The sequence below is a fragment of the Manduca sexta genome, chromosome 7 (genome assembly GCF_014839805.1).
Source record: "Manduca sexta isolate Smith_Timp_Sample1 chromosome 7, JHU_Msex_v1.0, whole genome shotgun sequence".
In the NCBI taxonomy this organism is placed as follows: domain Eukaryota; kingdom Metazoa; phylum Arthropoda; class Insecta; order Lepidoptera; family Sphingidae; genus Manduca; species Manduca sexta.
This window is the reverse complement of record NC_051121.1, coordinates 12,599,620-12,671,708: the sequence shown is the minus strand read 5'-3', so window position 1 is coordinate 12,671,708 and position 72,089 is coordinate 12,599,620. Positions and strand designations below refer to the sequence as shown.

General features: G+C 37.1%; 1 long non-coding RNA gene, 1 other non-coding gene and 1 pseudogene across 2 annotated transcripts; 1 reads left to right on the top strand and 2 right to left on the bottom strand.

Moving 5' to 3' along the window:
- Window positions 1-18,869: 18,869 nt before the first annotated feature.
- LOC119188604 lies at window positions 18,870-42,128 on the bottom strand (annotated as a pseudogene).
- A 1,664-nt stretch (window positions 42,129-43,792) lies between these two features.
- On the top strand, window positions 43,793-46,518 carry LOC119193830. Its single transcript, XR_005114070.1, has 2 exons — window positions 43,793-45,227; window positions 45,464-46,518. It is a non-coding gene; the product is annotated as an uncharacterized LOC119193830 (long non-coding RNA).
- An 11,153-nt stretch (window positions 46,519-57,671) lies between these two features.
- LOC115441395 lies at window positions 57,672-58,245 on the bottom strand. Its single transcript, XR_005114069.1, has 2 exons — window positions 58,110-58,245; window positions 57,672-58,023 (listed from the first exon to the last, which is right to left on the bottom strand). It is a non-coding gene; the product is annotated as an uncharacterized LOC115441395 (transcript).
- Between the last annotated feature and the right edge of the window lie 13,844 nt (window positions 58,246-72,089).

The window sequence follows — 72,089 nt, the reverse complement described above, 5'->3', positions numbered from 1 at the left end:
CATAAAATATAAAATACACCCAAGATATATTTTATCCGTCGATATAATAAACAATTTAATAAAGGGCTTTCTATACGCATACAACAAAGAACAATTTAAAAGTTCATAACAATTTGCCTTCATAAAGAAAATACCGCAAGCCCTCTCTCGTAATACACACAAGATCCCTCATTTCGAACGAAAGGGATCCTTCGCGTTTCCCTACAAATTGCGACTGGCTGAGTCCTCACAGTGATATTATCAAACTATAAATCAATGTTAACTTGAGTGGTTTAGCGTTACTTGGGTACAATATCTCATAGAAGAATATCATCCTTATTGTATGTTGTAACCATAAACCTCTCAAGTAAGGTAAATCTTTTCAACGTGCCACAAAATAATGCTGTACAAACCGTATTTTCTTATGCCTCATTTAGACTATCGGCGAATAATTCAGCGAATAACTTGACGAATTTGTACACTGGTACAACTGAATTATGAGTAAGGTACACCCGAATAAGCTGTTAAATTTGTATTCGTGACAATTTGTCTGTAATCGGTAAGTATTTAAATATTAGGTTAGGTATGTAGGTTGCTTTGTTATGTTTTCCTTTATCGTTAAATCGAACGATAATTGAATGAGTAACGGTGAGATGTGTGCCTTAGATTTTGAACCAGACCTTAGTCTCTACAGTCCTGGACATTCCCTACGCTGAGCCATTTACCTCCCATAATTGTATACACAAAAGCTATACGGCATGAGATATGGCCGCCACCGCAGATATCTTCACAATCCGATGCTCTATAATCTATATAAAACCGTACGTGCGAGTAAACCGTACGTGACAGTGAGCCGGTCGATGCGAGGTTTGGGAGTAGTCGTGCTTCAACATCTCAACTAATACGGTATACAATAGCCGGTAAACAACTTGAGCACAACTACCGCGTTGTTGGTAATTGAAGCGACAAAATATTAATAACGGACACCGATTCCTGTCTAGGACGATTCACATGGCTATTGAAATTAAAAACATCCTAATTTCAATAGGGAAGATGTTTGGAAGCGTGCACAAGCCTGGGACGCAGTTCTACGTTTAATTATACCGGAACCCGAAAACCGGCTGCCAGACTTCAAGACACTGTGAGCTCATTCTGCGTAGATTGGACCACCCACAGCTAAATTTTAACAAGTTGTATAATTATAAAATGTAGGATATTGTAACTTTGACTTTGCGGATGAACAACACCTCAGACCCCCCGTGACCGATAAGGCTGCAAAGTCTTAACAGAAAATTAAAATATGTAAACCGCGAGCATGCTCAAGTTGTAATTTACTCATATTTCAACAGTCAGGTCCTTCGTGATAAAGACGAAACTTTCGCTACTAGCGGTTTACAATTCCAAATTCTGAGTCGATACTGAGGATGAATCCAATATCACTTGTCGGATCTGCGACCTCGACGCCGTTGTCGTACAGAAATATTTACGATGTCAAAATGCACGCAAACATATTGGTAATTTTTTTGTGGTGGGTCTCTCGTCTGACTGATCCCAACTAAGTAAATACCACCGCAATGTCTATTTCCACCGACATGCAACATTATATACGCATTATTGTGTACCGGTTTGTACATTGTAGCCAGTGTAGTTACTAGGAATTGTGAAACTAAACACAACACACACTCACGCCTTTTATCAGGCATGCAGAGGCGCAACTGGTGCTCCCAGTTTTCACCGTGCTTATTGCCTCCCATAATAGGGCGCGAGCCTATCGCCATTTCTGGCCCAAATTCCAGTCTCCAAACTGATACTGAGTCGAAAAACCCAATAACAGAACTTAAGATAACATAAACAAATTATACTAACGCCTCCCTAATAATCTGACCATGTCGCCGCACCCTATCATTTGTCAGTATTGCATGCATAAATAAACCTCGCCTCTGAAAATAATTTACTATGTCCAACGCCGGGCCGTATTAGCTGCGCCCAAATGTTGTATGACTTGACGCGTTCTCATGCACCGATACTGTCGGCAACTTCTCTTCACGACCATTAATCACTAGCGCTGGCAGAGAATAATCTACAGATGTGACACGCTTCTGAACGGTACTTCGTTTAGAATTTTAAAATTCTTAGTCTACGTTACTTGTAGGAGCATATAAGTTCAGCACTATATGATAAACTTTTAAAAATAATGGCTGTATATTTTTGCACTTCCTACGAAAGGTGGTGCTCAGTCGATTCCCTATTTCTTTTAGAAGCATTACGTATGATTGGTCATTTAAAAAAACATACAACATAATTTTTACGTCTAACGTAATACAAAGTTCTTCTTTTTAACTAAATTAACTTAGCATATAAAGTTCTCTAAAAAATACGTTAACGAAACTGTAAGTACTGTAACTGATGATGGACGTTGTGGCGGAAAAGTTATCTTTTTTTTTAATTTAAAGTACAGACCCCGCAGTCAACACCGAGGGAAATCTGCGAACGTACTGGTTCCTCCTGGCTTAGCGACTGCGAGGCCCTGGAGGAAGAGAGGAAGAGGAGAAATAGGGAGGAAAGGAGGAAGGAAGAGGAAGTAACAGGATAGGCGGAGTGATTAGAGAGGAAATGTCCACGAGCCTTATAGACTTCTATGTGTAATAGCAACCATGGGGTATGCACACTTCACTGTGTGCCCAAAGCAGCGACAAATGTCCCCGCGTGCGATGTGGAGACCGAACGCACAAGAATTGCCTTAGGGGAGACTGTTACTTATCTAGGTAGCTACGGAATGTAGTAGGTTAGTTAGTCCATGGATGAGGGCGGCCCAGAACCGGTCCCTATAGCGCTCAATGGGGGAGGCCTATATCCAGTAGTGGACGATTCCCGGCTGAAATGATAAACTACGAGACTTTCCCGCCCTCACACCCACCACTACAACTCCTGTAAGCCAGGACCAGCAGTGACACGCATTAAGACACCGAGCAGTGAAGCTCGGCGAGTCTCAGGGAAAACTAATATATCATTATCCCGCAACGAAATTAATCGAATAGAAAGATAGGGAGAAGTTGGAAATGATAAACTGTAAGAACTCCTTTTGAGTGCTATGTGAAACAGACATTATGCCAGATCAACGTAGTGTTGCCTCTGCTTAGTCTACTCTTTGACTCCGGTTGACATCTCGCCCGCCCAACGACGGACCGTTTTAATTTCGGCCCGTTTTTATTCCGGCTATAAATCATATGGAAAATGTCGTTAATGCGTAACATTTGAAGGCGTCGATTGAAGTACGAACGGACGGACGTAAACGAAATTTTAAGAGGAGATGGTTGACTTTTAAAGAGGCTTCGCTTGGGCTACACGAAGAATTCTTGCTTTGAAAACCGACATAATAACTTACATTGCTGCCTTTGGAAATTTGGTTCATATTTTCTCGGACTATATCTAAGCTGTGGAGTAGTTTTCCAGCACACGTGTTCCCCACGTCTTATTACATGGGCTCCTTCAAGCGGAGCGTGAAGAAGCAATTAATTACCGGATACTTTCGTCCCTTGCCGACATTTTCCTTGGACTTCACTTCACATAACATCAGCAATGCAAGGTATATCCTTTTCTGGTTACATTGCTACCATACCATGGATGTCTATAAAACATTTTCGAAAAATTCGTACTGGTCACTCTGAAGTCAAATTGAAGTCCGTTGTCGAGTTTCCACGACATTCTGGAAACATCGAGATCTTTAAACGTTCCATCAAGGATCTTCCCACATTCGGGAAGGCGCTGTTATCAGCGAGTGCCAATATTTGTAATAAAATTAAGTATAATAGTGTCTTTGCTTAAGAATTAGCACACACAAGTTAAACCCGCCATAGAAACTCACGTGAGCGTTGCAAGTTTTTCGTGGCATATACTAACAAATAGTGTCGTTTAATATAACCGAATTCATACTACAAATAATGTTGGAATATTTATGCATATGCCGCTGGCCTTAGAACAAATACACATGATAGTGATTCCGACTTCTGAGTAAATACTATCCGTCACATAATTGTATTAGCCGAGCAAATACAAAAGGCTTATTAATCGAAGATCCGAAATAAATGGTTATAATATGAATACGAAAAAAGCGGCGATAGCCTAGTTGGTTGTGGAACGGACTGCCGAGACGAATATCCACAGGTTCAAATCCCAAGGGCACACACCTCTGAATTTTCTAAAATATTATGTGTGTATTCTTTGTGAATTATCGCTTGCTTTAACGGTAAAGGAAAACATCGTGAGGAAACCTGCATACCTGAGAAAATCTCTATTAGGAATTCGAGGGTGTGTGAAGTCTACCAACCCGCACTAGGCCAGCGTGGTGGACTAAGGCCTATTCCCTCTCAGTAGTAGAGGAGGCCCGTGCCCAACAATGGGACAGTATATAATACAGGGCTGTCAAATAAACACTTGTTAAACAGGCCTTTCGAATAAATACCTAAACAAAAATATCCTTAACTCCAGTAATGTTCGTAACAACAGCCAAAAACCGCAGCATATTTAACTGTCGCGTATGCATTTTAACCTGCATTTAAAATGTGAGTTAATGCGTAAAAGCCCACTGTCCGCCGCGCTAAAGCGAGACGCCATTTTCGCGGGAAACGGAAGTTATAAACCATCCGGGGGGCGTTCGATAAGCCCTAATGTCATGGCTGTACCCGGGCCGGAGTGGGAGCCAAATCCGGGGCGCAGGCCGGGGCCCGAAACTTTGATAATGAAAATGAAATGACTATAGGCGTTCTAAATTAGCTGTGACCTACAAATGTGTTTCTATGAGGCTAGTTGTATATAGGTTGTATAGGTGTGGCAAGCAGATGTACCATGTACTGAAATAGGTACCTCCAACTGAGGCAAATAAAAGTTTACATTTTTGTATATTTACCTGTATTAATAGTGGAGCATAAAATTAAAGCGAATTTGCATCCCCTAACTTAGATATCGCTCCGAATCATAACCTTCAAGGCAGTTACAGACCAACAGCTAAGTTAAACTTAGCTCACACAAATAACCTTAGCTACTGTCCAACGGCTGAGTCGCATCTTCTCTACAAGAGGATACCTCCTACATCTGTAAAATGTCTATAATTAAAAGTATCTCGTGGTAAGTATTTTGCCGGTGGTAGAATATTTGTATCCGTCCGGAGACCGGCCACGCTGAAGTACTTAGGTATAAAATTCTCCACACGTAGGTAAGTGTCGCGTTCAAAATTAGCTAATTTATATCTGATTTCGAACAAGCCGTCATAATAGTGTTGACGAAGGGGTAATCCTCATTTATCAGTCAACATTTTATCTGGTCCCGTCTCGACTAACCGTAAGACGCAGGTCACTTTGTTGTTCCCATATAAAATAGCCTATTTCGATTTCCTAGCACAAAGGCCGGGCACGCATCGTTGATTCCTTTGGTAAGATTTACAGAAGAGATCACTTTCCCTCAGTCGACCCACATGCTCGTTTGCAACCAACTGTTAGCCTATAACTATTTAGCAATTATTAAAAATACATTTTGTGTGAAATTTATAAATATTTTCGGGCAACATTCTAAAGTTTTGTGGTGGGGTATTTGATAAATTACTTACCTACCCTCAATATTATAAAAGGGGCTGCAAACGTGTCCTGGGCGTGCTCGTCATTGTGATTCAATACCTAAGTTACCTAGTGTATTCACAAAGAAATAAAGTGTACAATCAGTGGGAAGTATGTTTTTCTTACACAACATTCACCCACCCTCTTTTATTACACCCTCACTGCAAACTAAATATATTAATATATTTTAGTATTTATATTTATAGTATTATGCATCACATAAATGGCCTTACGTCAGCTATGCAAGCTAAGTTAAACTGCCTTAGCTCTCAGTTTGCCACCAGCTTAATTATAATAGACAAGTCGACTGAACATTGGTCAGCGTATTACCTAATTGTGACGTATAACCTAATTGTGATTGACAATCCGCGTGGAGTCAAAAGGAATTACTTAGTGCTAATGATCAAAGCCTGAAGCGATTTTGAAAATTATAACGTTAACCTTTAGCTTGGTAGCGTAAATTGATTGTTTTATGAAGTTTTGAGTTCAATTTGTCGTAAAACCAGTTTTATAAAAACAAACAATATTTATATTACCCGGCCATTTTAAGTAGATATGATAAAACTACCCCATAGCACATTACAATGAAATTACACTTGAACAGACTGTAGTAAAAATAATAATTAAAAGAGCATTTAAAGTACACAAATTTATTAGCTTTTAAATGTTTGAAACAGTAGGCTAGCTGAAGTTGCGTTTCGAGCATAAACTAAATATTTACAACATTACATATTTGTGTTAGCGTAGTAGGTAAAAACATAATAAAACATACTGTCTTTTAAATTAGCATCATAAGTTTATTAATTATAAAGCGGCAAGACTAGGAATATGGCAGCACCAAACGAATGGTCGGATTGTTAATTGTTATGGCGATAGCTGAGGAGGCGCGTGAGCGGGTGTTAAGAAAATTATTGCCAGTTGTACAGTATTTCTTTACATTATTGATTAAAAGTGTTATTATAATCACAACATTCTATTATTTACAAGAAGGATTTTGCGACACTTTTTTATCAATTGACAGCTAAAGAGAAAGTTTCTCGTGTATAAATATAGTCTCCTATTACGGACCTGATACAACCATGTTTTATACAAATTCCACCGGGCCTGTACACGCGTTTAATATTAGAGAATATTTTACATTCACTGAAGTGCAAAGATTATAATTTATTGACCACATTTCATACGAACCAGCGATCGTGAAAGTAGCTCCTGTTGTTTTGTACGTCATCTTACACAAAGCAAGATATTTTGATAATGACAATAAGTTATTAGACGCTAATGTGTGCGACATAGTTTCTAAGAGATTATGCTTTAACTTCTCACTATTGTGAAGATATTATTGGATATATCTTGAAACTGTTTACTATTATATTAATAAATATCTATAAGTTTAAAAATATGAGGGCTTAAGGATTTTTTATTTTTGATTTCATTTTTCCTAGCTATGTGACGTACGAAAGGAAATAATACTGCAATAAATGTATTGATTAACGTCAAATAAAAGTACCTGGTTAGCTACAGTTTGTGTTAATTTTTGTTTTATACATTTACAAAAGTACATTTTTTCTCAAGCCTAATTATTGGTAATGAATTATTAAGAATATTCTTACTATCATTAATAAAAAATTTAAACAAATTAAAATTTGCTAGCTTACTTTTTGTGATTTGTGATGTATTTTATAGAACCTGATTTGTAACATGTTCTTTCTATTAGCAGAATATAACTTAATAAATTAAATTTGTTAGGTAATTAGGCACGTAATACAAAACAGTTGTATACTTACTTATTTTATACATATTTAGCATATTCTAATAAATTTTACATTGATAAAATTTCTTTTATTACAAATGTCTGTCGATTAGGTCGATTCATAGACCGACTAGCATGTAAGTTGACGGAGAATCTTGAAACTTATAGTAAACATAAAATACTTAAAATACTCACTAGATGGCGATCTATTCATCAGAGTTGCGACGCTGATAAACAAAGTTTGTATTTGATTTACAGTACAATCTTTAGATGGCGCTATATTTATATTTGACAAAATTAAATCTTTATTATTATAAGTGAGTTTTTCGGTAATTCTAATACATAATATATTATATAGTAGATGACTAGGTACTGCCAATGATAATAAATATAATACGAAGGTTATATTATAGATTTGAAATAAAACATACTCAAAAGCGCCATCTAGTAAACTAGTAGTTAACTGCCTAGGAAGGTCGGAATTTAAAACTTCTTTCTAAATAACTATTGATAATCTGAAGATAATCCACAAACACCCAAAAATAAATCGCCTCGCGGTAATGTGCTCAAGTTTGTTTACGGCTGTTAGAACAGTGCATAAAAAACTTATATTATTATCGAATTATCCCTTGTGAAAAAGAAATAATAATTCCATGAGTCTTGCTAAGTCCCATTTAATAATATAATTGCAAAATATTCCATAATCGAATTTCCGAAGACAAAGTTACAATATCATACTCAGAACATTAAAAAAAGAAAACATTATACATGATATATCCACATGCTTGTCATTGTTCTGAGTATCCACACCTAACTCCACACGGTCACTTGTAAGTTTTTTTATTTATTCATACCTATGGATACAATAAGTTCTTCAGCCGCAACTTGTCAGTTGGAAGTTTTCAGTGTTCCTTATTTATAGATTTTCCCTACCAGTTCAGGGGATAAGTGAGTGACGTGTTTTTCTTCATCGGTTTTCAATACACGATCCTAATCAATCTTCGATCCTATATCCGGAATAAACCTATAATTATTATTTGTAAGGATGTAAACAACTTTGTTCTGATTGATCCATGTTCGCGATAGATTGAAAAAGGCCATTGGAATAATTTATTGAAAACGGCGATTAGCGGTTTTTTATGTTTTTATTTTCTTGAAATAATTCATTTCATTTATTTTCATTAATTATTTGTTGAACAACCGATTGAGAGTCATACATAATAATTCCCCTTTACTAAGAATGTTGAAATAAAAAAAAAATGAATATTGTCAGTTATATTATGGACTTTATAAATTAAATACATCAATGGGGTGATAATATTCTGTTATGCAGATGACACTGCTTTTATATTTCACGGAGTTGACTGGGAAAGTGCACGCATCGCGGCTGAAAAAGGCATGAATCTTATATCGAAATGGCTGCAAAATAATCTCCTCACCCTCAACACTAGTAAAACAAAGTACATGTGTTTCCATAAGACAGCCAGAACACAACCTCCACTCCTCTCTCATTGCAAGATTCATACCTGCGACTACTCCTCACCATCCATTTGTAACTGTGTTTCCATGGAGCGAACCAAGACTTTTAAGTACCTAGGTTTGATCCTAGATGAACGTCTGAACTTTGAATGTCACATTTCAGCATTATCGAATAGAGTTCGCAAGGTCATTGGCATTATGAAGTTATTACGTAGATCCGGCGGAGTCGATACCCTAAAACTTATTTATTATTCTCTCTGTCAGTCCCTAATTGCGTATTGCATTGGTGTTTGGGGTGGTGCAGCCAAATCACTCATGCTACTTATTGAAAGAGCACAACGTGCCGTTCTGAAGGTCATGCTGTCCAAACCGTTTAGGTCCCCCCACGGATGCTTTGTATAAAGAATTGAAGCTTCTCAGGGTTCGACAATTATTCATACTTAAAGCTTGTGTATCTGCACACAAAAATATTTATAACTCCCATGATTATAATGTAGTATTGTCGAGGAGAGTTTACAGGTTAGACCTTCCGTCAGTTAAATCCATCTTTGCTAAAAGATTTCCGAATTACTCACATTCGTTTATCTATAACAACGTCTCTAAACACTGTAACATCAAGAACGATTGCCCTATTAAAATAAAAAATACAATTGTTAGCTGGCTGTTTAATTTGAATTATGAAGAAACAGAATTATTGTTATGTAACATCATAAATAAATTATAAGTTATTATTATTTTGCTACCTTTTACCTTATTATGTTTTAAAGAAGTTCTTATCTCACTCAATTTTGTTATTTATTTAATTTTATTTACTGTTAGTGCTCACCTAGCAAACAAATTATAGAAAACCTAATTATGTTTTATATTTAAATTGTTTCTGGTATCCCAAGGTACAGGCCTAGCCTAGTTTGGGTACCCCTGGCAAATATGTTAATTTTGTTTTTATAATAAGTTTATAATTTGTAACCATTGCAATTGTAAACAAATTCGGTTATTTACAATAAAATTATTATTATTATTATTATTATTATAAACTGCCCTTTTATCCCACCAGGTGTCGCATGATCGACTTACCTTATCTCTGTCTTGTCAACTGTCATAGACCATACAAAATTATTATTTTTATGTAAACAATCACCGTAAACACAAAACGTACTAAAATATGCCGCAGTGTTGTGCTCCAGACTGTAAAACCAAGGGAGCCATATATTTCCCAAGGATCCAAAACGTCGTAAAGACTGGGAAAAAGCGCTGAGAATCAAAAACTTTCAGGCAACCATGCACTCCGTATTGTGTTCAGCTCATTTTAAATCAGATGATTACTTTGGCCAAAGTAAATATACCAGTACGTATGCCCAACTTATTACAACCTCATATACACAATATTTATTTATTTATTAGTATTTATTTACTTTTGCTTAAAAAATAATTATTGTTATTTCTTTCAGGTTATGAGCCTAAAGCTAATTTTTAAAGAAAACTGCTGTGCCTTCAATCTTCTCTTTCACTAAAACAAAATTAGAGACAACACTCGCAAAACTGCGTCAAGAACGTTTAGAAAAAAGGTGTCGGAAGAAATTAATGCTTGAAGAACCTACTTGCTAAAGATTATTGTGAAATATCCACGAAAAATAATGAAATATTTCTATCCACAGACATAGCATATAGAAATGAAGTGGAGTTAAAATCAAAGAATGAGGAGATATCTTTACCATTAGCTGAATGTGTATTTTATTCAAAGGGAACACAAGTTGATAATGAACACATGTTTGGGACAATCTATAGATATAAAAATGATGACAGGGTAATTCAATTTTACACTGGATTTGAATCATATAGGAAATTCTATTTTGTGTATTCTACTTTAAGTCCAGTAGCTGACAAAATAAATTATTATGGAAGCAAAGTCCTTAGTCTCAGTACAGAAGACCAATTATTTTTAACATTAATGAAACTAAGACAAAATAAATGTATATTTTAATTAAGTAGATTTTTTAATATAAGTACCACAACAGCATCATATATCTTTATAACATGGGTTAATTTTATATATCAACTTTGGTCAAAAATCAATATATGGCCAGATAAGGATCTGGTACAATATTATATGCCAGACAATTTTAAAAAGTACAATAGTCAGAAACCCAAACATCCTAGTGCTCAGCAAGCGTTGTGGAGTAGCTACAAACATGGAAATACTTTAAAGATACTTGTTGGTGCTACTCCCGGGGGCCTTTTATCCTATTGCTCTCCAGCATATGCAGGATCTATAAGTGACAGGCAAACAGTAGAAAGAAGTAACCTAATCCAGAAGTGTGAAAGTGGTGATGTCATTTTAGCAGACCGTGGTTTCAATATACAAGATATGTTTGCGGACAATAATGAAGTTGTTAATATTCCAACATTTTTAAAAGGCCAGACTCAATTACCAGGCTTAACTGTAATAAAAGATAGAAATTTAGCCAGTAAAAGAGTACACATTGAACGTTTGATTGGGCTTACTAAAACATATAAAATACTTAAAGGTGAATTAGATCACAATTATATACCTATAGCAAGTAAAATATTTTTTATATGTGTTATGTGTTGTAATTTTAGGGAGACAATAATTAAAAATGAAAAATAAAACATATCTTATTGTACTATTGTTTTATTACAGAATCATAATATTTATTAATAATTTCCTGTTTTAAATGAAATTCATAGAAATCAACAAGTCCTTTTAACATATCCTCTATGTATGTATCATCTCTGTCAATAAATATGACTTCCATATCTTTAAAAGTAAATATTATTAGATTGCAAAATTTTCTTCCTGTGCACAATAACTGCCCTTGAATTTGTGCATAATAGGGATGCTTTCTTTTAAGGGTTAATTTCCCATTTCTGCTTTCTATGTATGGAATAGTACTAGTATTTATGGGCATGTTTCTTGCAGTGTAGGGGCACTTAACTTCAACAACAGTGTCTTCACCAATAATACCATCTGGAGAAGCTCCAAGAAATGGGTACTGAGGGCATATGAAAAGACCACACTTTAGTACTTCTAGCCCAAATTTGTTTTGATATTTTTGTATTGCAATAGACTCATTATTTTTCCCATGGATAATAGAACGAGATAAAATTTTTTTAGGGTTCAATATTTTTCCAGTAATTGTTTCTTCCCACTTTGCACATGGCAAATTGCATAATACATGCTTGCAGTTACCCTATATGACCTCCACTTATGCCATTCAGCACATTTATCTTGAGCCCTTGTTAATTTTTCTACTTCATAAATTTTTTTTGTGTCACATTTTGCAATAATAAATTATCAAGTAAATGATCTTGCATTGTCTTACATGAATACATATTATGATCATAGTCCATGCCATAGGGATTAGCTGGCCTGATAAGTTGCAAAATAGGCATTTTTGTTTCTCCAAAATTAATAGCTAAATTACATATGTATTCATGGTAATTTTCAATCTCAAGTTCCTTTGGCAATGGTTCAAAGTTAATATTTGATTTCCTTTTTTTGCTGATAGATGGCAAGTTTTGAGCTTGGATTGGTGATTTGTAAAACACCTTTGAAGGTTTTTTAAAAGTCATCAGGGTTTGTGTTGATACCTGATGCAGGATAATACTTTTAGTCCGGACCATATCCTCTATTGCACGAAGTAGCACAGACACATGTTTGCAGTGTGCTTCAATACCACTGCCTGCTGCACATTCACAGTGGGATTGTATAATGTTGCCTTCATTATTTAGCATTACATTCACTATGTATATCATTTTTTTCATCTGCGCTTTGCATTGGCTCTGTATATATGTGTTAACACCTTCAATAACACATCGTGCCCTCAACAAACATCTTGCTTCATACATGGCCTTCCCTTTTGGACGAGTGTTAAATCTGAAATAAACAGAATATTGGAGTTATAATGATAATGCATGTATGGTTAGTAGCCTGTTGGAAGTGGACACTACTTCCTTGTTAAAATGAAATAATACTAAATAAAAGGCTTAATAAATGATCATTCCTTTCGAAGAACGATTGTATTTCTTGCCTATTGAGAGGAGGAATAGGCGAATCTGCATTTATATCTTTGTAAGCAGATATTGGTGGACACAGATATTGTGGGTCACTGGGGGAAGTACAAGGCCCTGGGTTAGCACTAAAGTTAAAATTTCGAACATATGCTTCTAATCTGGAAGATAAAACATAAGGTCTTATTAGATTAAAAAAAAAATCGATCATTTATCAATATAACCCTAAAAAATAATTATTGCTTACCGCTCAATTAATACTGCTTTTTTCCCTGCGACAGATGCATTTCTTTTACGTAACTCCTCTTTTAATGGTAGAACAGTCCAAAAGGAATACATTATAGACTTTCAAATACTCGAAAACAGCGTACACAAACTCTCACAAATGTCAAGACAAAACAATAAAACCAACTCGATGCTAGCGACATCTACCACGACCTTTGAGTTTTTCTCCCCATTGTCAACTTAAATTTGTGGTCACTGTTATCTTGTATATGCTAATATTGCTAACTGGAAATAATTTAGCTAGCTAACTATGATATAATTGGTTTTTCTCCTAAATATATGGGAAGAATTAGTTGATGGGGCTTTTATAGGATCAAAATATTTTTAGTGGTATTTTAGGCTTTTTTTTATTTTTATATTTGTTTTTGAAATCATATTATATATTTGTGGACACTAATGTTACCAACATTACTTTACAAATAAGGCTTGTTTTAAAAACAGTCAACAATGTACATTCTGTGGTAATTATTTACTTTGTCTTTGCCAAAATTATTAACTTATTAATTAAATTAAATTATTAATGGTTCTTATAACATTCATACCATCAACTTTAATTTTATGTATTTTTATATAAAATATAAGTTTGAAAATAAGTACAAGAAGACAACTAAGGACTTTTCAAGCAAATTTGTGAATTATATGTGTTTTTTTACTAGCTGTTTGGGGCTAAATATTTTTGATAATTGGTAACCCTAATAATGGCTATATTTTACAATTCTCTGCAGTGCTTTGCAGTCTTTGCTTTGCAGTTTTTGTTAGTCAAAATCCTGAATCTGCATTTATTTGTCGTTCACATGGCCGTTCCCACATGTTAGTTATATTTTATTTGCCTGCTGTCTTACGTGTCGCCATTGTTAATAAAAATAGTTTGAATGGATTTATTGTTAAAACAGTTTTGGATTAGTTACCTGAACTCGTGTTAATTACAATTTGTTTTACTTATTCCATAGCAGTTGTAATGTAAAAGGCTTACTCAGTAAGCCACGCAGATCTACGTTAGTTACATTAAACATTGTCGTGCGGACGAGTTCCTCGTCCTACTTTCTTGCCAGCAGATTTCTATTGATTTGGAGTGTTATCGCCTGTTGTATTATTAGGTAAACAGCAAAATTTGTTGTTCAATAGTCCCCAAGAAAAATCGTATTCCAAAGATAACCAATAAGTTATGAAATATCTAAATATATTCGAATAATCAGAAAGTGAATTGATTGTGTCTTAGATTTGTCATTTGATTTTGCAATTGTTAACTTTGATGGACATAGTAGATGGTTTAGTATGTTTCATGGGCGTTTAATAAAATTTCATAGATTTTGTGGTTATGTATCCATAAAAAATAAATCAAGTTGCATATTATTGTTGCAAATTTTAAATCTTCTATATAGACCTACATAGTGGATTTTGAAATAGCAATTATAGTATCACCTAGCAGAGGTTTTGTGTTGTTTCTGGACCTATTGATGTTGTGGATTGTTACAAATTAAAGGTTAGATAATCCCAGAGAATTTGTATAGTGTCTCATTTTATATATTTTTCTATTTGTAATATTCCTTACCCCTTGTGTTGAGAGGCTCCTTTTTCTGCATTAAGCCCGTAGAAGGTTGAGCCATTGTGCATGGGATGCCGGCTATGGGTTTAGCTAGCCTAACTCCTTCAAGAAGCATTCCTTAACCCCTATTTGGAGGTGTTGCCTACATTATTTGTATTAAAAAATGTACTGTATGTATTATCTAATGGTATCTCTAATAAATAAAAAAAAAATTATATGTAGTTATACCCTGGTCTAGACACAAACTTTTAAATATTTATTAATCTCCCAACTTTGGATGCTTCCATGAGTAGTTTTTGAAAGGTTATATTTATACATTACCGTGATATGATGAGCTTGGCTGCTTGCAACTTGTTCTACAAGCAACTTAATTTTATAAATGGCTTCAAGAGTGCCTGCGTTCAATATCTTTACCTAGATATTTTTTTTCGGTCAACAATATGGTTTTGGATGAGACATAAGATATGATTAATGCATATTTGAATATAATATGTGAGTTGCACTAAACCTGCTTGTTTTTACTGGCAGCCTTAGTGCATTCAGGATTGAACTGAAGATTATTCAACACTTTCTCGTTCTTTAAGGGTCTCAATATTTTATAGTAAAGTGTAAGTAGCACTAAAGCTGCTTGTTTTTTACTGGCAGCCTTAGTGCATTCAGGATTGAACTGAAGATTATTCAACACTTTCTCGTTCTTTAAGGGTCTCAATATTTTATAGTAAAGTGTAAGTAGCACTAAAGCTGCTTGTTTTTTACTGGCAGCCTTAGTGCATTCAGGATTGAACTGAAGATTATTCAACACTTTCTGATTCTTTTAGGGACTCGGTATTTTATAGTAAGTTGTAAGTTTCACTAAAGCTGCTTGTTCTTTACTGGCAGCCTTAGTGCATTCAGGATTGAACCGAAGATTGTTCAACGCTTTCTCTTTCTTTTAGGGACTCAATATTTTATAGTATTGTTAGTTGCACTAAAGCTGCTTGTTCTTTACTGGCAGCCTTAGTGCATTCAGGATTAAACCAAGGATTGTTCCACGCTTTTCTCCTTCTTTATTATTCATCAATATTTGAAAGTAGGAGTGGCACGAAAATATTATTATCAATTTATTACGTTTTGGGTCTATAGGTGCGAAATGACATAACACAAGAATGCACATAGGAGTATTTGAGAGTTAAAATCAGAGGCAATAGTTTAATGTTCTAGTTTACTGTAAATTTAATTGAAATATAATGAATGGTTATAATTAAGGTACATTTGGACTTGGTTTACAGTACTGGATACTTAATCACTTTGATTTTGCTAGTACTCAATGTCTTGGTCTTTTTCGTCTTTATATTCTCATGTTCATCTTGTTCATAGAATGTGGTTGGACTGCTTGCTCCCATTAAATTGATTGCCTCTTGCGAAAATAGGATTTTTATGGTGCCACGGTCTACTACAGTTTAAAATAGTCTGACCTTAATAGCAGTCTATTTAATATATATTTAATTCACTCGACTCGAGAGAATTTTTCAGCGAAACTAAACTAATAATAAAATATGTCGAGTAATTTAGACCTTATTGCACAATAGGGTACCGGACTCATTTTTGTTCTTTACTATTATCAAATATTTACATAATATAAATTATAACACAGAAAGAATTATTAAAATCCGGTAAAAAATCAACAAGTTATAAGTCTTTGAATTTCGGTGGAAAGGGTAATTTACAAGAAACAGAAAAGAGACAAAATACCCACATGTGACGTCATCGGGAATTACGACGCGTGCTAAAGAAAGAGATGAAGCGATATCCCCACATCGCGCCCACTTCTGTACATTACAATATTTTAAATATGAATTACTCGCTCATTTTTAACCAATTTTATGCAGTTTTCGCAGCAGTGCTTCTTTTTCGTATTATTAACCATTACATATAGAATAATGTACAAAATCAAGCATAGGCCGGTCCCCTATTCGCAATTTTATTGCACTCATTGTCTTCTATTTTTATTGGCAATATTAATAAATCATCGGGTGATAATATTTGAGTTGTCTGGGGCTGTGTCTGATGAATATTTAGAAGAGCTAAAACTGTAAGCCTCTCTTCTTACATGTTTACTCTCAACCATGTTTTTACACGCGTTAAGGTAGAAAATTGTCTCTGATGTTGCACCGCTTATAGGAGCTTCCAGAATTTTAAGCAATATCTTTATATTTGCGTAGAGACCATCATCGCAAATTTCGATTGTAAAGGACATTGTGCATCATCCATAAAAATTTAGCCTAAGAACCAATGGCCTTAAAAAAATGTTTTTTGTGTAGAAAATGACAACCACATTCCATTACAATTGAATAAAATTCCCGGACACTTTCTAGACTAGCCCTTGAATACGTGAGTCCTACAAACTGACAGCTGTCACGAAAGCCCAGCGGCTGTATGTGTCTGCGCGTAAAAAACGCGCGATTGCCACCTTTATAGACTATATGCGCCATAAACAATGTAATAAATCATAAATCTTTATTCCGTAAACGGTGTTATATTCATAAAAGATTGTGAATATGGATACCTACAATATATAAATTTGATATTACGACTTCAGTATTTAGATATAATTATTACTAGTTTTAGGTACCCGAGCTCGACACTAAATGTCGAATAATATAAAATCCAAACAATATTTTGTGTGATCGTTACACTCAATACAATGTAAAAGAACTAAAGTATCAGCAAAACATCACATCGAAGGTACCTGAGACCGAAATGTTTATATTAGCCACTTGAAACTATAAACAAAACTGCTTGCGTCATCTGTTTATACTTCACATTCCAAGCCTCGGTTTTTGTTTTCTTAGGACATAAGTGTTGAATGATGCTTGTTATAAAAAACAAAACATTCTTCGACCCATTTTTTGGATTGACCCTCATTTCACTACGCCGAAACTTATCAAATTATATTATAATTGAAAGGTCAATTTTCAAGGTCTCGAATGGTTACAAGTTTTATTTAGCTAACCACTATTTCCCTTAGAATCTATATATATTGTGTTTCCTGGAAATTAGATAACATTCCAAGTTGAAGATATCAACAATTGTAAAAAAACATTCCATTGTTCCATTGTATGTATTGTTTGTGCTGTAGTGTTGATCCGCTAACTTTTCGACAATATTATCGACTATTATCGATAATTGTCCGAACCATGTCTTTACAATTGTAATTGTAAATCACAAAATAAAAAAACTATAGCCAATTTGTATTGTTGTTTTATTGCATGATAAGTTATAATAAAACATAATTCCCAATTTGGTATAGGGGAAAGTGGGGGAATGGCGAACACCTAAGGGAGAATTGAAATAACACAGCAGAATAATGACGAATGCTTTATCATCATACTTTTTTAGCAAGATAAACTATATGAGTAACAATTTAAAGAATCAACATTGATATTTCTTATATAAAAGGTAACATTTTAAGCGAATATAAAACCCTTGCTGTTCGTATTTACCCGACATGCGTAGGGTAAACATGAACGGCAAGGGGGGTAATTACGAACTAACATTAATTATCTTTAATCAGTCTTCAATTTGTCAAATTTTCTATCTAGGACATTTGGCATATCCTATCCTATCTATTAGGTACGACAGAGATTTAATCAGTCTTCAATTAGGTACGACAGAGATCACATTTATAGCCTGTTGACGTCGATTGTTGATCGGTACATAGCTCATGGGCCCAATTCTTGCACACATAACACATTATCCAAGTTTCAGAATTGTTATATTTTTCGTTACAAAAAATACAAAAATACTCATCGTTTTTGTTCTTTTCTTTTTCCGTTTTTTTATATTTCTCCTCCAAATGGCCAAAGTCTCCAATATTCTTTAAATTTTTCCGTACTTTTCTCGTTTCCTTTCTATTTTCGTCTTCACGTTTCCGTCTTTTCGTTTCAGCCTGTTTCTTTGACTTTTTCTCAGTGTCTACTTTCTCTTTGTCGTTTCTTAGGGTAGAAAAGGGTAATGGGAGTCACTTAAGCAAGTTTTCAAATAAAAGCTTATTTCAATATCAAATATTTATTGCTTATGTTTTATAACAAAAAACACTTATTTGTCTAACAATTGAGATCAGTTTTAATCATTTGGTACATAAACTTTGGGAAAAAATTAAGATTAAAAAATAGGTTTGACTCCCATTGCACTTACTTCGGGGCAATGGTGGTCAGCCTGTGGGAAATGAAGATCAAGTAAAACTAACACATATCGCAGACGTACCCTTCGGCAGAATCCCATCCAGTGCATTCTGCGTGTGCTCATTAATCCACATGTGGTACAGCGGTACCACATCTCATTGTTTCGTCCAAATTCACAGCATATCAAGCATCTATTTCCTGCGTCTTCTGCATCATCATTTTCGTCATCCTGGCACAAGTCGTTATTGTTAGTGTCTGAGACTGATGTATCGTTTAAATCTTGAAGAACCTGTCTCTTTGCCCTTTGGGGACCATCACCCTTCTGCACCTTAGTCTTTTTCCTGACCCTTACCTTTCCATTTCTTTTTTTTTCTTTTCTCTTGCTCTTTCTGTATTTTTGTTATCTTTTTATTTTCCTTTTCTATCAAATCTTTCTTCAGTGGAGTTGAGGTTAATACAGTAGCATGCTGCTTCTTTCGACGCTGTTTCTCTTTAGCCACAGTTGTTTTCTCTGGTAATTTTATAAAATCGGAAAATTGAACATTTGACGTAGGATCAGACGACTCTTTGTCTTGTGATGTCGGGGAAGAGATAACTACTTGCGCTGATTCACTTACAGCTGATAAATCTAATAGTTTTGATGTGCTCGGAATGACATTTGAATCTTGTTCTATGTCACAAGTAGAAATCGTAATAGACTCATTGCAAACGACTATAGAGTCAGATTGGAGAATCTCAGCAGCCATAAAATCTTCTTCACAAAATACTTGGGGATTTATTGGAAAAATACCTGTTGCCCTAAATCCCGACTCTGCTTTGTTAATAGAGGCAACGGTAATATATGCTTTCCTCACCAATGAAGCTACATCATATGGAGATATGTGTTCGAGGCGATGACTTTTGATGTGCAAATCACATTCCTTTTTGTATGCGGTTTTAAGAGGTCCAAAGAATGACACGTCCAAGGGCTGCATTCTGTGGGATGTGTGTGGTGGCAAGGATAACATATGAATATAGTTGCTTTTGCAAAATTCGTAGATAGGTAGGGAAGAATGACTAGCATGATTGTCTAAAATCAAGAGAACAGGTTCGTCCACAGAAGGTTTAGCATGATTTTTAAAATGTGTGAGCCACTCAAGAAAGAGACTTTCGTTTATCCAACCATTGTCGGAGCATTTATAAAGTGCTCCTGATGGACCATCCTTCTCAAGTAGAGGAGTCATTCTCTTGCGAGGATAAATAAACATAGGTGGGATGAAGCCACCTGCAGCGCTCATTGCAAACATCAAAGTTATATTTTTGCCTCTCTCCCAACTGGTGATGGACCCCACTCTCTTCTGTCCTTTTGTTGCTAGTATTTTCCCTGGAGTCTGTACTGTTGTCATTCCGGTTTCGTCGCAATTATATATATTTTTGGGAAGAAATTTGTGTTTCTCCATAATTTCCTCCAACAGCTTAAAAATAACTGCACCTCCTCTTTATTGAACGCTGTTATTCGATTTATACTGGTTGCCTCTGGTTTCCTCACAGATATATTATTTCTTGCCATAAAGGCTGTCAACCAATCTCGACCAGCCATTTTTGTAACTTTATTAAAGTTATGCTTTAAATTCATACTTTCCGCATAATCAAATGCCACTTTCCTTATTTGAGTTGCGGTACAACCATAAAATATATTAGCCATCTTTTTTATAACATCAGCTAATTTTTCTTCTACTTCAGGCGTAAATACTGTACATCTTCCGAGACGTGGTTCTAGGATAGTCTTCTTTTTGTATCTTTTTTGTAAGCTCGAAAATGGGATACCAGTAGATTTACCAGCTTTTCTTATAGAATAACCCTCTTGTTCAATAAGAAGTATGGCTCTTTGGAGAGCCTCGGATGACCAGTTGGCTTTTTCGGTTGTCCTTACTCGTACTGTCGGCATCTAGAAACAATAATATTAACATTAGTCTTTTGCGGGTAATGGTAATCACCTGCGGACAATGGGGGTCACTTGACTCTTATTAGCCGCTACTATACTGCCAACAAAATAATAACAATATAAAAAAAACCTAAGTTTGAATCGTAATATAAGACGCTTATCACAATTTTAAACATACAGACTACCTTTCTACAATATACAAAATTTGGTAAACTTAAAAAAACGACACTCACCTCTAATAATATTTTTACGTAATATTACATTGACAACGCGCGAAAACAACACACTACTATCTCTCAGCGACGGGCAGCGGTAACTGGCGGGGGGCGTTCGCGACGGGGCCGGCGGGTGTAGAGGGGGGTGTTATAGGCATGTTCCTAGGTTTCGGGTGCGTAGTTTCGCAGGTATGCGTGTGATTCCGATTGCCCGCTGACTCCAATTACCCGCCCTTCCCCTATTTTCTTTTTCTTCGAGTCGATCTTTTATAGGTGTGCTAGTTAAAATGATAGATTTTTTTTCCCTTATGTTACGCTTATATATTTTGGGAGACATAACTGGCAATTCAACAATATCAGATAGAGAGACTTGTTCGGTGCAATCTTGTGAAATCAAGTTTTGAGGATCAGGAACTAAATTTTGAAGAACTGGAGCTTGTTGTTCAATTGTTGCTACTTCGACAATGCTGTCATTGGCGATTTGATTATCTGATACTTGGTTATTGATCGCACTGTTTTGTGTTTGTGTTCTTGTTATCTGAAATGAAGTATTTTGTGAACAGTATGGCTGAATTGTATCAATATCAACAGGCCGGTAGGGATAAATTCCTGCAGATTTAAATCCGCTGGCTGCCTTTTCAAGGTTGCTACATCGATTAAAGGCATTTGTAAATAATTCTACTATGTCATATTGTGTGATAGGTTTACCAAGCCGATCTGAAATATAGTTCTCACATTCTTGATAGTATGCACTCTTCAGAGGTCCAAAAAATGTCAAATCCAGAGGCTGGAGTTTGTGTGAGGTATGTGGTGGCAGGGTTAGCATGATAATTCCGTTGTCTCTGCAGAGATTATATGCACCAAGACTGATGTGACTCTCGTGATTGTCTAAAATCAGCAGTACTTGATTAGTCAATGAAGGTTTTGCGTAAGAAATGAAATGCTGTAGCCAGTCAATGAATAAGCTGTCATTAATCCATCCAGAGTCTGATACAGAAGCCACCATGTTAGGATTACTACCTTTTAATAATAAAGCGTTCATCCGTTTTCGTTTGAAAATAAAAAATGGAGGTATGTATTGACCAGCGGCGCTAATAGCACAAACAACAGTGGTTGTAGATCCTCTTTCGGCACTTGTTGCCTTGCCTACTTGTTTTTCACCTCTTTCTGCCAATATTTTCGAATTCTTTTGCACCGTTGATATGCTTGTCTCGTCAACGTTAAATATCTTATCAGGTTGTATGTGATGTTTATTTTGTATGTCCTTCAAATTATCATAGAATACTTTAACATCAGCCTTATTGAAAGCATTAATACGATTTAAAGATGTTGCTTCAGGTCTTCTCAAAGATATTCTAGGATGCCTTTTCATAAAATTATAATACCAGTCTTTTCCAGCTAGCTTATTAATTTTATCAAAGTTATGAGGCAGTTTATTACGCTCTGCAAATTGGAAAACTATTTTGCGAACCTTCTTGATCGTTAATCCATAAAATAATTTACTACATTTCAAAATATAGTCCTCGAGTTCCAACTCCTGTGCTTCAGTAAATAATGGCTTTCTTCCAGTTTTCGGTACTCGTATTACATCCTTTTTCAAATGGTCAAAAATTGTAGTTTTTGGCACTGAATAAATCTGCGATGCTCTTCCTAGACTTATTTTGTTGGTTTTGATATCTTCGATTGCTTTTTGGAGATCTTCTAAGTTATATTTTGTTGCCGTTTTTCGTACATAATGTCGAGGCATCTAAAACAATTAAAATAAAAATAATGAGACACCGTACAAATTACAGAGGGGTAATGCCGAACGTTCGCCATTGCCCTTCACGGTCTGTTCGCAATTGCCCCACGGTATCAAAAAACACAAATGTAAAAAAAAAACATAGGTTATGCTACTAAACAAATATTGATATCTCTTTCTAACATCGCAGAACTGATGTGTTCGCGATTACCCGGCGTTCGTGTTTCCCCCACTTTCCCCTAATATGTAATAGTAACAAACATATTATTACACTTTACATAGCGTACGTACATATTATCTTTTCATAGAACTAAACAATCGAGGCTCTATTTTCATTACACAATAAATAAAAGTATACAAAAAGTATATGATAAAAATGGTAAAATAAAATTGATATAAACACAATACCATAACGCATAAAGTTTGAAATACAAAATATTATAAGGGCAATTACGAAAGAAATGAGAACGTATAGGTATATTATTAGCTTGGCACTTCACGACATGAAATATAATAATAGGGTCAACAAAGACGACGACGGGATCATATGAGAAAGTCTAATCGCTGGAAATGCACCTGACAGGTCAGCCGCATGTTTTTATGAAGATGATCGTCATTGTTGGGTCATCCGAGGCCGTAAGTATTAAAATCGGTTTGTTTTTATTTCTTGTGTATACTTGTTCTATGACTTTTGTAACTAATGAAAATAATATCTACTATCTACGGCTATTGCCATCGTTGATCAAAGTTGGATTTGTACAATTTAGTTAAGTACTATGGATGAAGAATATGAGCAAGATACAGAAAATACACAAACGCAGACGCAGAATTCTCAAGTAGAATGGAGTCAACAAAACACTCCGGGACATTTTCCAAATATTTGGGGAAGATTGTATTTAACTAAGGCATCTTTAAATGGCAAACAGTGCTGGGAAAATGCTCAAAACGCTGAGTATTTGGGTAGCGGGGCTTCGGGTCGTCGCGGCAGTGCGTCCTGTCTTTGCACAGTGGCTGAACAGGCGCCACGGCGCGGCAACATTTAGATTGACACAGGGGTGCTTCGGTGAGTACTTGTGTCAGATAACAGGGACGGAGGTTAGCTCCGTGTGTCACCATTGTGACAGCTGCCTGCGGGATACGGCCCAACATACGTTGGAGTCTTGCCCAGCCTGGGACGATGAGCGCAGCGCTCTCGTGTCAGTCGTCGGAGGAGATCTCTCGCTGCCGGCTGTGGTCGCTTCCATGATCGGCAGCCAGGAGGCTTGGCGTGCGGTGGCCCACTTCTGCGAGGCGGTCATCTTGCAGAAGGAGAGCGCCGAGAGGGATCGGGAGAGGGCCGATCAAAGTTGGATTTGTACAATTTATTTATGAAAAACACGGGCAAGATACAGAAAATCACACAAACGCAGACATCTCCTACAAAAGAGTGGAGGTCGAGGGAGAGTCCACCACGCTAGCCTAGTGCGGATTGTTAGACTTCACCCACCTTCGAGTTTCCTTCATCTTTTTTCATAAACGTGCATGAAAAAGCTCTTCCAAGAGAAAACTTGTATTACCAAGGCTTGCAGTGGGACGTTGGTTGCCCACTGCAAGAAATTAGGCTATCCGATGACGACGTCCCACCCGAATAGTGGAGATCTATCATCCAGAAAATGATTATCCACATTTGTTTCTTCACGTATGAAGTGAAGTATGGAAGTGGCTAATGGGACGGATATTCCATTGCAGGGTGAAGAACTTCGAGTGGTCTCCTATGGAGACATTTCGAGGTGAAGAGGAGGTATTTCGGCCTGCACGTACCGGGGCTGTCGAGTCGTATGAAACTGCATACGACGCGTTTCGTTCCTTTTGGGACGACCGCATCTTGCAGGTTGTAGCCGACGAGACGAACCGGTATGCCAACGAAGTAAACTCTGCTTCATTTCATGCCACGTGGTACCCAACGAACGTCGACGACGTCCCATCCGAATAGTGGAGATCTATCACGCAGAAAATGACTATCCGCGTTTGCTTCTCCAAGTTACCAAGGTACACTCTAAATAATGATTAGCATCTACTTTAGTTTCTTACCCAAATACTCAGCGTTTTGAGCATTTTCCCAGCAATGTTTGCCATTTAAACATATTATTCCATACAACGATCACATCTATAATACAGCTGGTCCTGAATGTCAGTATCTTCGATAGATGCACAAATCTCGTGGTATGGCGTCAAACAATATGAGCACTGGATCCATTTCGCTCCATTCCTTTTTTTAACGTCAGTTGAGTAGAAGACTTCACATAAGCCACACTCCCAATCATCTTCTATCTTACTTTTTTTCGCTTTTCGAACAGATTTCCCCGATGTTGAGGGCTGTGGCTGACAGTTTTCTAGGATTGTATTATCATTTGGGGGTATTAAGCATTTCGCGCTAGAATCTCTTTTTCTTGACCTCTCGGGACGTTGTAAAGCTTAAGGTATTTTTAAAATGTGATCTACTGTGAGTTCAGGAGTAGAGTTTTCAAATACTGGGTTAGTGAAAGCTGAAGAAGCAGGAGCTGCGTCAAGAGCTGTGTCAGTTAAAGCTGAAGGTCGTAATGCTTCTCTTGAAATAGCTTCTTCGTTTAAAGGGCATATGCCTGTTTTTTTAAAAGCATTTGCAATGTTCTTTTTAGTAAAGGCGCTTATGAATGCTGGATTCACAATAGAATGGAAGTTGCTGCGATTTGGAGCGTCTCTAGGATTATTACTCATGTACTGATTCATGCTATCGCGCCAATAACTCTTAAGTGGCTTGAATAATCCCACGTCAAGTGGCTGCAATAAATGTGTGCAATGAGCTGGGAAGGTAAATAGATAAACTTGGTTTTCTTTCGCAACTTGAAGCACTTCTGCTCCAATATGTGCAGAATGTGAGTCCATCAGCAGGACTACAGAACGTTCTGGAGGTATGGCAGTAATAAAAAAATTTAACCATTCTAAAAATAGTTCATGATTAATCCAGCCTTTGGGAGACAGTTTAACTAATGCGTTGGGAAAAGCATCATTTTTAAGTGAATCGTTCCACCTTACACCTTTAAATATTATCATAGGAGAAATCCATGTTCCATTTGCTCAAATGCATGTTAACATTGTTTGAGTTTGACCTCGTTCAGCGTAGGATCTTTTATAGACATACTTTTTACCAATGCCGGTAACAACTTTGGATGGTTTCACTACGTATGATAATTCAGTTTCATCGCAATTCCAAATTAAATTTGGTTTATTTTTTATATTAAGTTTCCTAAGAACGTCATCTAATTTCGAAAAAAAGTCTTTGATCATCAATTCATTAGCCATGGAAGCTCTGTAGGTTGAAAGATTTTCTGGCACACGAAGGCACAAGTTATACCTACTTTTAAAGCTATTCCACCATCATTTGCTTGCAATGCGATTCATTGATGGCAAAAATTTTTCCCGACCAGCCACTTCAGCGAGATCATAAGCATATTTTCTAATTTGATAAACAGTTAGTCCAAAGCCCAATTCTTGCATTTCTATAATATAATTGTAAAGTTTTAACTCTAAATCACAGGACAGTGCATAAGGCCTCCCCATTTTTCTTACAGAATACTCTTCATTTCCTATGTAACGCTTTAAAGTGCTCCATGGCACATCTGCAATCTTAGCAGCTTTATATATACCTAGTCTTGCCATAAATATTGTAATAAAGAAAAAAGAAAATTGTTAACTGCAAATAACATTTATTACTTTTACAGTGTGTCAGTTTAATACATAAATATAAAACAATTAAAAATATAAAAGCTTATTCGAAGTGGTCTCCATTGGCTGCAATACAGTCCTTTAAACGATGAGGCCAGTTATCAATAGAAGCACGCACTCTTTCCATGGGAAAATTCTTCACTGCCAATCGTATAGATTGTTTTAGGGACTCCAAATTATCATGGCGTTTAGAGCAAGCTGTACTCTCTAAAACTGACCACAAATCATAATCCAGCGGATTAAGATCGGGACTAGACGACGGCCAGTCTTCAGCTCTGATGAAGTCCGAAACGTTCGATTCCAACCAAGACTGCGTGGACCGAGCTTTATGACCCGGCGCCGAGTCTTGCTGGAAGGACCATACTTGGTTATTGAACATGGTGATGTTAAGGGGCTTAACTACCTTCTCAAGAATGGTATCTTGATACACTTGTGCCGATGTTTTGATACCTTTTTCACAAAAATATGGCTCAGTCACTCCTTCATAGCTAACACCCCACCAAACCATCACTGAAGTCGGATAATGTCCACGTTGCACTCTGTCGACTAATTGGGAAGCTTCCTTAGAGCTTTGAGCATAAATACGGTCATTTTGTTTGTTAAAATGTTGCTCAATTGTAAAAATTTTCTCATCCGTAAACAAAATTTTTCTGTGACCTCCCTTTGCGTACCGCTTCAGTAGTTGTTTCGATTTTACCACCCTATTCTTCTTTAAATTATCAGTTAAGAAATGGCCAGTGCGTCTCTTATAGGCTGCAAGTCCTAAGTCATCTTTTAAAATACGCGACATGGTTCTAGGTGCTATCTTCATTTCCCGAGATAAAATCTTTTGCTTTCGGACAGGATTTCTTCGAATTCTTTCCCTTACTGCTTTGACCACCTTTTTCGTACGAACACTACGTGGACGGCCAGATCTTTTCTGTCACAAACAGAGGAGGTCTCATTGTACCTATTAATAGCCCGGTACACAAACATTTTACTAATACCAAGTGTATGGAGAGTTTTAAAAATTGCATTTGGCTCCATACCTACTTTGTGTAATGCTATCACAGCGATTCGGTTCTCTTTATCACCCCACACCATTTTAATATCGCAAAATATTTTACAATGTATTGGCGCCAAAATGAGAAAACACAATGAACAATCGTATAAAAATGACAGATTCGAAATTCAAATGTAATATTTTTTTATAATTAAGTGTAACAGTATTTATGGCCAGACTAAGTAGTCTTTACTAAACTGACAGCTTGTTGAAGTTGCTGCTGATTGTATATTCTGTATTTGCTCTTTTTTTCCATTGCCAATCTAGAAGTGTAAATGAAATAGGTTATTTGGTGATACCAGAAACCTGGGATAGGTAAATTGGCTATAATTTTTTTTATCTAATAATAAAAATAAAATACATTTACGCATTCCTCAAAACAATACCTTTTGAACACTATATTAAACTTCTCTAGTTTATTTCAAATACGAGAGCAAAATTGATATAAAGTTGACCTCACAAAAAGGTATCAAAAATTGGTGGCAAAACACTAAGAAACAACAACCGCAATTTAAGGAATAAAAACTTACCTTGACTGAATGACTTGTTTTATATAATTTTAACGCAATAAACAGCAAATTATCTAATTTATTTTATCCAAATACGTAAGCGTAAACCAGATTCACTAAACAATGGCGACACTGGCGCGCAACTGTCAAAAAAGTTTGTTTACTAAACGCAGGAACGCGCTCCACAAGCGCGTGATATTTGTTTATCCTCTTCACACTCGTAACAACTAGCTAGCGCTCTCTCATGTATGTGCTTGCATAGGGAACTGTGTGATATTATTTTTAAAAAATATCACCAAATTACTTATATCACCAATACATCTCCCTTTACCTTACCAAGTGATATTAATATTAAGTCATTATAATTCAATTGCGGAAAGTCTACAAAATTGTTAATTTCTACAGAAATGCTGTGTAATTGGGCCCCCCTCTTGTTAATATTATTGCGCTCTTCAAGATCAGCCAAAGTGTTACTAGAAAACATATTCTTCTGTATAACGGACATTATTTCTCTATCATTTCCGCTATCTACTAAAACAGGGTGACAGCTGTTTATTAAAGCTGCTGCAACCTTAAAGTCACTCATTAAACAACTTAAAATATCGCTTGAAACGCCCATTCACAACTTCTACGTCAACTCAGTTACCTTGTGTATAAGTTAACCGCCAGCTATCATTTAATAATTTATAATACTCTAAAAAATCTGCTCCAATATTTGATTGTTAATTTTGTATCAATGAATATCTGGGGCTCTCCAGTAACTGAAAGTTTGCTTCCGAGTCAATGAAACAACGTTCGGTAATAGAACGGCGGTTGGACGGGTGAATAGCGCGAAATTCCGCCGTAATCTATGCTTTATTTAGTTGATCCCTTGCGTTAATGCCCTGTTTCCAATCAAATGACAAGTCATTTATATCACATTTGTCGTAGAAACAAAGGTGTCTTCTTTCCCCACTGCTTACTCTTGAACTTGATTTCAATGATGAATGTTGACGATTATAACTTTGAGTTCTACGTCAATAGTGTTTGCAATCTCATTGACTTGAACTTAGTTTCAAATGCATTTTTGTTAACTGTGCTAATATGCATATCATTGTGTCGTTGTCTGTTTTGTTTTCGTTTTCAGCAATTTACTTTTGCTGCAGCCGGAGGTCTGAAAACGAAACAAATTTACTTAAAACAAAATTTAAATAAAAGGAAAAGTTACAGTTAATTACTTATTATTCATTACGATAATGCGTGCATCTGAAGATTGATGGCTAGTATATACAATAGAATAAATCTTCGTGTCAGCACTTTCCGTGTTTTTGGTATTGGCACGAAGACTCTCAGAGGTGGTGATGAGTCAGCGACCTTAAATTAGATGTATACCAATATACATAATATAACCAATTCCGCAATACTTAATCTGTTACCTTTCTCCTTGCTTCTCTATGGACAGTCTGGTCTCTTATGTCCAGGTGCTTTGCACTCGTAACAAACTATGTTCTTATTTGACTTGGGTTTCGGACCGGGGACGAGGACCTTTTTAAAACACTTTTTAAAAAAATGCTTTTATTTAATTACATGAATATAGAGCGGTCCGAAGGCAATCGTCACGTGGAATAATCGGGTACAGACTGATGGGCCCGAGGTCCCAGCAAATATATATACCTTTTATAAATGCTGACGGTGACAGCATTAGTGCTGTTACAGCCAGAACCCTTACAAAACAGGGTTATAACAGCACGTAAAACAGAGTCTGATGACGTAGCCATATCTTTAGATATTTCGTCCAGCAGTTTTGACTTCACTAATTCTGTGGTCAAGTCTACATTACAATTTTCGAGAACCATAATGAGAGCATCATATCTTGGAGTGAGACATCCCAAAAGCATTGCAGCAATAGGCTTAATCTCTATGACTACATCAATATCCGCGAGATCCTGTGCGGTTGACAAATTTACGATAATGTACAGTTCAATATTTTTGAAATCAGGCCCAAATCGTACAATTTACGCTTTAAAGCTATTTTCGTTCCATTCCCTTATCCTTAAAAGCCTTGTCGGAGTTATAGACGATTTGGTCTTTGGAGCTGTGGTTGCCCATTGTTCTTCCTGAGAATCTAGCAATGAATGATGGTATTTTAAAAATACAGTGAGTAAATATATGACCAGATTACTTGAGTCAGCGAATGCAGAACCGTACTACCGGCCTGACTGTCCGTCCTGACTTCGTGGTATACGTGCCTGGATTATTGTGGTTCTTTTCCGAAGTTTGCACGTTCATTGTTGATGACAAATGCTGGTTTTAATCTGTTAAATCTAATTATTGTTCCTTTTTCCAAAGGTAAATATGCTTTATCATACTTTGAGATAATATGATCATCTTTACTATCAAGCCAACGGAAGGAAAGTGACGCTTTAACAATCATCCCGCCGAACTGTTAATTCACACGTACCAAAGAGGTGACATTCTCAATCGCTAAATTAAAAAAAAAAAACATGACTTTTGGCCTGATTTATTTCATGTACTTACAAATCGCGCTTATGTACCAATCCAGTAAGTGACATACGTAACCAAACCAAGCATCTACGTGAAATGCGCGACGTTGTCCCTACATTATGATTTCAAAGGCATTTATTGTTGCTTTTTCAAATTCTTCCGAAGTCAGATTTATATTCCTGCGTTTTGCCAACCTCCATGGTAATTCTTTTGCATTTGGGTCACAACGATATGAGGAAGAGCATACTTATGACCTTTGCCTCATAAGTACATCAGCTTCGTAGATTGACTCTCGATTTTTTTTTCACTGAACATAAAAGCTCTGCCTTTGTGTGGTAATTTTCGAATGGAATATCATTCAAAGTAAGCCAGCCTATTATTTCAAACTTGCAATTTTGTGTGGTTGGTACTTTATTTACGATGACAGAATGGTATAATGCATTATCCGTAACTATGACACTTGGCTCATTTAAATTGGGCAGAAGCTTTTCTTGTAACCATTCAATAAAGTTTAAAATATTCGTATCATGATAATACGTAATAAAACGTTTAGAACTGAGCCTTTTTCTGATCCAGGCCATAAGATCCGGACAATAGTATAAAGCTTACCTATTACAATATTTTTACTAACACCACTTGTCAATAGACCTTGCTTTATTCAAATCTGTAGGAGATTTGCGAAATAAAACGCTGATATTAGATACTAATTTTTGTATATTATTTTGAAGGAGTAGTTTACAATTAACAGCTAAAAAAGGGTTTTCATGTAACAGCCGACAGCGACGCCGCCATGCGGCCAGAATTAAAATTATGCAAATTGCGTTCCATTTCTTACAAAATCCATTGACCAATAGTATACGGCGAAGAATCTCAAGACATTCACTAAAGTCACTGCTGTCTTTTAAAGCCGGTAACAAAGTTCTTAGTGTGGGAACTTGTTTTTCCATTATATAGAATTCATTAATTTTATTTCTAAAGGCGTCTATGTGAAAACTAGTTTGGTATTGGCTGTAGGCTCCTTTTCCCGAACTTAGCCAGTAAAATAGTCAAGCCATTGTTAATTTTACACTTTTCGTTGATGTGGTCTCGTTTTGGCCCGGAGTTCTCCAATCACCACCTTCATTCATCGCACCTTACTTTTTAATTCTTTACAATGTTATAATACTTTTTTTCTATAAAAATCCATGAATCAGTGTTCGTTTGTTCGGATTGCTTTTCTGTGGTTACCTAAATACGCTATTTGATACATATTACCGTTGTTGGTGACCGATGTTGAGGGCTTCGATAACGAAATATAACACCAGTCGTTACATAAAGATGTTGACTATATGTTCTTAAAGATGTGTACACGTATAGAAAGTAACTTCATATGCGGATGCCATTACATCTTATTTTTTTTTGAAACTGACATACGTTTGTTAGCCTGGCAGGGCTGGCTTACACAAACACACCGGTCTTGCGGGTGAGTGCTTAAGACACTGCGAGCCCTTAAGTGACCATGCTGAGGGCGACCCTCTAAAGGGTCACGGCTTCGGCTCAGGACGGCTCCTGAGAGGAGATGTTTTGGGGACATCAGCGATTATGGAAACGCGAAAGGTGCGCAAGCGACCTAACTGTCTAACATGTTTACATCGGCGCCCGGGCCGGAATTATCAGAAGGGTCGGGAGAACGGGGGACGCGGCGAGGACGGAGCTGCGGTCGTGTAGAGTGTTTGAGCAGCTCGTGCTTGCGACGGATTGCCAGAGTTATATCGTCCTCTGGGTCTGATAGAACTGAACGCGGTCTTCTCCATTTCGCGCGGTCGAATGGAGTGTATTTCGAATTTAGTCGGATTAACGGATTCGGGTGATTGACCGCCTTATCGAAATAGCGTCTGCTGGTCATGTGCATAAAGTGCCTGATGGCATATCGGTGTCCACGTGGAGGTTGCGATTGCGAACGTACCGCGGGGCATCGAGTGCACGTCTGAGGAATTTGTTTTGTAACACCTGCAGACGCTGAAGTCGAGCAGGCGGTATATGCGCGAACACGGGGGACGCGTACGTCATGATCGGTCTAACGCACGTAGTAAAGATCCTAATCTTGTTGCGGATAGACATCTTACTTTTTCTGTTTAAGAGCCAGTGGAGCTGGCCCATCGCGAATGCGGCTCGCGCGCGTACCGCATTTACGTGTGGGACGAAGGTCAACCTCTGATCAAGGTACACACCTAGATATTTGACCTTATGGGTCCAAGGGATGATCTGGCCAGACAATCTAACTGAAGCGTTAGGCGCTTCTCTCTGAAACTTCCTATAGAATAGGATAGCTTGGCTTTTGGAGGGGTTGACAGTGATGCGCCATTTGCGAAACCACTCGCCGAGCTGGTCGGCGGCGGCCTGCAAAATGCACACCACATGTTCTGGCTCTCTACGTGAAGCGTAGATCGCCGTATCGTCCGCGAATAGCGCCAGATGGGCGTCTTTGAATTTAGGAATATCGCTAGTATATAGCGAGAAGAGAAAGGGTGATAGCGCGGAGCCTTGCGGGACTCCGGCCGAGATGGTATGTCTAGAGGAGAGGGTGCCCTCGACGCGATATTTGAAACCGCGATTCGACAAAAATTCTCGTATGATGTGCACGAGATGTGTGGGCACGTTGAGAGTGTACAGCTTGTACAGCAAGCCGTTGTGCCACACTTTGTCGAATGCTTTCTCAACATCGAAGAAGAGAGCACCGGTATAAAATCCTAACTTGAATTTAGAGTAGACATGCTCCGTGATGCGGAGTATCTGATGCACGCAACTGTGCCTATTACGGAAACCAAACTGCTCCGGAGGGAGCAGATTGTGAGAATTGGCTACTATTTTGAGACGGTCGAGGACGATCCGCTCATAGAGTTTCCCTATCGTACTAAGGAGGCTAATGGGCCTATAAGAGGCCGGATCTGACGCGGGTTTACCCGGCTTGTGAATCCCTATCACGACTGCTTCTTTCCAGGCCTCAGGAAAGTAGCAGTTCTGGAATGCTGCATTGAGGATGTCAGCAAGAATCTTGACCAGATGCCCCGGTAGCATTTTCAGTAACCTAGTGGGGATACCGTCAGCCCCGGGGGCTTTTCGCCTATTAAGTGCCTTGATCAGAGTGACGACTTCTTCGATCGTCACCGGGGCGAGGGGGTCGGGGGGCGCGTCGACGTCCGGGTCGATTGTTTGAAACGGTCGCGGAATAGGCGGCGAAGGGATCGCGTTCCTACTTTCGACGTATGTGTCTACCGCAACAAGATGATCGCGGTCTACGGGGATGGATTCGAGCGAGCATTGAGACTGCAGGGTGGAGGCTAATAGTTCCGCTTTCTCGTCGTCGTCAAACGCGGGGCGTTGATTCGGACGATTGAGCGGAGGAAAAGAGGCCACATCCTTTCTCTTGAAAGAGCGGACCAGCTTCCAAAAGGCCGTGTGGGTCGGTTGGATTTCCGACAAGTGCTGCTCCCACCTCGAATCGACGGCGTCCTTTACGCGACGTCTGGCCTCACGTTGGAGGTAACGCGCGAGACGTCGTCGATCCGGGGAGGGTCAGACACGCAGGCTTTTAGTGCTGCGTTTCGCCTCCTCAGCACCCATCTCACGTCATCGGGAAGATGCCCTTGACCGTTGCCGGTCTCGGGCACCCTCTCGGAGCTTTTGGCTCAAGACGTGGTGGAGATGGTTGGTGAAGGAGCGAATCGCGCCGGTCGTTTCCTCGCGAGTCACGATGTTGGGCGGAATAGAGGAGAGATCATTAGATGAAGTGTCGGCGAGTTTGGTGCTCAAGAGCCGCCAATTCGTCGACACTTTCACCCGGTCGTTGGGACCTGTGTCTGAGGGACCGTTATGAGGGGCAAAATCTAAGATCACAGGTCTGTGGTCTGAATCTAACTCGTGTACCACTCGCAGGGAACGCACGTTGAGACATACGTTCCTTACGAGTGCTATATCTAAGATATCTGGTCTGTAGCTATTGTTTATGCAACTATAGTGCGTAGGTTCAGAAGGAACCAGAATGCTCATATCAATTTCGTCAAGACAGCTCTCGAGTACCGCACCCCTACCGTTGGTAGAGTTGCAGTTCCAGAGAGTGTTCTTGGCGTTAAGGTCGCCCGCCAGAAGGACGGACTCCCCCATACTAAGTAGGGTTACAAGTTCGTTGGAGTGAAGCTCCTTACTGGGTGAGAGATAGGCCGAGATCAGAGTGATCGGCGGGTGTCCTGTCATAGAAAGCCTGCACACTGAAGCCTCAATGTTGCTCACGCTTTCGGGGGGGTCGAGAGGTATGCAATGCAGGGACCTTTTAAAGTATATGAGAGTGCCACCTTTAGGGCCATTGATGCGATCGTTTCGCACGAGATTGAAATTGGGAAGTTTGGGACTGCGTTGGGAGGGTTTAAGGAACGTTTCCTGGAGGAGGAAGACGTCCAATTTATGATCGCGAGCAAAGTCTGAGAGTTCGGCTCGTTGGCCGCGTAAACCATTAAGGTTGAAAAAGCCCACTCTGAGGGAGCGAGGCTTGAGTCGCGATGGGTTATTTCCGTTTGGAGAAGCCATTACGGAGAGAAAATGGATTCAATCGTGAGCTGGTAGATGCGCTGTTGCGCGTTATATATTTGGGCGAAAAGGACGGAGTCAGATTGACCCAGTGCCTTCATTTTTGACGCGCAGTCGTGGATCAGCGCGTGGAGTTCTATTATCTCTGGGGAAACCAGAGAGAAAGAGAGGTGAGACGAAGAAGCCGCGCCGCTAGACGCCGGAGTCGCCGCCACCTGGGGTATGGATGGTGCGGGAGCCTTCGACTTGGCTACCTTGGAGGAGGTAGCCTTGGAGGTCGAGGGCGTTGGGACGGGAGCGGGAACAGTGACCGCTGCTGCTGCTGGTGTGGCCGGGGTGGCGGGAGATCCTCCGGGAGAACCACCGCCCTGGGCCTGGGGACGCGAGTCGGCACGTACCGCGGTGGGAAACCACGGATTACGTGTCGGGGCTGGGGCCAAAATGAATTTTTCGGCCTGAGGGGCCTTTGCCTTAGGGGCCTGATTGGCTCTAGGAGCCCTATAGTTGGATTTGTACTTGGGTGCCCGTGGGCACCCCCGGTAATTGGCCGGATAGCCAGATTGCCGGCAGTTAGTGCACGAAGGCGGCTCCGTGCACTGAGACCTATCTTTAGGGCGCGGGCACTCTGACGTGCCGTGTTCGCCGAGGCACTTGACGCACCTGGCGGGGAGGCGACAGCCACGCGAATTGTGACCATACTTTTGGCAGTTGTGACACTGCGCAACCTCGCTAGTCTTATGTGGGGTCTCGACGGTGAAGCCGCCGAGGCCCGAGATATCGCTTAGCTCGTAAAGAGCTTTTACGTCTGCGGGGGTAGCTAAGATGGCGAGGACCATCTCGTACTGTATGCCACGTCGTGACAAACGCGATTTGCGGTGCATCCGGTGCACCTCTAGGGCTGCGATGCCCTTGGCCTGGAGGCCTTGTTGGACCTCGGCGACCGACATTTTGAGAGGTATGCCACGGATGACATACCTATAGCGGCGCTCGTCCGGGAGCGCAAAGGTATAATAATGATAGCGCTTGCTATCGAGAAATTTGGTCAACTCGCGGTGGTCGCTAATTGACCCGGGCTGGAGGGACAGCAGTTTTGGCCACTGTTCCAGGCGTTGGGCGGGATTTTGATGCCCCACTGGTGAGAGCATCAAAAAGGATTGAAGGGAGAGCCCCTTCGGGAAGCTGGAGATTAACCTTCGGTGGCTTTTTAGGCCCCTTAGGTTGGGTCGGTGGCGACGAATCCGTCGAGCTAGCGGGCGCGGGCTGGGAGGCCGCGGGTTTTTGTTTTGGCGCAGAAGGCGCGGACGGCGCAGAAGGCGCTTGGGACGCAGGAGCGTCTGAGCCACGCTGCTTCTTCCTGCGCCCGTTCTTCACGGTCGTGAAGCCGTCGTCGTCGAGGTCCGACGACGCGGCCCCAAACCGCGATTCGCTGGGGGCAGGGAAACAGGTCGCTTGGACGCGCAAGCGACGGGGACAACGGAAAGCTGGGGTGCGCCTGGATCGGAATCCATGGCGAGGTCGGGATCGACGGCGTCGGCCGGGCTCCCGGGCGGACTAGATCCGTCCGAGGACCCGGACGACTCCGAAGAGTCCGAGGAAGCGGGTGACTCAGGTGAATCAATAGAGGACGCGGGTGAAGCGGGCGACTCCGGCGAGTCAGGCACCGCACGGGGCTCGTTGGCGACCAATATCGAGCGCACGTATGAGCTGAATATTGGGTCGTCCCTAATGTAGGAGGCGAGGGCTGTCAGCATGGCGTGTTTTGCCTTGTTGACATCCGCCGCTGGCTCGTCAGTGTCCATAGGCCTAGATTCTGCCATTGCGGGCGAATCCGGGCCTAGGGGCACTTAAAATAAAATGATTGAATGGGCCGCGAGTGGGTTCGGGACCCGGGTGCGTTCCGCCTGGGAAAGAACCCACAAGAAACCAGGCGGCTATCGCACTGTGAACGAACGCGTGACTCTAAAAAGTACGTACAAACGTCCCCGGGTGGGTGTGCCCGGGGTTGTGTGCGTGAGTGACCCTCCCGCCGGGTGTAGGCGAGGGGGGATGTACTTAAAATTAGGTGTGCCCTAAGCTTGTATCCCTTTGCCAATCTTAATGTGCGAAAGGGTTCCTAACAATCCGTGCGACGTAAACGATATTGGACCTTTTTAGGGCTCCGCACGCTCAACCGTCACACGGGATGGAGTGAAAAGGAAAGGTAGGGTTGGGAAGGAGAGATATGCGGGGGGAAACTGTGGTGTGTCTCCACAGCTTCCTTGTCCGCACCCGTCCGGCTTCGCTTTAGCCCTGAGGGGGCGCAGCGCGGGCCGGGTCACCGCTAGCTCGGCTTGTTCTCACCGTTAGGTTTACCACCGAGCTAACCCTGAAGGGGCAAAAATTGTCGAGAAACAGAAAAAAGGGTTAGACCCTGTCCTGAGAAGGACGCGGCCGGACCCAAACAAAGGACGCAGGTAACAACAGGGACAATGCCCTATTGTTTCCTTTGTCCGTGGCGTGCAGCGAGGTCGCTGCGGTCGTTCCGAGCAGGTACTCGGAAACGGGACAATGGCTTTACCGAGCAGGTACTCGGTAAAAGCCAAAGGGACCGCTCGAGTCGGGTGCTCAGAACGGTATATGATGATGATGATGATGGCACCGTTACACATTTTGGCAGCCTTTTTATAGTAACAATGCTTACGAACTAGAGCCGGGTGCCAGTTTTACAATTAAGGCAGTCGGCCAATTAAACACGGGCGTTTCACAAACATCATCAAATTTTGTTCGACAGATGGTCGAGTTTACAAAACACAAATTAGGGGTCATAAATCTTTCGTGTGAAGATTTTACAAACAATAGGAGCCGATTTTTACGACGGCTCAACGCAAATATTTTACATAAACGACCGTTGTCCTCGATATTCGTAAACAACTTTTTAGACAATAGAATATTGAATCATAAAACCTTAAAAATAAAATCTGTGGCACAGATGTGCATAAACAAATAACATAGGAAAATGTCCAGAGAGAGCTGTTGTCTAATTCATTTTAAGCCAGATCGCCGAGGCGGACACTTGCGTTCGCTCGTCGTCCGTAACAACCGTCACTTTTGTTGTTGGCTGACATGACTGTTTGATGTTCTTTGTCTTTGTTGTAGTTTCTGGCGCCAAATTTTAAGCTTTTTCGACCTGTCTAATGGCATTGTTACCCTAAAACATAAATAGTAATATTATAAGCCTCTTGTACATGTTTTTTCGTAATTAGTATTTAGTCTAACACAGACCTAATATGAAATTGTTTTTCAAAATTTATTTGTGTCCCAGTTCTTTTTACATCATGAAATGCAGTAATTATTTTATTACGGAAATTCTCATAACTGCGTTTCAACGTAAAAACGCCTCTTAAAATCTCCCCACAAGTAATAATTTTACGGAGTAGAGTCCGGTGACCTTGTAGGCGGTATCGGGCCCTCGCGTTCTATTCACCTTTCACCATATTCACTATTTAAATAAGCACATGCCGTACTTGAGTAGTGAGAAGAAGCACCGTCGTGTTGAAAATAAAAGTTATTTAATAGCGCTAGGGGTACGTCGTCCAATAAATCTTGTAACACATTACGAAGTATATCCAAATAATTACCGCCCGTCACTAGTCCCTCAATAAAGTACGGACCCACGATTACATTACCAACGATCCCGGTTCAAACGCTTCCAGGGGTCCATCACGTCGAGTAAGCCAGTCCCGACAAGCTGGTCTAATTTGGCATCCTGGGTAATACTCCATGCCGATGAAACCCAACCCATTATCAAGAAATCTTCTTTAAATGTATGGCAATTCTGTTATCAAAAGCATTTCCAAATAATTGGCAATTCCCGTTTAATCCTTTCATTCACAACATCTACAACTCATCGGCACATATTGACACGTCTCGACTCTCGACTTATTAGCTTGAATTGTGGTAAGTTGATTTTCACCATCTAACAAAGATTCAGAAATGTAAGCTTTGAAACTCAGATCCTCCAGACAGTTTATTACATCTCGAAACCACCCGTCTAAAATAAATACGTCACTATGACCAAAGAATGCGTGCAGCTTTCCTTCCTTATTATCTAAATGATGTCTTAGTAACTAAAGCATCATTTGTGGTCGGCATGTTGTGGTGGCCTTAAAAAGACCTCATGTCAGGAGAATACACTGATGTCAGGAGACCGGCTTGGTCATTATTCCCGTGAAACGATTGAGGAGAATTTTGAACTACAAAAGTATAGTTTTCGGCAAAATCGCATTGAATAACAATTACCCCTTTTATAATGGACTCCATTAATGTATTAATATCTAAAAAAAATGTGTTGTAACAAATCTTCGTGCAATATTAATTTTTCTTTCTAGAGTACTTCGAAGCATTACAAAAAAATAATAAATTATTTCATTGCACTCTCTAGTTCTCTCATTTTTCAGTTATTGTGATATGTTTAGTATTCATGCTAGTAATTCTTCAAATTGATCTGCATTCATGCTTGTAGTGACATTGACATGACACAAATGGGGTGACATATTGGCTACATTTTCAAAGTCAAAGTAATAGCCGTGTGCTCGTCCTAAGATTTCTACATAACATTGCATCAAATTGTGCACCAGTAAAATTTCATAGATTTGAAGTTAGAACATTCCAAGATCCATTATCTAAATGAGACTCATATTCTAGCACTTACTGGCACATAGAACTTATGGTATATTAGAATCAATTCTCGGATTGATTTAGGCACCAATAGACGTTCTGTTTCTTGGCATCCCAAAAAACAAACAAGAAGTTGAGGTAGCTGCAGCGCTTATATATTGTTGAAGTTATCTTTGCTGCACCTGGTCTGAAGTAGTCGGTTGGGATGGCAACGGTGGTGGCACTGAGATTTCAAATCCAATTTTACTTGTAAACTGAATGACTTCTTGCAGTGCTGGTCGGTTCGACTTGTTGTCTGTGAACCTCTCTATTAGCTGATCTCCAACAGGCATTACAAACTGAACTTCACTCTCCTATATATAATGTGCACATTCACACGAAGTTAATTAATAAACAAGCATCACAGACTGATAACTTTGAATAAATTATGCGAGCGACGTCATCGTGTCCATTTCTTTTGCGGAGGGCGAACAAAAGTTTCTATCACCCTGCACCCCGTACGGCGCGCGGGCGCAGGCGAAACCATTTCCCAGCGCATCGCTCTCGCTCTCGCTCGCTAGAAAGGTATGTGCGGGAAAGGGATGAGGAAAGGAAGTGCTCGTGTCATGTCACTAAATTATTATAAAAAGATACTATTTTGATTGATGCAGCCGGAAATAGGAAATTAAATTTATAAATAATGATTTAAAATATGGCGGAACCACTATCGTAACTACATTCGTACCTGCTGTCAGATTCTGTATCAGACTCATCATTTAAGTCTATGATGAACCTGTCCATTTCAGCGTCAGTACATTCATCTCTTTAATTAAGCTTGTTTTTAATGTGGCGCATATGTTCCCATTCTGTTTGCCAGTCTTCTACGTTGATTGAAAAGCTTCTTCAATTAAATTCACAATGTTATTTGCCTCTTGTCCGATATTTTTGCTAGTTACTCGCCTTTTGACGAAACTCCGCACAATTTTTATTGCGTTTATCTTGCAGTGGTATGGCGGTAATCTAGCCACTTTGTGGCCATGAGCTTCAAGTATGTGATCGACTAATAGGGGCTACTAAAGGAATTAGTTTTTCTTGAAACCATTTCATGAAATTTCTTTTGTCATGTAATCATGGTAATCACCCGATTTCGACTGGGATTTCAATATGAATAATGCATTCGATATAAACCCCACTTTACCATCCGCATGAACAATAATCCATGGCACACCAACAGAATCATTTTTAGGACATCTTCATTTTATATTTGCCCGCATTTATTCACAGCGTAGGACGCGTGAGTATGAGTCTCGTCAACGAACAAGAGTCAGTCTGCCTTCATTTCGATTCTGTTTCAAAATGGTTAGGTATCTGCATCTCCAAGCTAGAATATCATGCCTTTCCATAAGTATATTTCTTCTTGACCAACATTTTTGAAATCGAAATCCAATTTATCGGATTATATGCCACAACGTAATACGACCTTCACGAAAATTAATATCATTTTTAACTTTATTAAGAGTTTATATAAAATCGGGAGTTTCTTTCGGACAGTACACATTTCGTGTATTTTATTTCGTACTTAACGCAGATCAAAATCATCAAAAAAACAATGGCGAACTGCCATAATAATTTTTGTTAGTATATTTCTAATGCGTCTATAGACTAAAAATATTTTTAGTTATAGAAAGTGAATCCCTGAAAAATGTTGTCTTAAGGTTTACTATTGTAGGAATACCTGTATATAAAGACATTTCATCAAAATTGAACAATTTTCAGATTTTATCGTGGTTTTAATAATTGAAATTTCTTATAATAACATTATTAACAAAACGACAATAATACGTTTGCCCGCTGAATTATTTTGAACTATACCGGACGAGCCCCCAAAATTGTGGGATACGTTACAAAATAAAACTTTACTTTTCAAGTTAATTACATTTTAATATTTTTTCTCTCTGACGTCTTCTATCTGTCGTTTCCAAAACTCGTCTGTCATTCACGCTTCTCTCGTTTCATCTCGCTCACACACTTTACATTCCATTCCAAGCATCACACTAACGTTCCATTCCCACATATATGTCAAAGGGAAAATAAAGATTTGTATCGTGTTTCATAACAATTAATGAAATTGTAACTGAAATTTATATAAAATGTTATGTGTATTGTTCGTATTACGAATGTGAAAGCTTTGGTTCAGTAAAACAACTGTGACGTTACATTTTATTTATGATTTTTATATATTTTAGATTATTCTTCGAACAATGAATCAGACAAACGCACGAACTCTTGCAATTTTTGCCACTGAAGGGAATCGGAGTCGGAACTTGATACGAACGAGCGCCTTCTTCCACATGTCCAATGGTTCGGTGTCGTGGGCGTCGCTCGTCTTGTACACCTTGCAGTCGATGTAGTACACACCGCTGGTGCTCATTGTTCGTCGCTCGCTGCCGTAGCCCACACGGTTCACAAAATATGATGATAACCGACTAAAAACACTCTCAGTTTCCTCTGTGTCAATTGCGTATTTGCAACTTATGCCAAATATATCTTTTTTTTATCTTATTTTTTTCTGAAACAATATTTCCCATAAGTTTATGGCGAGATGAAATGAGACAGGAGATGATTTTTGGTCTGATTTATTTCATGCATAATGTGCTTACATACTAATCTGGTACGTGGCGTACGTGACTTATCACTTAACTAAGTCTACGTGATATGTGCGACGTGGTGGCTACATATACTCCCCCCTTTAAAAAAAATTAAAAAATATAACAATTCCCTCCGTAAAATATTTTTATTTTAGTAGGTAACATAATATGTACTCAGTAACCTTAACCTTGCCGATAATAATATGTTGACGTTGATGTGTCGATGCCTGAAATGAAATGATTTATTTGAATCTGTAAAATGTTATACATTATTTAGATTCCGTCAATATTAACTCTACCACCAGTTCGGAAAGCAGTTCTCACTAGAGAAGAACGGGCAAGAAACTCTGGTGTTGCTCTTTTCAATCAGTTTAGTGTAAAGACTACAGTACATGATGAAGTGAGAAGATAAAAAAAAAATACAATTGGTTTTTTATTGTTGTTTAGAGCACTTCATTTATAGGCTTGTGTAATAAGGAATAAATTAATTTAAATTTTCATATGTCTGCACAACCCTCTCAGGAATCATGAAATTTGTCTATTATTATCCTTATCATTATTTCCTCCTAGCACCTCTAGCAATTATAAATTGTAAGCGAAATGGGCAGAACAGTCCACACAAGTAGCACCCGTTCACGAGTATGACGCATGTGCCAGCCATCGGCCTCCTCAACCATATTGTAGGGAAGTGGCCGACCCGTCACACGACGCCGCCGCAGGTACAGATAGTTAGAGAGTGTTTCATATCCAAGCCGCTTACAGTCATATTACAAATAAAGAGAAAGAAAAAATATATATATCTCGATCAAGTGACATGATTCCAAAGAAAATCACACAAAAATGCTTAGTCCCAGGCATTTATATCCTCTAGGTATTCTGAGATCTTGTAATAAGCTTTATTACACAACTTGCGCTTAATAGTGGCTTGGAATTTCGCAATATTTAAGGATTTGATCTCAGTAGGAACTTTGTTTTAAAAATGTATACAGTAACCCTTAAAAGACTTGCTGATCTTTTGGAGCCTTGGTTTTGTGATTTAGTAAATTATTTTTGTTTCTAGTATTTTAACTATGGATATCGCCAACTTTTGGAAAATTTTCTATATTTTTATGGACATACACTAAGTTAGCGAAAATGAATTGTGATGCTACTGGGTAAAGCTCATATTTTAGCGCACTTTGTAAAATGTTTCTGTCCGAAGAGTTAGACTCCAAAAAAAAAATTTTAAAAAAATAAATAAACCTACTTTTTATAAAAATTAAATACAGTACGTACAATTTTTTATTGTGTCAAATTTTTTCATAAACATATTTCTAGTATTTACTTTTACACATGAAAATAAAAAATGTTCGACTTTTTCATTCCATACATTTTGTTGGTTTCTGCATACGCCCACTCCACACAAATCATTACACATATAATTTTTATCATTATGACTTTTTTATTTTTCGTATATATCTTGTTCTATTGAATATTTAACTACGAAAAAAACGACAACAACTACAATTAATCACCCCGTATTGTTTATATTAACAACTTAAGAGGTGTCCCAAATTTTATTCTCTTGTAACACGTCAGTTGTGTAACGCGATATTTCCTGGTCTTGTTTATAATCTACCATAAATAATTAATTTATTTGAAGTGGCAATACTAGCTCATCGTACTTGACACATTCCTGAACGATTCCGCCATCTTTTTTTCGTGTTAGTTGGAAGAACGTGTTGGAGCAGACTGTTTCTCCTTAAGAAAAGGGAAGATTTATTCCTTGGAATTATCATTAATTAAATAGCTGTCCTGATTTTTAGTTTTAAATCATACACAACAATCATTTCTTTGTTGAACTATGACAGTTTTTGAAGGCTATATTTATTAATTTACGTGTTATGATTTTTTTTAGGTTAGTTCGTGTTGTATATTTCATACGTTGTGCGACAGAGTGACACAAATTGTGCGACGTATTACAACGGAAATTATAAAAGAAAGTGTATATTGTTATATTTTAGAACAATTCAATTTTTGATCACTACACAAACTGTATTTATTTTTCCACAACATTTATAAAACATAATTTAAAAATAAGTGGGTTCCATAACAAACCCGTCAGCTGAATCTGAAAATAAACAACTTAATAATACGTCATATATCTAATGTCTATATTACCTACTGTACCTCTTTAAACATATTCATACTATTGATGGTGTCATAAAAATAAAAGTTGAAATGCGGATAACGTTGGTAGAGGCCTATGTCTAACAATGGTTGTTCGTGGGCTGATATGATAATGCTGGTATTGATGTTTTTTATTTTAATAGACGATAAATATTAAGAGCATGATTTTTCAGTAGCCGAATTTTGTTTTTGAAATTATTTAACATTTACTTTTTATTATTTATATGAGCCTATAATGCAATGTGTATTTTTTTATTTAACTCTACAGATGCCTTTATCTGCGGCGGAAAGATGTCGAAGATACAGAGAAAAATTAAAACAAACGAATCCTGCTAAATTTGAACAATTGAAAAAGAAGAATGCAGAGCGAACTAAGGCAAAAAAAAGAAAAATAGTAGATATGACTGAAGAAGAAAAACAAGTAATAAGAAAGCAATGGAGAGAAGCTAAGCGCACCAAAAAAGCAAAAGTTGAAAATTTGGATCAAGCAACAAACGCTATAGTTATAAAACGACGTAAATACCGTAGTAAATTACTACAAGAAAACAAAAAGTTAAAGGAAAGAAATAAACGCCTACTTGTTAAAAATGCCAATTTACATAAAACTATTATCAGATACAAAAGAAGGGTTATTAATTTAACCAACAGATTAAATATTATAACAAACAAATCAAATGAAGCAACTATATCTAGGACTCCCGTCACACCAATCAGTAAGTTCATTGAGGGAAAAACTCCTGATATCTCAAAAGAATCAAAAGCAATGGTACCTATTGCTCAGTTAAATACCTAATTTTATTTACAATATAATTTATTTTCCGACAGAATTTATTGCTATACAAAGCCTCTGAGGGTAACATTGTTTAAAATCTAAGAGATATTTTAGGAATAAAATAAGTATAATATGAACTTTTTAGAATATTCACCTAATCAGTACATTATTCTATAGTTTTAGGTAAGAAAGAAATTATTAGAAACACGTGTCTTAGAAGAAATTTTAAAAGAAACTTACAAAACCAGTAAACCATTTGAAAAACGGGTATTGAAGAGAATAGTTCAAAATGAGTCAGTCAAAAAACACAAAATGCAGAATAAAATTTGAAAATGTTTGGGTTTAAAAAGAGGCATACGCTAGTATCATTTTATAAAGCAGAGGAAAGTGAGAACATCCAAAGAAATAGAAAAAATCTTTAAACAGGATGACATCAGTCGCATGACCGCCGGAAAAAAAGAATACATCACTCGTAATAAAAATAAAAAACAAAAAAAGGATTTTTGTTAAATACTTTATCCTAATTTGTATAAAGTATACCGAAATGAAGGTGGAAATTTATCCTTTGCTACTTTTAAACGCTGTCGCCCATTTTATGTGGTTCCTCCGCATGTATCCAACCGAAACACGTGTGCTTGTATTAAACATGCTAACTTAGACTTCAAAGCACAGACTCTAAAGAAAGCTGCCTCAATAACATCTACTGATCCAAATGATTTGATTTCTGAAATAGTATGTGATATAAAAACAAACCTTGCATGTATTCAGAGTGTGCAGTGTGTGCTGGAAAAAAATTTGCTTTACTACTACAGAAGATATATTATCACAAGAGGTTACTTGGACTGAATGGACAATTAAATGTTATGAGTACGAAAAATCTTGTATACGCTAAACTACTAAAAAAACTGGTCAAGAGGAAAAGGCAGGTACATTCAATACACTAATTATTCAATTCCAAGAAGAATTCCCAAAATTTAAAACTCATTTTTATAATATTTACCACCAACACAAGCAATATAAAGAAGCTATAGAAAAGATACACGATAATGAAGTTGTCATACATTGTGATTTTTCCGAAAATTACGGATGTAAAATGGCCGAAGAAGTGCAGTCTATGCACTTTGCAGGCTCAAGGCAACAAATTACATTGTATACAGGCGTATTTTACATTAAAAACCATAAACATTTTGTAAGCTGTTCCGCATTCACTAATATATTCTAATTGTTTATCCGAAATTGTACTCATTATTATAGTTCTTGCCTTTAAATCCTTCTTTTTCCATTCCGCCTTAGCTTTTCATCTTGACCCGGAGCGGGGGTTAATGGCAATGGCGGGCTCGTTACACTCCTTATATTCTAATAAGGTTAATAACCTTAATTTCCAGCCCGTATAGTTTACACCATCGAAAATAGGTAGCGTAACATCTTCAATTTTTGCTTGATTAGCCATTTTTTGAAAATAATTATAATTATTGTTTTTTTGTTAATTTTTCCTTCTCGCACATGTAACTTTAACCTCTAACTTATTCTTTTGTCGTAATAATTTTAACAATCCACATATTGACACACATTGAGTTTCATTTACCAACCAAGCTCTGCTACCGTGTTGGGATAGTTAATGCAAGAATGCAGGAAAACTTCAGTAACAGATAATAATATTTGCATAATACAACAGTAATTATTCGACTTTAAATTTTTAAAACTTTTCGATTGGACTTGCAATAATTTACTGCTTTTATCATTATTTTCGTTGCGCAATTTAACCTCATGATCTAACAATCTAGTTTTAACAAAGGCTAGTGTCGAATTATCTTCGGATAGTTTCTATTGCTTTTATGACATCATCATATGTAGTCGGTATTGTTAATAAGTGTGATACTTTATCAGTTTCTTCCAGCGTCGCACCAGCAGCCAGCAATTCGGTAATTAGTTCATCAAAAATTGTGAAATGTCTTACCAAAGGAAGGTCACCTTTAAGTTTTAAACTTAACAACTTTTTTTGCAATGCCAACTGAGTTGCGAGACTTTTCCGCTCATGTAAGGCATCCAGGTTCCTCAAAATATCTCTTGCTGAGACATCTTCGACGAAACCAAGAAATCTGCTAAATATTCAACAATGATACCTTTTGCAATTTGGTTATTTTGCTTCCAATTTTTACAAGGTATTACGGGATCTTCATCAATAACTTTAAGAACATCCATTTCGCTTAGTAGAGCGCGTATTCTAAACTTTCATACACTATATTTTTCTCCATTGAAAGTTTGATATTTCGCTTGAATTTTAGACCATCCATGGTGGCGACAAAATTTTTCTTCGTTTAATTTTTTTTAAAAAGCAATCTTCAATGTTATTAAATTATTACGAAAATAACTTCAGCAAGACTGGAGTTAAACTAAAGTTAAGACTGGGCCCATAACCTATGGGAAATAAGGTTACAGACAATAACTGAATATAATTATATTTAAATTTTATATTTTGGAATGCAGTGGTAGGCCTACTGAATATCAATCTTGCTCAAGATTTTTTTATTTTCTAGTATGTAAGTGAAATCAATTAATCGTGGAAGTAGATATTTATCAGGTACAGTCGCGTTATTGAGCATTCGATAATCTCCACATGGTCTCCATTCACCATTTTTTTTCTTTACCCTGTGCAAAGGACTAGCCCATGAGCTGTCCGAAGGGCGACAAATGCCAAGCTCCATCGTACTACGAAATTCCTTTTACCAATACTCATCAGGAGGTAATAAGTCTTGCACGTGCTGATATCGGCGGTCCTTTAGTGATAATATGATGCTTAATCTTATGTTTTGCAGTAGTGCGGAGGGAGTAAGGTTTCATAATATCCTCGTATTTTTTTTAATAGTTGAATAACGCGTGGATACGTTCCAATTTAAATAGTGCTAATAGTTTACTGCGTCGATTTGATTAGGGTTGCAGGCGTCGTCAGCTCAATTACCCTGTCTATAAATTTGCGATCAGCTATATCAAGTAATAACTTATAATGCTCTATGAAATCCGCTCCAATAATTGGTTGTGTTATATCGGCGATGACGAAGTTGCATATAAAATTTCTCCGTAGCCCCATGTTCAAAGTAAGTGTTTTTTCACCATGTCTTGCCAAGTAGTTTTACTTGTATTATCCGAGTTTTTAATATTACTACCGATATAGGCAGCTTTAGCATGCTATATACACTTTTAAAAATTTGAGACTATGTTCTCACATAATTATTAAATTCGCAGCGGGTGTAAAGGACCTTCTGTCATATAATTCATAGAGAACATCTCTACTACGTCTAATACCGTTTGTTGCCCAAGAACTGAATGATATTTTATTTTTTAATGGCACTGATTTTACACCACATGTTTTATTAAATATGTTTGTAATACCATTTAATAATGTTTTAAACATATTATTTGGGTGGTCTTAACCGCCAGTCAGCTTAGGCAACACCGAATTAAGCCTAGCACTAAATTTCTGTAGATTACATTGGGTTAGGGGTCTAAATTGTACTATGTTCTTACTTCTATTGCTTTCACAATTTAGTTTGACCATTTGACATGTGTGGTCTGAGCGAACGCCAGCTAATAATTCTTTAGAGTTAATTTTAAAACTTGAAATAACATTATCAATACAGGTAGCTGAAGTTGTAGTTAATCTAGTTGGCTCGAGAAAGTGACAGTTTAGATTAAATGATTAAAGTAAATTCAAGAAAAGTCTTTTATCTGAGGAATCCACTTGCAAATCTATATTAAAGTCTCCACAGACTAAAATGTTACTACTATTCATTTTAAGATTTTTAAGAATATCCTCCATTTTAGAAATAAATGCCAATATATTTGATGAAGGAGGCCTATATACACACAATATAATATAACCACTGGTCTCTGCACACGCGATGTCACACACTCGTTCTACAGAAAGTTTTACAATATCCTGCCTATCCTTGTGAGAGACACCATCCTTGATGAGCATCATGGTGCCTCCGACTTCTGCTGATATCCTAAAGAACGAGCTGGGGCCTCTGTTGCCACTAACACTAAATGCCATTTTATCTGCTTTTCACTATTTATTTAATTTATTTATTTTACAATTTTAGGAAAGCTTACAGACTAATTATAAAAAAATAAATGTTTAAAATTAGCTATGTTTCAAGTTTGCTGATAACAAGCTTCCACATATATATATATATATATATATATATATATATATATATATATATATATATATATATATAAGCATGTAACACTATATAAATATTAGGTAATAAAAAAAAAAAAATATAATTGACAATAAAACTAGCTTAATTATAAATGGATAGGCATAATAAAAAAACAAACAGAGAATGGAAAGAACTAAAATTAATTAAAATATAAATGTAAATATAATTGTACAGTTTGAGTTGAACAAGGTGTATGTTAGTAGTATTATTTTAATTACTGATTGAAAAACAATTTACTCATATTGCGCCTTACTGCCAAATTACTAGAGCAGAATAAATCAAGATCTAAATGACAAGAAGCTCATTGAATTTACTTGCACGTTGCAAAGAGCATTGCGTCTATAGTTGGTAGTTGCAAATGGTACGTATAATAAAGATCTTTGTCGCAGCATAGCTGAGTTTGTACGTATCATATCCCCTCAAGAGTTGCTCACAGTCAATATTACCATTAGCAAGGTTTACTAGATAACATATGTCATTTATGTCGCGTCGTAAGTATAATGGTAAGAAATGATACTTTTTACAACGATGAATATAATCATTGGAGGTTTGTCTAGCCCTGAAGTCTAAATAGCGTAAGAATTTCTGTTGTATGGCCTCGATACGGGATTTATAAATCTCATATCGAGGGTTCCACACTTGCGATGCGTACTCTAAGTGGCTACGTACGAAAGAACAATATAATATTTTAATACATTTCAATGAGTTAAAATCTGATGAAACTCTGATTATAAATCCTAATGCTTTAGATGCTTTATTAACAATTTTATCTATATGCTTATCAAATATGAGTTTATTATAAAATATCAATATTATATCTTTCGGCAAATTATTGTATGTCAAGTATTTTGCCAGAGAAACGATTTATATTTTGATGAGTTAATATTAGGTCATTTTTCTCTGTTGTCATAACTGTTTAAATTATTTTTACTACACTTATATTAGTAGTGCTACTAAAACATGTAGTAATGGAGGTCTTCGTCATAGTACTTATGACTTAGTTCATATTAAATGCTAACAATGTAGCAATCTTCACTTTAACTAATTTTGACAGATATATAGCATCTCTAGTCAATGCAAATCTACGATTGTCTGTAAATTTATTAATGTCAAAAAATAACAGTTTATCACTATAGTGACTTACTAAAAATTGCATATGATTGTTTAACATACATGAATGTGCTTATTCAACCTGTCTGGTACATTGGTCAGAAGGGGAAATGCACATATTACTTTTTTACAATTTAATTTGGTCATAGAAGCAATGCTTTCTGTAATATCCCTTTTACATAAGTTCTCACTATTGCCCACTAAAAGATCAATACAAGACTGAGAACTATATTTTTTACTTATTAAACATTTAACAATAATATATTTATAGTACATTCCTGACAGGCAATTATTAGTAACAGAATGCTCGAGATTGTTACTTAGCAATGTACTAAAACCTTTCCCTATACTATTTGAAAATACAACCGTAGAAAATCCCGCACAATGCGTCTCTTCTTTAGTGTTACTCATATTGGTAGACTGGTGGTTTGTCTGACCGATACACTGAACATCAACCATGACAATCTTTTCTGTGTCAAGAAAAGACACAGTGCACTCAGATGCCACAGCAGTACTCTCTGACAAGTTTTTACAGTTATTATTAATATTTGTAACAGGATCTAACTGAGGCACTGTTTTATTATCTAATTGTAATAGAAGTTTACCAATTTTATTTTTAGAGGATATATTTTTATTATATGTTAAGCTTAGAGATTCTTCCAGCATTCTAATTTCATTTAACAAATGCTGGGTGTCAATTTCATAAATACTCTTGCTATCTTCTAATTTTATCTGGAAGTTATTAAACTTATCTAATGAAGCGCTACATTCCTTCCTTAATGCTAAATTCTTGGCAAACTGTTTTTGTTTCTGGCTAAGTCTTTTTGGTTTTTTTAATAAATTTACTTAATTTTATGTATTTAATTATCTTTTTATGACTCAAATTATGCACATTAGATTGATTATAATTTAGTAGTGAGTCATCCTCGGTAAGATCAATTGTTGAGGTAAGTTTCACTGGGTGCGGGTTAAAATTTCCACAAATTAATTCATTATGAAAGCTTTGGTTCACCGCTGCCTCGAAGCACTCCTTTTCTACATTTAGATTATTTATAAGGTTGTTGGCACTATTCTAATTCTAAGTCCCTTGTGCACGTATGTCGTGTAGCTACTGGTTAGTGAGTCGCAATGAAAGGCTGATGACCAAATATACGTGCGTTTAATACGATCTATAATTTGATACTGAATACATAATATCGATTGTACATTTATAATGGATGTACTCTATAAGGATGTAGGCACACCCTAATCCTACACAGAGTCGCCTCATATAAAGAACTACAGTGAGTAAAGCAATCTGTGATCGCTTGTAGTTTGTTCCGTTCCTCCACTAGAACTTCATTTTGTTGATGTAACTCTAATAACTGACGCTTAAGAGCTGCATTTTTGTTAACAATGATGGCCACTTCCTCCTCGCTGTCCTCACGTTCTTGCAGGAGCTTCTGGCATTGGTCTTTGTATCAGATCAATTAGGGTTTTCCTCAACTTCAGTTCAGTTTCTACAGCTGCAGCCTTACGGGTCTTCATAGTGGAAGTTTTGTGCTTTGATGTACTGAAAATAAATAAAGAAAACAGATTTGATCTTTGATCCAAGACCTTTGATCTAGCGAGAGTAAGACCAACAGGTGAAGTAAAGTAGTGGGGCGGGTACTTTAATACTAATTTATAATATTACATTATTTACTAAAACACTGATATAATCGAATTTTTGTATATGTTTTGAGTTATACAAGTAGAATTTTGTAGTTTTTAATGCTATCTGGGACAAGACATGCAAATCGTCAGTTCTATTTCCACTTTTGTCAAATAGAACGAGATTTTAGCGTTGCCAATAGACGTCACTAATGAAAATGAGCAGTGTCATTAAATTTGTGAAGTGTAACGTATAGGTATTGTAAAATATTAAATTCAGTAATACTCGCCGGTTTTTTTTAATGTTGTTTGAAATTCAAATGACCGTTGACTACATTGCGATATCAGATTTACTTTGTAAGTCACTTAATTAATAACAATTTCTACAAAATATTAATTTTTTAACAAAATATTTCATAAGAGGAAAAGTTTTAATTTTTGTACCCTTAGCGGCATAAAGTGTATATTGTTCATTTTGTATCAATGAATGTCTCTGGGGTTTACCAATAACTGAAATGTTTGCTCCTGTGTCAATCAAAAATCTTAAACCACTTTTACGGTCGGTAATTGAAAGGCGGTTGGACGGGCGAATAGCACAGAGGTCCGCCGTAATCTGTGCTTTAATTAGTTTCCCTGATCCCTTCAGTTAATTCCCTGTTTCCAATCACATGGCTTGACACATTTTGCTGCATATTTTCTGTATTTATCATGGTAGAAACAGAGGTGTCTGCTTTCCCGACTGTTTGCTCTTGAACTTAACGTCGATGGGGAATGCTGATGATTATAATAACTTTGAGTGCTACGTCGATAGTTTCTGCGATCTCGTTGAATTGCACTTAGTTCCAACTGCTTGTCTACTAACTGTGCTAATATGCATTGCATTGTGCCGTTGTTTGTTTTGGTTTCGTTTTCGCTAACAGTTGACACCTCCGTAATTTTCAAATTTGTCAATATCTTGTCAGCGATCTGACTCATCTTGTTGATATCTATGTCCTCTGTCACCGCTAGGACTGTAGTCACTGATGGTGGTAAAAGCCTCAACCACAGAAGTTTGATGTTTTCATCGCCGATTTTTCCTTTACTCAAGACTCGCATTTTGCGTAGAAAATGTGATGACATTTGATCGCCGAGGTCCAATTCAGACAATATTTTTTGAAGTTGACGTTGATCTGATTCCTCGTAGCAGTCGATTAGGCGTTCTTTTATAGCCTTATACTTCTCTGTTGACGGCGGGCAGGTAATGGGGTCACTAACCTGCAGTATTTCTTCTTTTGCTAGTTTAGCTATAATGGTATAGTACTTGTAGTCGTCCCCTTGTTTCTATGGTGCAACTATAGCTTCTAGTTGCGTAAACCATAACCTGGGTTGATCCCTCCAAAACTCCGGAATACGGGATAAAATGGTGATGCTAGCTGCTATCTCCAAAGTTTCTTGTTGGCTGCTGGTTAACTTGCAAGTTGACTTTGCCATGTTCTTTATTTTCTTGTTCCAAAGTAAATTGTAGTGCGAGTCTCTAAATTCGGCACGGCGAGATCGGGTGTGTAAGCGTTGTGGCCTCGACAATGCTTTGGCGGAATTTCTCAAAGGCACGTCGGAGTCACCACTTTTCCATAAGTTTATGGCAAGATGAAAGGAGACACGAGATGATTTTTGGTCTGATTTATTTCATGTATAAATGGTGCTTATATACTAATCTAGTACGTGGCGTACATGACTTATCACTTATCTAAATCTACGTGATATTATGTGCGACGTGGTCGCTACAGTAGACATTACACAGATCACAGGTAGTTATTTCCACTATAATACATATTCATTTGTAATTTGTAATTACTAATTTCTAATTGAACAAAGCGCTGGTCAACGAAATATCACAGAACTATCAATATATAAAATGAATATGACATTTTAAGATTATTTTATGATATACATATGAACGCGGCATTGTTGCTTTGCCCATTACAGTGCCACGACCATTCTGTCGATCCCTCAGTGCTGAGGATCGTGACCGAAGTAGGCTGAGTCTATAGAGTCTATAAGCGCCCTCCATCTGGTTGTATCATCGGCAGCGTGAATTCCATCGTGCAGCTTGAGTTGCAAAAAGGTTTAGTGATTTGTTCACTCCATTTAGCCGGTGTTCATCCACGAGATCGCTTACCCTCTTTGTACCGTCAATATTATTTTTTCGAGGCTGAGGCGCCACGTATGTACTCATTATTGCGTTTTAACTATTCACTATATTATCAACTGATTTTTTTTTAAAGTATTCTCATCTAAATAATACAATAGGAGGTGCGAGCAGACCGCGGAGGATAGTCAAAATCGCCATTTATAGATCTTTAAAGGAACTATTGACTTCTGATATCTCTAGCGCTTATTATTCTCCCTGTCACTTTCTTAAAGATATCAAATCTGTCATATTGATTTTGTGGCTGTATTCAATGTATTGCATTTTATTCTCTAACGTGACCATCAACTCATACACCTCTTCTTCAACCAGTGAAATCAAAGTCGGCAAATTCAATTTGTCTTCCACGCCATTGGCTGAAAATACATGTCTACGCGTTCATAATAAGCAGTTGTCTCTAAAACTAGCTCTTTAATCGTCCCGACTGTCGTCATAACGCCATAATGATCTTATAATCCAATAAAATATCTTCAGGATACACATTTAATTTATTAATTTAGCCCTTTGAACTAAGTGAGAGATCTGATCTTTGAAGTTGTATTATAGGATGTTTCTCAACTCAGCGTGCCTGTTGACAAAGACATTTTCCAGTAGCTTCTATTGTTTGCGGTCTTGAGCAATTTCTCCGTTTGTATCCCCCAGTAAGTTTAAGCTCATCTTCCCAGTGCAATTGTTGTCGTCATCAGCGTCTTTTACGATCTTTAGGATACCACTGCGTAATAATTTGGCTTCAATTTTCTTGTCTGGATCTCAACATATGGTTGTTCCATCTCCGTTTTTGGAGGTCTATTCTTTCCTGGATGTCAGTTAGTTTTGTTTTTGATATTAGTTGGACATTGCTAATTCTGTTATTTTCAGCAGTTTCGCCACATAACTTGCAATACTTTCATTTGATTTCTGTATTCGTTGAAGAAATTTAAATCGTTCAGCTAATAGACTCTATCTAGCTTTTATGTGATTATTCATTAAATTCACTAAGGCCATGGATGAGGGTTTGTGTGGGATACATAAATTCACCACCAAGTCATATGCATCATTTCCTATAAGTTTTCATGCAATATGATGAAAACTTATAGGATGGCGATGGTGTTTCCGAAACATTTTTAAGGCGCCTTAGTAAGCAGAAGTGGAGTTTAATTGTTTTCGCATTTACGTGTTTTACAACGATTTCTGCTATTCGTTATGCGAACAATTGTGTAAGGGCTTATGTATTTAGGTTTTTTTTTTTTTTCTACGCACTGTATTAATCACTTGTTTATAGATTTCGATGCCTTCTACGCATAAGGTCGTAAGGCTTAGAGTGCTTTTTTTTCAGGAGAGCTGTGTTTGTAAGTTTTGATGATATAAGTAATTTGTGCAACATTTTCAACCGATGTTTTTGCATAACGCGTTAAATAATCAGTTTAGGGACACAGTACCGGACGCTGGATGTAATAAGAACTAATATTTATGCAAAGTATCTCATTTTTGTAACTTACGACTTTGTAATTAGCGGAGAAACGTCGTATCTTATTGTTACGACCCTATACTGTTAATCAGATTGATATAGATCAGTGGTTCCTAACCTTTTCAATGTCACTACCCCTGTGAACAAGTATGGGAATTGAGTTTACCCCTAGCCAATTTAAAATAATTAAAACCACACAAATTCGAACGAAAATATGTTTATTATCTAACTAAATTCTAAGAAATTGCACGTTTAGGTAACTAGTCAAGTAAAGTAATATGTAAATCTTGGAGTTAACTAGTGTGAAGGTTGAAATTGCTTTGCATTCGCAAGTTTGACAATATTAGGTTCGGTTTCACTCAACGCGCATCTCATGTCATGCTCAACATTCAGACGGTTTCTGGCTTTTGTTTTAATGTAACAAGAGTTGAGAAACCAGTTTCACATCTGTAAGTTGTAGCAAATGGAATCAACATTTTTAAAGCTCTGTCAGCTATAATGGGATATTCTGCAGCTGCTTTTCGCCAAAATGTGCTTAGTTTATCATTTTGAAAATCAACTTTCAATGAGTTATTCTCACGCAGCCCGAGAAACTCTACTTTCGCTGACACATCTTCGTCCTTGAAAATATCGACGCAAGTAGAAAATGGTCTTAAAATCCAGGAGTAGGACTCACGACTGTCCATGTTCGGAAAATATTGCTGCAGTGAGTCTATCACGGCAGTTAAATGTTGAACCACGGAATTTTCAAACGTGATTTTCTCTTGTTTATATTTATTGTATGTATTATTATTTGCTAATTGCTCACTTAGCTGTGTAAACATTGACACATCACCAGCTTGAACTCTGCGTTGGTAAAGTTCCAATTTGCGCAAAACTTGCGATTTTATCCTGCAACGTCAAAATATTCGTTTCATTTCCTTGCGGTGAAATATTGGAGACTATTAATTTCAGTGAAAAAATCAGCAAGGTACGCCATTTTTAGAATAAATGTTTGGTCTTTAATTTTTGCATAATATTCTTTTTCTTTTTGTGTTCTCTGGTTTTCAAAAAACAATCCAATTTCTTCTCGTAATTCGTAAACCCTACTTAGAACTTTGCCTCTTGATAACCAACGTACCTCTGTATGGTACAAAAGAGCATTAAATGTAGCACCAACTTCATCGCACAAAACTTTGAATAATCTTGAGTTAGTGGCGCTGCCTCGAATATGATTAACAATTTTACTATGTCACTCAACGTGTTTAGCAAATCTGGTGGAAGCGTTTTCACAGCCAAAGCGTAACGGTGTATCAAGCAATGATAGCCGAAAACTTGAGGAGCAACTTGCTTCACGAGTGCCTGAAAACCAGAACGGATGCCCATCATGGAAGGCGCCCCGTCTGTACAAGTACCAATCAGCTTTAACCAGTCTAGGCCATTTTCCTCTATAAACTCTTTTAGCGTTTGAAATACGTCTTCGCCGCGAGTAGTAGTAGGCAAAGACTTGCAGAACAAATATTCCTCCTTTACATCATCATCTTTAATGTATCGTGTAAACACCAATAATTGTGAACACGAAGCAACATCTGTGGACTCGTCCAACTGCAGCGCAAACATAGGACTATCCTTTATTTCAGAAATAACGGTTGCTAGAATATCGGCACTCATTTCACATATGCGACTTTGAATAGTAGTGTTTGAGAGTGAGATTTGTTTAATCTTAGCTACATGTTGCTCACCAATAACAAGTGCTACTGCATCTAACAAGCAAGGTTTGATGAGGTCCTCTCCTATAGTGTGTGGTTTTATTACGTGCGATGCGATAAGCAATTTTGTATGAAGCTTGAAGGCATGATTCATTTGCTTTCTGTATATTGCCTGTAGAATCCATGCGGGAAGACTTCAGAATCCTCTCCTTTTTCTTAAAAAAATCTATATTTTTATCTGCGAACTCCTTGTGAACTTTAGCAAAATGTTCTTTTAATTTGCTCGGTTTCATGCTTTCTGGATTAAGCACTTTATTACATAAAACACACTGAGGCTTTTCTATATTTTTGTCTACGATGCTTGTGAAACCCCATTGTAGAAATGCTTCTTTATAAGTGCGCTTTTTGCCAGATGAAGTAGAAGCCATGTCAAAAACACCTGTAGGTACCTAAAACAAAATCAACTAATACATACCTACGTAAACAAATCACTCGTGACAATATTAACGTGACGATATTAACAAACACTGCTTACCTTTGAATTTAAACAATTCAAAAATACGATTTCTGCAATGCGCGGCGGAACAAATAAAATGCGTGTTCTTCCTAAGCTTAGGTAAACAAAATGAACATCGCCGCCTGTCCGGCCCGCCGCTAGTCATGCTTCACCCTCCCACACCGCAGCTCACCCGCCGCCGTCGCCATCAGCCGCGCGCATGAGAGCGCCGTGCTACCGTTTACCGTACTATTATTTTGTTTATTGCTATTTTAATACTATTTCGTGCCATCCCGTGTTACCCCCTTAGAATCTCCGTTTTACCCCTGCGGGGGTAATTACCCCCAGGTTAGGAACCACTGATATAGATTGATTGATATACGAATATATCGTATTTTTGAATTACGACTTTGTGCTGCGTGTAAACTGTCATACCTCTGTATATTAGGGTTGTATAATCGGTACTGGATAAACAAAAACAATAAAAAATTTAAGCTCAAATTCATTCAAATAAGTTTAATTATAGATAATAAACAATTCAGTCTTCTTATATCACTATTAACATTTTAATAAACTTTTATTTAAAAAAAAAAACACAATTAATATTTCTGAAGCATTTAACAAAATTAATACTCATTAGTGAGTATTTTAAAAGCAAACATAGCATACTTTTATTTTAGATAAAAATCAAATGAAACGAAAAATAAAATCTGTGTCGTGTGACTTACTACTTAAACTATGTAACTGATACATAATATTTTAATAATAATTATAATCTACTTAAATGAAATAAAATATTATAACACTTCAAATTAAAATGTAAATCACCCAAAATCAAATATATAATTATAATTTTTAATCGAGGATTTGTAAAATATGTAAGTAAATATAAAAAGCAAACACAATTCGGTTTCTATTTTGGCCGGCACAGTTATTGGACCAAAATCGAAATTCTTTTGCACCATCACTAACTTTGGTTTCAATAAATTAAGACAAACAACTTTGCTACTTCCCATACTCCATGTTTGCCATTTATTTCAGGCCACATGTAACAATAACCTTCTTGACTAGCGAGATCAAATATAGTAAAATTGTAAATCGATAATTTTCTTTTATAGTAAAATAAACCGACATTACCATGAGGACAGTTTAAACTATTTTTCCTTTACTGTCTAAAGCTTCTTCTTTATCAATTGCCTTTATTTCTATAGCTTTTGTCTTATTTCTTATGTGGTGTTCTTGTTTTTCTTCTTGAGTCATTGTGTTTTTGTTTGTATTATATATGTGGCATTCCTTACATATGTCTTTTTTTGGTTTATGGAATGATATATTCAAGTTTTGATTTGTAATGTCACGATATTGTCTAACCGTCGTTGCTTTTTTAGTTATATTTTCAGAAGCACACCATTCATTGTATAAAGAAAACATTTTTGTAAATGTAAGATCGCTGTCTAAGTAAATTTTAGAAGAATCTTTCCGCACATAATGAGATTCAATTGGCTGGAACGTTTGATTGATGAACGTGAACGTTTGATGATTTACAAACCCCTGTATTTCATCGTCTATGACAATAGTTCTAGTACCACCACGCCGTACAGGAGAAATAGACCCACCGCCTGACTGCCATTTTACCAATGCTGTTTGAACTGTTCTCTCTCCTACAGAGAGTGTGTTTAAGAACATCGTTTTGCAGACACACACTTTATTAGGTATACCAGAGTTGGATTCCATAAGAGGTAAATAATACTTAATTGATTTCTTACGTCTAGATACGGCATTTGAAGTAGATGGATACTTAGTGTCGCCTACTTCGGTATGATTGACTATGTAATGCCACTGTCTACAGTGATCTGCAATTTGCCAGAAAGAAGTAAATATACGCTTCCTTTCTTGTGCATTAAACTTTTGAAAACATTTAAGACGACAAGTAATTGAACATGGTGGTTTTAAAATCTTCCCTTCTCTTTGAACTCCATTTCTACTCAAATACGCTTTTCCTAAATTTTTTAAACATTTTCTTTTTATGTCCTTCCACTCATAACGGCGACGCTGACGTTTTCTTCCAATTCTACTTGATGGTGTACTTTCATTAGACGAACAAACAGAAGAATCCTGACGCGAAGAGTTACTATGCTGTGGTGTATCAGCTCTACTAACACTGATAGAAGAACAATTATCTACATCACAAATAGATATTTTTTTAAATAACCGAGTTGAAATGGCCACATCATCTTCGAAAAAATCGTTATTTGAGGAGGACATTAGTGTTAGGTCCAAAAAAGGTTCTATAATATCAGCTGATTCTTGTGTAAATTCTTCAGGATATGGATTTGCTTTGTTTTCATTTGGCGTTAAAGATGAAGGTGGGGGTAAAATTGATGGATGGATGATGGATAGACTAGATGTTACCTCGTCAATACTTGCTATGTAAGTACTATCAACACTTCTGCTACTATTATTAAAAGATTCACCGAACATTGTCTTGTATAACTCCCAATGATGTTCAGCTTCAAGGGGTACAGATGATTATGAAAAAAAATATCTATTAATGAAATTCATAACGCACTATAATTTTGCGCAAAATACGCTTACGCATATAATATAGACTTACATTTTAAATTTTAATGATATTTCACCTATTATTGAAATGCAAATAATTGTATCTTTATTTTATATCAAAGCATAAAGTCGTATGTGTATGATCCATCTTTATAAGTTTATTTAACTTTATATTTAAACCACGCATATCGTAAGTAATAAGTTACGACCCCTAAAATAAAATTGTTGCGAAGTATAAAGTCGTAACAAATCACTGATAGTGATTGATAACGGCGTATAAAGTCGTATCATAGATGTTCTGACGTTGTGTGCCGGAACCATATCTTTTCTTGCCGAGGTGAATAAAACATGAATATATAGTAATATAATTTATTGTACGACTGTATTGCATTCATAAACAAGTAAATAAACATAAAATACAATAAAACTTACCATTTGCAAGATTTTCATCGGCCGTTATTACTTCGCTATTTGGGTTGGGCTTATTTAACACTAATTTGAAAATCTTTGAAGACCGTACGTTACTCATTTCATTAGCTTATACGTCTTAGTTATTAAAATTAACCGAAATAATGCAGAATCTATATTCTTTTTAACATTTAAAACTGGTTCCTCGTTCTTGTTACTTCATGTCATACGACGTCGGTACTATGCACTGATTGGCCAGAACGCAGTCCAATAGATCGGCGCGCATCGTCTGAACTAATAATGCAACCTTATGCGCAGGAGAGTTCAAATGATAAGACTATTATCCATTCGAAAACTCATTATTTATAGTAAATATTAATGTTCTGAATTCAGGAACATATAATTTAGTTTAATGGGGTTCTAATGGCACAAAAATATAATTCTGCTCAAAAAATATGTTACGACTTTATGCGTAGGAGCCATCGATTTTGTCGCCTTCTTTAAATGGTGCTGATAACGTGTTTCGCTTTGTTTTCTCTATGACTGAACGTCGGGAGAAAATTATAATATTGTTAGCTGTCAATTCGAAATAAGGAGGGTAGCAACTGTCAAACGTCACCAAATACCTATATAAGAGGTGGGAAATCAGTGTGCCGACTCATTCTGCCGACGGACGTGCGCTCGAGAACATCTCCTAGAAATTCAGTATTTGTAGGATTTAAGTAAAAGATATTTATTTAATAGTAAGACTGATTTTTGTAACCTCTGATAATAATTTGTGATTTGTTAATAATTATTTCCCTTTTTTCTGTTAATTGTTTTCTTTTTTTAGTAAAATTCCATCTCATTCCTAAAAATATACAGGGTCATTTCGACATTGCGTTACTAAATGAAACCACAGGTTCGTGGTGACCTCTGCTAACACCGTGCAAAAGATTATTCATAAGTAACGAATATTTACGTCAATAATTCCGATTTTAGATTTATGATTTTTTGATCACGCTGTCTCTTAGCGCGCTTAACTAAAGTGAATGAACTACGTCACAGCTGATGATATTATTACCGAACCTATAGGGTTCAGAAGGTCAGCTCACAAATGAACTCCCCATACGTTCACTGACTTGGTTGCAGCAGTTCATTGAGTCAATAATTAATTACTACAAAAAATATTTCGTCAATATAAACGTTATTTTCATTAATAAAATAGTTTTCTTACCAAAAAAGTTACCTACATAATTACTAAAGTTACAAAATTTAAATCTATTGGTATCGTATTTTTTCTAGATTCTACATGATATTCCGACATTTATTTTAATTACAACATTAATATTTCGGTTTGTCATAATATCTAAAAGAAGACTACGTAGACATTACCGAACGTCATATTATGGTTTCTGTACCATTTCTTTGCTAGATAGACACTATGGCAATGCGTCCGAGTCTTTGACCGAGTCCGAAGAGCGCGCGATTATTCAATACAATAGTCGTACTCTTTCTCGCCTAAACTCGCAGTGTTGTCAGTATAAACTTTTTTACCAAAAAGCTTGCTAAAACGACAGTATTTCAAAAATTCTGATATTAGATTTTTTTTATTACATGATGTTCTAACAGATTTAACACACAATTGTATTACAAAATAAAATAAGTAATGATTTATGATGAAATGATTAATGAGAAGTCTACCTAATTAATATAATACACAGCAATATTTTAGAATTTTTAAATATTATTTTAAGTAATAAAGTATAATAGAGATTTTGGATTCAGTCATTCATTTTCAATAGGCATACAGGGTATAAAATAAACAAGATATTGCACAATAAGGTAATAATAAAAAAAAGTTTGGTAACACTGCGAGGGCACGTGTTAGTAGTAAAACTCTGGCTCGTCAAATATCGTGTACCTCCAGACTAGTGTTGCCAGGGTCAATTTGTTTAAAATCAAGAAGGTAAAAAAAATCGAGATTTAGTGTTATGGATCGGGACATAAAAAAGCAAGTATTTTTTTAAAATTTAAGTTTTATGTATTTCGTTTTACAAAAAATATCACTGCAAGTCATGCTAAAGTTGCGTTTTAATTTGGATTGCTGTTTTAACATCAAAGCACAGATCGCCGGGTAGTCGCATCTCTAAGTAAGAGAATAAAACAAAACTGTACGTTCAGCGCTAGTGAGATGATACGTGCTATTTTGATTGCATTGTCGCACTCAACACAGTGATGAATGCGTAGTTTATTTTTTCATAATACTTAATGGTTTTAATAATTTTATTGGTGCAAAACGGGTCATGTTCCCAGAACTCTGAAAATCGGGACGTCCCGCGCAAATCGGGACATCAGGCAACACTACTCCAGACCCTTGCCGCTAGTTTGTGGAATTCGCTGAACTCGTGTGTCGCGTGTTGGTCGGTCAGGCACAAAGAAATTTAAAGTGGTCCCCTAAATACGACCTTAACACGTATAAAATAGTGTCTATTTTTAGAAATATTTTTTGTCATTTTGAATATTTTACGATCGCGAAGTTGCATCGTTGACGCGTACGCAAAACTGAACGTATCACAATCTATTGATTATGTTTCTGTCATTACGATTTTAATGTGGATTTATGAATTTGCGATAGGTACTGAATGGAAAAATCCAATATCATTTTGTCCGACCCGGGATTCGATCCCGTGACCTTAGCAAAGCATCCGTACAACAACTGCGGCACCGAGGCAGTTACAAATTAACTGTATTAAAAATACTTTGAAGTATGAAACAACTTTTAAAGGAACAAGCAATCTACAAATCATCATTAGGTATTGGTAAACGCATTTACTATTTTGAAAACATGTTAAGATACCTATTGTGACGCCGCGCCGCGCCGTGACGCATCCCGTCGCTCGACATTTTTACCTCAAACTAACAATTATCTAATTATTATCAAGATTGTAACTTCGTTATTAATTGTTCGTGTGAATTGCCAGACTTGCAGAATGATATTTTATTGTTATGAGTGTTATAAATCTAACCCTTAAACGTATTTATTATACCTACTTATCTACTAAAATGGATGAACTACCGACATTAGAATGTGTGTGTTTTGATTTAAAAGATTGAAACCACTTTAAAATTACAAAAATCATGTGTTATGTGTACCTAACTTATGCAGTTGTGGTTGTTTGATTAATGTCGTTTGCTTATGATGATAGTTTGAGCATAGAAAATATTGTTCTAATGAAATGTGATGATTAGTGCGTGATGTTTATGTTGGCGTTGGATGTCCACCTGCAAGGTGGACAGACGACTTGATAAACGTCGCGGGAACACATTGGATGCAGGCAGCTTTCGACAGGTCCGTCTGGAAATCTTTAGGGGAGGCCTATGTTCAACACTGGATTTTATGTGGCTGATGATGTTTAGGTATGTGTCTTTTTGTAACGTCGGCGTAGCGTCGTCGCTGCTGGTCTAATTGTTGATTGAGTGATGTGGCACGACACAAAACCCTAGGTAGTTAAAGCGCCGACATCAGCTGTTCGGTTGCGGCGCGGCGCGCGCGGTGCGACGAACTACCCCAGGGTGACCACCTCAAAAATCGCGAATCTGCCTGACCCTGGCAAAAAATCTGCCAAAATCTGCCTAACCCAACTCCAGAATATATCTAAAATATGCCATCATATTATAGCATCCATGAAGACGGGTATAAATAAATTAAATACTATGTATTCAAAGGAATTCCTTTATTGAACCTGAAACATTTGACTTTTTTTAATTACTCCATTCACTACATATTTTTATGTGTCACTCCGGTCGGTACGAACGCTCGTATTTTCTCTTCATCATACACGGAAAAACAACTGCACACATTAAACGCTAAAATAATAGCACAGGAAATCCCCGTACTATGCCCGTGACAAAAGTTGCTAGCTCAGTAAATAATTTCCTACCAAGTATATGCATAATAAAAAATAATGTAAATAATAAGCAACAGAAAATTATAAGGATTCAATTTATATATAATAAAGATAGAGATTCAAAAATAATAAAGATTAGCTTGAAATCTGTCAAAATCTGCCACTTTTTTGAAACTTCAGCTTAGTCTGCCAGAGTTAAAATTTTGGTGCCAAATCTGCCCAAATGGCAGAAATCTGCCACAAATGGTCACACTGAACTACCCTTGCGCTCGGAGTGTGCATCACTTGTTCGTGTGCGTGAGCATAATATTATCAATGACTGTGTGCGATGTTGCCGCTCCGACGAATTCTAGTATAGTAGTAGTGGCAAAAGGGTGTGTAAAAATAAAATGACTATTTGAATATTTATTTTGTTTGAAAATTTTACTTTTTTGTTTTTGACCTTAGGTTAGAGTAACTTATAGTAAACTGCTTCTTTCAAGATTACTTTCTCGCAGTTAAATTTAAGTCTAGGGTTACAAAATGACCCTGTATAAAAATTGCGATAGAATCTGCGAATTTTTATTATTTTAATTCATTTTTACCTCAATGTTATAATCGGACAACTGACTCAAGTAATCATGGTTGAATCATTTATCAAATAGGTTTGTAATGTGTTTTATATGAATTGAGCAAGTTATTTCTCAGTCTTATATGAAATGGCACGTGTATTGTTCGTATTACGAATGTAAAAGCTTTGGTTCAGTAAAACGACTGTGACGTTACATTTTATTTAGGATTTTTATATATTTTGGGTTGTTCTTCGAACAACGAATCAGACAAACGCACGAACTCTTGAAATTTTTGCCACTGAAGGGAATCGGAGTCGGTTTGGAACTTGATACGAACGAGCGCCTTCTTCCACATGTCCAATGGTTCGGTGTCGTGCGCGTTGCTCGTCTAGTACACCTTGCAGTCGATGTAGTGTTCACCGCTGGTGCTCGTTGTTCGTTACTCGCTGCCGTTGCCCACTCGGTTCACAATATATGACGATAACCGACTAACACTCTCAGTTTGCTGTGTGTCAGTTGCGTAGTTGCAACTTATACCAAATATATCAATATCATTCTTTGATTTTTTACTGAAACAATTCATAAAACATGTATGATGAATTACAACTTATCAACACAGAAATTTCTCTTAAAACCTTTTGCAATTGGTAGAATAATATATATGGTCTGACAGGAATAGTAACAAATTAAATAGAAACAAATTAATGATTGCCATCCAAACCAATATTGCGATACATTTACGTTTCTGTTGTTGAGGTGTTCCATTATCATATTATAAACAGAATATATGATTTGAAACAATGTCTATTACCTCAGAGATATACGTCGTTGCGAACACTGAATACACATTTCGATATATATTACTTATTAATAAGAGATAAAGAACATTCTTCCTTCGAAGTCCATAAAATGTTTTAATTTCTCACCTCGTACGTGTTGAATTCGTCGATGAAACTGACTTGCGCTTCCCGACGGTGTCAGCCAACACGATGCGGTTGTACAGGGTGGGCCATGAAATAGTTTAAATTTGAAAAATAAATATAAAAAAACTACATGACTTATTTAGAAAAATATGTATTAACGAAAAAGCCAATTTGTGGGAATTTATATTTTTAAAATAATGTCATCTAAATGACCGCCGTCTCGACGCTGGCATTCTTCTAAACGAGAACGGAAATTTTCAAAGACTCTTCGGCAAAGTGACTGTGAGATGGCAGACATCTCTTCTCTAATCTTTGCTTTTAATTGTGACAGTGTCTTTGGCTTATGGTTGTAGACATGATTTTTCAAATATCCCCATAAGAAGAAATCCGCTGGTGATAAATCAGGACTCCTGGGTGGCCACGGGGTGTAACCTCTCTTAGACATTAGCTTTTCCGGGAACATTTCCTTAACTGCTGGTAGGGACTCGTTAGAGGTGTGGCAAGTAGCTCCATCTTGTTGCAACCACGTATTCTGATTGTAGTCAACAAATTCCTGGAGTCGTGGTGCTAGAAACTCTCGTAACATTCTCACAGACTCGGTAGAATTAACAGTGACTGTGCGACTTCGATAATCCTCAAAGAAAAAGGGCCCGATGATTCCTCTAGCTGAAATTGCGGCCCACACAGTTACTTTTGGTGAATGAAGGAGCCTTTCATGTTTAGATTTAGGGTTTTCGCTACTCCAATATCTGCAGTTTTGTTTATTAACGTGCCCGTTGAGGTGGAAATGAGCTTCGTCAGAAAACAAGATGTTATCAAAGCTGCTGAAGCGATTCAACATTGTTTCGGCATACGACATGCGTAAATTTAAATCGTTTAATTCCTGCACTATCTGTATCTTATATGGGTGTAATTTTAAATCAAATTTTAAAATACGGCGTAAAGATGTGCGTGATATTCCTAATTCAGCCGAACGTTTGCGCGTCGATAGATTTGAATTGCTTCGAACTGAAGCGGAAACTTTCTGCAAGTTCTCTTCACTCCGTGAAATCCGCGGGCCGCCAGTTTGTTTTACATTTAGTGTCGATCCCGTTTCCCCGAACTTCTTTACCCATTTCTTTATTAAAACTGCACTTGGATACTGGTTTAAGTCATATAAATCGTACTCAACACGAAACATGCGTCTCACAATAATGGTCGAACTATTGTTTAAATAAAATTGTTTTACGCAAAAGGCGCGTTGCGGTCCCGTGAAACGATCCATTGCGACTAAATTTCCGAGAAACGAACTCGTGGTTGGACCATTCCCCGCCCACCGCACCACTTGTGTTTGCGCGCGAAATAAGATTTGAATATAAACTAATTCATGGCCCACCCTGTATTTCTTTTTGGGTTCAAAAGCCGGAGCTGGTTGATAGTATTCGCATTCTGATTCAGACTTGAAAATTACTATAATTTTCAAGTATTTAATTTATGTTCAAATTCAATAAACGGGCACTTACTGCAGAGTGATTTTAACCCTTAAATTGGCAGTGTATGTACTGGCATACATTAACTTTGTAAAAATATTTGACATAGTATAATAAAAATGTCTGTGTCACAAATCATTTTAATTCATTGCAATACTAATTATTTTTATAAGGAAAAATAAAACACGTCTCTGGCAACACTTATTTTGACATTCGGTCTCGAAAATGGCGGCCCGGCGTAGCTCATCTGTGTTGACTAAGGTATTTATATTATTTTAACTTGGTTTGACATGGTTTGTGGTGTTTTTATGAACTATATTTTATGCATAACAGTATAATCGAATGGATTTGATATGTTTTGTGTATGGTGACTTTGTGTTTTGAGTTTATTTTGGTCGGTAAACTGATGTATGCTGTGGCATACATTGCCAAATTCGTAATGAAAGACCCTTCGTTTTATCTGTATGACACAGCATACATTGCCAAGTTTGTAATGAAATGCTTTATTTGTAATTTGCAAGATACCGCATGTATTTGTGATTTGGGATTGCTTTTTATTTTTGGTTGAAGCATGTTTTTTTGTTTCTTTGTTGCCAGCAAACGCTACTAACTCGAGGTGGTAGAATATTAGCTCTTGTGCCTGCTGAAAATGCACCCTCTGACGATAGCGAGCGCTCAGATGTCGAAGAGGAATTTCGTGTACGCACCCCGCTTTCTTCATTTTCTTCTCCAGCACCTTCTATTCATTCTTCCTTGGAAAGACTAAACATTTTAGATGATGACGAACATTACAACAGCGACAATGTTCCACTTACGCCTATTTTTCAAACAGTATATTCAAGTCCGTCTTTAGAACCAAATTGCAATAAAGTACCGGTGCTGAGTGATATTCCGTCACTCCCAACAACTCCTCTTACTCCAGTAAATCCACCAAATCCAAAAACCAGATCCCGACGTCGTCAGCCCACCGTTCCTGTCCTGAAAAGACCGAGACTAATGAAAAAATTTACTTTGAACTATCAGTGGAAAAAGCCGTTTTTCGACACAGAGCTATTATAGAAGAAGACTCCAATTATACAGATGTTCCGGATATATCAGCGATGGATTATTTTTATAAATTTTGTTCGCCAGACATTCTAACAGATATCGTAGAGCAAACAAATTCTTACTGTTGGAGATTGTAACCTTCGTCGTGACTTATTATTTTTTATATGTTCTATTTTTAGAACTAATTGTATTTTGTTTGCCATAGTTACTTCTCTTTAGTCCGAAATAAACACTCATGTCAATAACATCATTTTACTAACTTTATTTAATTACTAAGAACATATACCATATTTACAACACGTTATCAGCACGAACGCTTAGTTCTTAGTTTTTTTCACGTTATTTAGTAAAATAAAGTTGTATATATTTTTTGTGTGACTAGGAAATAGTAATAGTCTGAAAATGTCACATGAATCTGGAGATGTTTCGAGTGTGAAAAATTCCCCGTCGTCGAGCTCATCTTTTACATTTTCATGTTTGAGGAATAAAGATGGATATCCTACATGGAAATTTAAGATGCGCAATTACCTTATGCATGAGGATCTGTGGGAAACAATCGGTGGATACCCAAATGGAGACACAACCCCTGCCTCTACAAAGGTACGCAAAGACGCAAAGGCATTAGCAAAGATATGCTTATCAGTAGAAGGTGCAGCGATAACCCATATAAGATGTGCGAAAACTGCATCTGAGGCATGGACTTGTTTGCAAAAAGCCTTTGAAGATAAGGGAATAGGACGAAGATTATTTTTGGAGCGTAGACTGTACAGGTTGAGTCTATCAGAGTTCCAAAATATTGAACTATATATTAACGCAGTTATGTCAACCGCACAGGATCTTGCGGATATTGATGTAGTCATAGAGGACAAGTCTATTGCTGCAATACTTTTGGGAGGTCTAACTCCAAGGTATGAACCTCTCATTATGGCTTTAGAAAATTGCAATGTAGACGTGACTACAGAGTTGGTGAAAACAAAACTGCTTAATGAAATGTCCAAAGATGTGGCTACATCATTAGACTCTGTTTTTCATGCGAAGAAGAAGCCAAAGTCAATGAAGAAGAATATAGTTTGTTATGAGTGCAAGACACCTGGACATAAGAGACCAGACTGTCCACAGAGAAACAAGAAGGAGAAAGGCAATGCGGTAAATACCAATGATACGATATTTACAAGTCTTAATACTTCTGGAAACCCAAGAAAGGACATAATTTATGTAGATTCAGGTTGTACTAGACACATGACTTCTAGACGGGACTGGTTTCAGAATATCTCGATACAGAATCAAGGTTCTGTTACTGTCGCAAATGGAGAACAGATTAAGTGCTGCGGAATTGGAAATATTTCAATAAACACGCCCGAGAACGTGGTCAACAATATTAGTGATGTTGCTTATATACCAGATTTGAAAGCTAGTTTGTTATCTGTATATAAAACTGTTGAAAAGGGTTTTATTTGTGTTTTTGATAAAAATGGATGTAACTTTTATAAATCTGATACTTTTAATTTTACAGGTGAATCTGTTGCTCATGCCTCGCCCTGTGGTGGACTGTACGTTTTAGATGGAACTGTAAATGTTTCCGAGAATGTGGCGGATAATTTTTGACACAAGATGTGCACTCTGGCTGTCAGGATAGTTATCAAATTTGGCATAAGAGGTTAGGACATTTGTGTCGTATAGGCATGAACCAACTGAAAAATCACAAGGTAGGTATAAAGTATACAGGAGTAGATAAAACTAGTTGTATCGCTTGCGTGGAAGGTAAACAAGCAAGAAAACCTTTCAAAAGGTTAGCGTTTAATAGGGCTACTTCCCTTTGGAACTGATCCATATGGATTTGATGGGACCGGTGTCTACAACTTCTTTTCAAGGAAATAGATATATGTTGACAATAGTAGACGATTATACGCGAAAAGTGTTTGCTTATTTTATTTCTTCTAAAACAGAAGTCAAAGATATATTTTGTGTGTTTCAATGTTTTGTTGAAAATCAGTTAGATAAAACAATTAAAGCAATTAGGACTGATGGAGGTAAGGAGTTTGTGAATAAAGAGTTTGTTGATTATCTTGCTTCAAAAGGTATTGAACATCAAACAACGACGCCTTATAGTCCTCAGCAAGTTGGAGTAGCGGAACGCACCCATCGTTCGGTTACAGAAAAGGCAAGAACGTTGCTAGCTGAAAGCTCACTACCGAAAGCATTCTGGGAAGATGCATTCCAAGTTGCCATTTACCTTAAGAATAGGTCTCCTCATCGAGCCTTAGGTGGACAAATTCCTTATGACAAATGGTATGGACGAAAATGTGATCTTAGCCATCTAAAAGTGTTTGGTTGTAGAGCTCTAGTCCATATACCTTCGTGTCACAGGAAGAAATTAGATGTCAAGGCACAGGAAGCAATTTTCGTCGGTTATTCTAAAAATCCAGGCACTTATATTTTTAGGGATCCTGCTAACCCACGAAAAGTTATTATATCCAGAGATGCAACCTTTTTGAAAATTGCTTTACAGCGTTAAAGCAGAAGCAATCTGTCGCACAGTCAGAATCTATATTGTTATTTGATGAGCAAAAGAGATTGATTCTGAGTTTGATCATGACTGTCAATTCTATGACTGTGATGAGAGTATCAGCCCGGCGGCTGAAGCAACTTTACCAGTAAATCTAGAAAGTGCAAAAGAGTCAGTGACTCTGGAAGAGCGAGAGTCTCTCAGTGACTTAAGGCTGCCTAGTGTGGAAGAAGAGACAGCGAATTTGGAACAGGAATCGCACCCTGAGCGCAGATACCCTTCCAGAGACAGAAAAACAACAAATTTTTATAAAGCTTACAATACGTCAATGGTAGATTCTAATGAACCTACGACATATTACGAAGCTACTCATGCCGATGATGCTGATAAGTGGCACCATAATATGGCTGGTGAGTATAGTTCTTTAATGAAACTCCATACATGGAATTTAGTAGATAAGCCTAAAAAAAGGTTATGCCATGTAAATGGATTTACAAAATTAAACTACCAAACTCTATGGTAAAGAACTTATGATATTGGGAATTTTGTTGATGACATAATAGTCTTCTTTAAATCTAATTTGATATTTGACACTGTCAAGAATTTGAATTTTTGAGAAGATTTGTCGAGATATTTTTCATTAAAAGCTCTCTGAATTATATTCTT